The sequence below is a fragment of the Aphidius gifuensis genome, linkage group LG4 (assembly GCF_014905175.1).
Source record: "Aphidius gifuensis isolate YNYX2018 linkage group LG4, ASM1490517v1, whole genome shotgun sequence".
NCBI lineage: Eukaryota > Metazoa > Arthropoda > Insecta > Hymenoptera > Braconidae > Aphidius > Aphidius gifuensis.
Genome location: NC_057791.1, coordinates 14,171,046 through 14,241,836, shown reverse-complemented (window position 1 = coordinate 14,241,836; position 70,791 = coordinate 14,171,046). Strand labels below are relative to the sequence as shown.

Below are 70,791 nucleotides of genomic sequence, written 5' to 3'. Positions count from 1 at the left end.
ATTTAATAAGAAATTCTATTTGTGTGATAATATTGGTACTTCTATATTCAAATAGGCAAAGATAAATTAATATACTATCATAATTATATTTTATTTAAAGAAAAAAAAAAAAAAAAATTCGTACAGGTTATTTTATTCAATAATATTTTATAAACTCGATATTCTTATTATTATTTTATTTCATATTGATATATTGATCATTAATGATGATTACAGATTCAAAAAAAAATTTTAATCATTCATTTTGTTCAATTTTGTAACTGCAATTCATATAACTTGACGCCGTAGCAGTTTGAATTTGCGCGGCTCCGCCATATTGGGGATATCGACGATTTTACTTCGGATGACCTGTATATTGGGAATCATTCTAGAGACCTTGGTAAAAAAATTTAGATTGATTTAGATGAAATATAATAATAATCATTATAATAAGTGGGAATTAGTCGCCTTAATGACGTCGGCTATGATTTTTACGATACCACTACAGTATAATATATGCTGCGGATTTCTCTCCGTGTAGTTTTGTTTATCACTCACCCCTACAAATAAAATTATCAGCTTTGATATTGATAGAGTATAATAATATTTCAAAGAAAGTCTTACAAAACAATATATTTTTGATAAAATGGTCAAAAATTAATTAGGCCGTGCGTGATATAGCCGTTAACTTATCACAGTTTATGATTGTGTTTTTGTCTATTGACGTGGATTTTCTTATCGATATCTATTTTTAAGACATATGTCTTAATATGATATCATTAATAAATTATCGATTAAATAAAATTTACAAAATTCAAAAGAAACTTATATACTTATATAAATTACAGTAGTCATCAAGTTCTTTAGCAGTGAACACAATACGTATAGAAAATATATTTAACAAACATATTCTGATGTATTTGAAATTATATATATCGAATCACTTTTTTTCTCATTGAATATAAAATTAATATTTTATTTTTAATATTGAATTCATTCAAACAATAATTATTAAATATTATTATTATTAATATTCAAACAATATTTAAATATAAACATTTTAAATATACTATATGATTCGTTTTAAAATGTTGAAAATTTGGTGTGAGATCACAATGATCAGCGTCATATTATTTGGGCTCATTATCCCAAATATTGTAGCTGATCCAACGAGTCAAAATAAAACTGGTGAGTTTGGGCTTTCTAATAAAAAAAATAAACATATTTAAGCTTTTTTTACACTTATTTGCTTTTGAGGTGGCTGATATTTTATGTATACCAAAAAATTTTAGGTATACAATAAATAATAAAAGAAAAAAAAAGTCATTTAATTGTACGCGGGAGTGTAATATTGTTGAAATATTCCAAATTTAAAAATTTATTTGAATAAAAATTGAATGCAATTAATATGTTCGTGTATGTATATCGATATAAGTCGATACTAGAAAGAAAATCGATTTATGCTTATATGTGTATATGTATGTATCGACTTTCGTGTGAATTACTTTTTACTTTTATGTTTCCCTGTAATAATCTTGCGGATACAGTGACGTTTAGTTAGTTTCTTTAGAGTAAATGTGTATGAAGTTTTTTTTAATTTTAAGAAGTTATAGAAATGAACAAGATGCAACTTTAATTTATATTTTTTTTTTAATATAAAAAAGTATTGAGGCGAAAAAAACCTCCGTAATATCTGTACATGATTTTAGAATTTATATATATGTAATTTTATTGAATTGCCTTTTCAATGATAATAGAAATTAAAAGTATTACTAAAAAAAAAAATATATGAAAACTTTAACACCTATCTACGATAAATAAATACGTGTCGAATTGGAGTCATTGAAAAGAATCTTGGTAATTGTATCAGAGAACTATAAAATAAAAGAGTGGCGCTTGTAGCCTTGCAGATAGCATACATACATACTATATACACGTATTATACATGTGAAATGTATATATGACATACTACATGTATATAGTATATAACATGCATGAGCGCGCTACTCCTTTACTTTTTTCCGTTTTCAAAATAATTTTTGATAAAAGATGATAGGTGTATTTCCAATTTTATTTTCAATTTATTTAACGGTGTTTTGAAATTATTGATTATTTATTCATAATTATCAATAAATGATCAGTTTCAGAACACTGCCTTTGAATAAATTGAAAATAAAATTGGAAATACGCCCTTCATCTTTTATCAAAAATTATTTTGAAAACGGAAAAAAGGCGTAAATCCTTGGACATACGCCTTTTATCCTTTATTGAAGGTTGTTACGCCCTTTTTTCTTTTTTTTTTTAAGCCTTATAGAATTAGATGATAAACCCAAAAATTAATAAATTTGCACTTACGCCTTTTTTCCGTTATTAAAAAAAAAAATTCCCAAAAATAGCACTTACGCCTTCCTTCCATTAACGCGACGATATCTGTGGACAATTAAAAAAGCATAGTCTACCGTATTTTATCCGGACGTACTCTATACATCTGCTGTACTTTATCCGTATGTACGCCGTACTCCATCCGTTCATATGCCGTACCTTGTCCATACGTATGCGGTACTTAAAAGAAATATATTTAAAAACCAAAAAAACTATTTTCCTTAAAAAAAATGAATGTTTAATTTTAAGGTTGCTTACAAGGGACATAGTCGTACTATTATTTACGCTTGGAGGACTCGTATACCGCTACGTTTATTTTGTGGCCCCTCTTTTAGACGGTGGGCCAACGCCAAAAGACTTGCACAGAACCGTATCGGCTTAATACCTATTATATGGTAGTTCTATACACCCATAACACGTTGCACCTACTCCCTACCGTTCTTATGGTCACCTGTCCACAGGTAAGCCAGGTAAAAATGACGGATTATAAACAACGTTAAAAATAGTAGGCGAGCTAGATTATTTTTTTTAAATGTATTTTAAATATAAGGAAAAAATCCCTACTATTTTAAGAATTGTTAAAGGGGTTAAAAAAATTATTGAAAATTAAATTGAATTGTAGAGTAATGCAGTATATGTATGGGTGGGGATGAGATAGTGGCGCTTTACTCTACAATTCAATTTAATTTTTAATAATTTTTTTAACTCTTTTAGTCCGTGAGTAGGTTGCAAAAAACCTGAACAGAACCGTATATTACAAAAATACGTTCAATGGTAGTCCTCGAGACCCAGAACACGTTGCACCTATTGGTTTCCGTTTTAATGACCTGCCGTCCACAGGTAAGCCAGGTAAAAAATCGATAATTTGCACAGCTCGAAATTACTTAATTTTTTATTTAATACTTTTAATTTTATTAATTTAAGTTAATTTTGAAATCCCTACTAAATTAATTGGCACCCGACCGAGATATTAATTTTTGAAAATTGAAAAGTATACGAATTATTATTATTATTTTCAACGTGCCTCATATAATGTCATATAATGTCTCATATAATCCCGCTTAGCAAGTGAGAAGTAAACAAGGAGAAGAGAGCAGTGTTGCCGGATCGCAATTCTCTCATTTTCTCTCGTTGCGAGAAAGACGAAAATTTCAAAATTTAACATTAAATATCTATATCTTTAAAAATCAACGTCAGAAAAAATTCAAATTTTTTTATCGTATTCGTCTTGTTGAGCACTACAATTTGATAGTAATTTGAAAATTTTTTAGTGAAAAACGAACTTGTTAAATATAAAAATTTACGGTATATCAACTTATAGTCCTATCCTCGCGTATAAAAGTTGTCAACTTTGACATTAATTATCTCAAAAAAACAACGTCAGAAAAAATTTTTTAAAAATTGAGAGTATAGATATTTATTTCATTTGAAAAATGAGTCAAAAAAAAAAAAAATTGAGTGACGATTTAATTATTTATAAGCAACCTTAAAACCAAGAAAACTGTTTACCAAAATATTGAATACTAAATTTTTTCTGTAATGTATTATGCTGCCATACTTTATCCGTACGTTTGCCGTATTTACTTCGTACGCCATACTTTGTTTAAACTTATTCCGTACTATTATAAAATATGAATTTGATATTTATTTATTTTTTTTTTTTCTCATTTAAAATAACAATTTTCATAAAAATTGCCGCATAATATCTGTAGATAATTAAAAAATTCATAGTCTGCTGTATTTTATCCGAACGTATATACTCCATACATTATTGTCCGTACATACGCCGTACCTTATCCGTACGTATGCCGTACTTAAAAAGAATATATTTAAAAACCAATAAAGCTATTTTCCGGAACAATAGAAATTTGATTTTCTCCCAATGTATTATGCTGCCGTACTTAATCCGGAAGTTTGTGGTACTTCATCAGTACGCATGACGTACTTCATCCATACTTAAAAAAAATAAACGTTTAATTTCAAAACCAAGAATTCTGTTTATCGAAATATTAGATATAAGAAAAATATTAGATGTAAAATAACGATTTACAAAAAAATTCCGCATAATATCTGTAGACAATTAAGAAAAGCATAGCCTGCTGTATTTGATCTGGACGTATGAATCATAAGTTATGAAAAAAATAAATTATTCAAAAATTCTACCGCGTCTCTTGTTTTTACAACGACTATGAATAAATAAATGAAAATTGTGATCCATAAGCTAGGGCTGGCACGATACGATACCGAGACGATATTTAGCCAAGTATCGTCTCGGTATCGTCTTGGAATCGTTAAACGTAATATCGTCTCGTCTCGGTATCGGGAAAGTATCGACAAAAAAGGTCTGGTCTCGGTATCGTCTCGGTATCGGTGGTATACATAGGGTAAAAATTCAATGTATTAAAAAAAAAATTATATATCCAAAAACATTGCTTTTTAAAAGATTAATTGAAAATAAAATATATAAGGAAATAAATATAAATAAATATAAATAAAATATAAAAAATAAAGATTTTAATTTATATATATAATTATTATTCCGTAAAAAATAAATAAGTTATATTTATTTTTTTTTAATTTCAATATGATTCGAATGAGTTTCAATTTTATCTATAACATTCACCAGGTAGAACGAAGAGTCAATTTTTTGACTTCTCATATCAAATTAAAGTGTAAAGTCAAAAAGTGAGCTCAAATTGACCTCAGTTTCGACGTTGAACAGATGCTCATTGCTCGATTTCTACATGGTTCATAAAGATATATATATACAATTGATAACGTATATATGTATAACAATTGAGACGTTTTCTGTATTTTATTATCTATTTTATAGTCCAGGAAAAAATGATTATTTTATTTTTTAAATAATAAAAAAAAACCAAAAAATTAAAAAAACTTTTCATTTTAATAGTTGCAGACAGAACACCTCCAATCGATAACCAAACACTTAATTTGCATCAAATAAATATTGCTGTATTTGTTGACCGTGCCACTGTTGATTATTATAAGCAAAACTTAACAAAACACGTCATGTCACAAATAAATAAGGTATAATCAATTCATCATTATTAAATTAAATAAAACTCGATTAGTTTTTTAATTATATTTCTTTAAATTTATCTATGCGATCTTGATGATCAGGCATCAGAAATGTTCCAACATTTTTCAATTGAACATTCGATTCGTATATCTCTGAAAGCACTCATAGTTGTAACAGAAGATTTTACAAATAATAACAGCTCAAACAAAAATGAATTTCTCAATAATTTTTGCCAATGGAAGAGACTAAATCATGCCATTCCTGATTATACACATCATCTAGGAATACTTTTGACAAGGTTGATATTTTTTTTCTTTTGTTGATATATATTTATAAATTTTCATAAATAATCACTGTTTTATAAAAAAATGAGTGTTAATCAATAATAATTTATTATTTTTGTTAGAATAAATATATATGAAAATGATATAAAAGGATATGCTCTGGAAGGATCAATGTGTTCTCCAACAAAAGGATGCACTGTTGTTGTTGATGACGGTGATAATACAACATCAAAAATTAATCATGTGATTGGTGACTTGTGAGTAAAGAAATGTTTATAAAATATTTTTTAAATATTCTGAAAATTAAATTTTTCACATGCAAAAAAACGTAAAATATATACTCGATACTTTTATTTTATAACGATAATTTTATGTATACAGATTAAACACAGATAAAAAATCAAAGGGTGATTTAAATCAAGGAATATCTGATTATTTTCGGAATGTCATCAACACATTTTTTATGTAAGGCTCATGATAAGTTATAGAATCATTAAGTTGTATTGCAAATTACAATAAAATTTGATATTTCTATAAATATATTTTCATAATCGACATATGATACAGTTATAAAAATAATAAATATTAAACGCATGTCTATTTTTCAATTTGTAAGTAATTTATATTTTTTATTTTTATTATTAGTAATGAAACAGATAATTGTTTTGATCAACGGATTGAAGGACGCTTTGACATTAGTCAAGAACTATTTTTCTATAAAAATGAAATATGTCTACAGATTTTTGGGCTTGAATTTGCAGATAGTTATTCGTATGGAGGTGAGTTCAATGTTAAAAAAATTAATTTGAAAATACTTTTTTTTATAGTACATATATCTTAATTTTTAAATTTATTTTTTATTTTTTTTTTTTTATTCTTAAACAGAATGCTCATTCCAGATAAATTGTATGGGAGAACTAGAATCGATGTCGGTAAAAATGATTGTGGTCGTACAAGATGGCATTAAATGTGGTATTGGGTCATATTGTTACTATAAAACATGTAGAGTAAACTGGAGTCCATGGATGACATTAGAAGAATGTGATGGAAACTGTGGTGGTGGTAATCAAAAATTAATTCGTAATAATACAAGTTTCAATAATCAGTTTGGAAATATTTTACGTTATGAAACTTGTAATAATCATAAATGTTCATATAGTTCTGAAGACTTTACGCCAATTTCACGGTAATTTATGCTTAATATATTTATATTGTATATTTATTTTACCAATATTAATATAGTAATTATTATTTTAATTTTTTTTTAGGGATCAACAGTGTGCTCGAGTCAATGTTGAAAACCGTACATTAATGACATCATACTATTCGGCAGGTATAATTTTTTTTATTTCTTGTAATCGAAACCTATATCTATGTGTGATTAAATATAATAATTTAATTTTTCAATTTCATTTCCATAGAACATCCATGCAGATTGTATTGTTTGATTGATAATGAACTTGAACATTCAAAAGATTATTATGGAGCAGTAATTGATGGTACACCTTGTGATAATGACAATTTCCATGTTTGCATGAATGAAAAATGTGAACACTCTCTATTGACCAAATATTACGATCGTAAGTTTATATATTTCATTATTTTGAATTGGTCAATGATTTATATTTATCAGATAAATATATTCACTGTTTTCAACAATTTATATCTCAATATAATAATTGCAGGATATAACTTCATTGTAAATTCGAGTGATGCATCACTGTCTTCAAACAATTTCAATTTGATCTCCGTAGAATTCTATTCCATTCCTTATTATGTAAGAATTGCTGTTTTCGTTGATCCATCGATGGTTGATTATTATAAAGAAAACCTGACAACACATATTAAAATGCTAATAGCAGGGGTAAAAATATAAACTTCATATATATGTGTTTATTTAATTTAAATATTTATTAATAATGATAAATTTGAATTATTTTATTTTTTCTGTAAATTTTTTAGAGTTCAAAAATATTGAAACATTCTTCTTTAGGTTTTTCAATAAATATTGTCTTGATAGATATTCGTATAATGGAAAGGGATCTTATGAGTGAGAATAGCTCTGGGTTTCTCAATTTTCGTCTTCTCGTATCTTCCTTTACAATATGGCTTGAAGATCACCCTGATGTATCATATAAATATAGTTATGATGTAGCTATACTTTTGACAAGGTAAAGTGTTATGTTTTAAAATAAATAAAATTATTAAATTGATCAACTCTTTGTTATTATATATAGTAATTATATTATTAATGAATATAAGAAAAACTTAAATTTTTTTAGACATGAGGATCCAGCCTTCTTTGGTGTAGTGCAGACGATCGGCAATTTTCCTAATCAGATTGTCGTTCGGGATTATGGTGCTTACACAGTACCTGCAATTGCTCATGAAATCGGTCATGCGTGAGTAGTGGTTTCATTCCTTCGATTTTAAAAAATTATCTATGATTTTCATCTTCAAATTGATTTATTATTATCTTTGAATATAGTTTGGGTGCCGATCATGACTTTGAGGATCTTAATTGCAGTATGGACATATTAATGAATAAAATACACTTTTTGATGAACTATTATACAAGACCTCCTTTTATATGGTCAATCTGTTCACAAATCACAATAGCTTATTTTTTGAGGTACCAATTTTTTTTTTTATATACTTGATTATACTGAATTGCCTTTGATTTTATTATCCATTAAATCATAAACATTAATTTTTACAATATTTTTATATTTAATATTAGTACACAATCATCATCACTGCTGGAAAAACCCGAAAAATTCATTGATCTCAGTAAAGTACTCCTTTTGGGTCAAGTTTATTCAGCAGATAAGCAATGTGAAATGGAGATGGGTCCAGGTTTTACTTTACATCGTACATTAAATGATTCAATTGATCGTACGTATATATTTAAAATCATTTAACTTGGTAATTTCTTGTTATTTCAAAATTAATATACATTATATGTATATCATACATTTTAATGATTAAAACAGAATGCAAAGAGTTTAGTTGCTCAAATGGCTCTTCCGTTAAAAAATCAAGATGGGGAATGTTTGATTTTACTACATGTGGTATTGGAAAAATGTGTTATGACAATGATTGTATTGAAGAGACTCAATTAACGCCTATTCATGGAGGTTGGGGTCAATGGATACCAACTGGCAATTGTTCCAGAAGTTGTGGTATTGGTATAATAAAAGCAAGTCGAAAATGTAATAACCCAGTACCAGAATATGGTGGAGATTATTGTGTTGGAAAAAAAGTACGTTTTGAAATTTGTAGTGTTATGCCATGTCCCGAAATTGCAGTTGATTTTAGGTATAATTTTTCAATTAATTTCTTTAGATCATTATTATAATATTGACTTTTAAATTTATATATATTATTTTTATATTTTACAGACAACAACAATGTTCTAAATTAAATGATAACATCAGAAACTTTACTGCAGTTTATGATCTGAAAGGTATTTGTCACACGGAAAAAAATTTTTAGCTGCAGTCACGAGGCGTTGGATAGTTAAAAAAGGATAGTTGATTTAATAATCAAGCCCGATATATTAAAAAGACAATCGGTTAGTTATTCCAGCCGACTGGATAGCTAGCGTGGCTAACCAACTCGTCAGATTCGACATAATCTCAATGTCAACAGCTGTTGTGTTCATAACCTCTCTTTTTTGACAGATCCACCAAATTATTATTAACAATGACTAAAATAATCCATATAGTTATTAAAAATTTAGCATAAGATTTTGTATTCAAGTTGGCGTTTATTTGGTGCATCAAATTTAGTATAAAATTAATTAGATAATAATTTTAAAAATTAGTAAATGTACATTAATACATTGTTTGTACTTCGTATGTCTATATACTTATAGTTATGCATATACGCAATCCTAAATAGCTACTACAGCGATACCAGCTTGTCAGGCTTTGGATAGCTAATGTAACGAGTAGGCACGCTGTTTTCACAAGAATAGTAACCTGTCAAATGTGGATTGCCAAAATAACAATCCTCTGCTAACTATCCAAAGGTTAGTTAGCCGTGGATAGGAGAGACAGCTATCCAGCTCGTTGCTGCAGCTAAAAATTTTTTTCCGTGCATTATGATTTTAACAAAGACTGAATAACCCGAGTAGAAATTCAAGTAAGGTCCTGATCAGGATATCCTGATTACAAATCCATTCCGGATCCAGAATTCGGATCCGAAATGGATCAGGATGGTAATGTTTTTTGGTAAGGTTCGGATCCGGATTGGATCAGGGTACCTGATGTCGTCTTCAGGATAACGTAAGGATACATTATCCAAAACGGATCCGGAATCTGGATCCCATCCTGATCAGGATACATGATCCAAAATGGACCAGGAAACATATTTTCATTTTTAAAACAATTATTTTTTTTGTACGTATTCAGTCCGGAAAATATAAAAATTACTCTATCAGTTTGAGATCAAGACATATACGTTCAACAAGATCTGTGCTTTTTGTAACTATAGTTATAATTATTTATAATTATTTCATCTCTTGGATTAGAACGAATCTCAATTATAGATAAAATTGCAGCTTTTTTTTCAATTTTTCATTTTTTTTTGTTTTTTTCTGATTGATTTTTTCGTGTCCAAATTATATTTATAGACATAATGGAGTTTATGTTACAAGGGCAGTGGGAATAATGTGTGAATTTCTAAAGCGTAAGAGGGGTAGTGCGTTTTTTGGAAATTCACACATTATTACCACTGTCCCTAGTATAACATAATAGTATATTATGTATCGAGTGCGAACAGTAGGTGATTCACGCACGAGCATGGAGAGATGAACGAAGTACAGGAGAGGGGATAGCGAGTGGATTCTCAGCGAAGGGGAATCGGAAGACGAGCCGTCAGGCGAGTCTGAGATTCCCCTGAGCTGAGAAATCTCCCCTCTCCCTGTACTGAGTGAAATCTCTTCATGAGTGTGGAATCACCTGCTTCACAGAATTGCATACTATTTTTCTTTACAAAAATTAAGAAAAATACCACGCAATAAACGACTATCACAATATATGTGGGGCCCCAAAGCGGGTCCAGGGGTGCAACCCCTGGCTAGGTCCAGGGCGAGAAGCCCTGGCGGGTTCGAAGGGCAGAGCCCTGGCGGGTTCGAAGGGCGGAGCCCTCGTGGGGGGGTCTGGGGGGCAAAGCCCCCCCAGAATTAAAAATAAAAAAAAAATTAATATGATTATAATAAAAAGTATTTAAAAAAAAATAAAAACAACAATTTTAATACTGTTGAAAAAAAAAACTGCATTAATACCATCAATCCAATACAAACAGGGCTAAAAAAAAATTTCAAACAATAATTCAAATTCATTATATCAAACTAAATTATGTTTATTTATAAAAATAAATGAATTTCTATTACATAATAATAAACTCAAGGCACAGAGTAATTTTTCAATAATTACTTTTTCTTCTAAACAACTCGTATAAATCTATTAAAATTATTTATCTTTGTTTTTTTTTTTTTTTTGGCAATAACATTGCGTTTTGACAAGTCAAAACATATTTTTTTAAATCATAATATTTTAATGATGAAAAAAAAAATTATAATTAATAATGCAAAACAAAAAACAAAACTGGAAATTATCTAAATTTTAACCATTATGCTGGTTTTTTAAAAATAAATAAAATAATTCATTTGATTTCTCTGGTAAAAAAGGGCATCAGCTTGTTGACAAATGTCATCTGGTATGTCATTTTCATTGAATGTTTGATTGTCATCTTGATCACTTTCACTCTTTGATTCACTGGATTCAAGTATAATTTTTGGGTATTGGACATTCACGATAAATATCAACACTTTTTTTATTTTTATTAATTAAGTATTAAATAATTTATATATAAGACATTTAGCAACACAACAAAGCAAAACAAAATAAAAAATAACTTGTAAACACACAGACACGTGAATAGCTTACAAACACATATACTATTCATAATATTATTAATTTTGTCCGCCCGGTGTCGCTACTTTTGGGGCCCTGTATTATTGATATTTTGAGCTTCACGCATTATTTTGGAAATTCACACATTATTTTGGAAATTCACACATTGTTTCAGTCCCAAATAATGTGTGTACTTCTTGATCGACACACTAATTCCTACTATACCAGAACCGCCATCTTTATGAACTGAAAACGATGCAGATTGGGGGTATTTTTCTTAATAGTGTAACGAAAAATATAGTTCGTTACATGTGCCCAATCAGAGAGCCCGCTCACAACTCATTTGGAGGGGAAACACTCGCCAAGGCTCATGCTTGTCCCTCGAAATATACTATTTTGAGTTTGATTTTATAAATTTACATTTGTTTTTTAATTTCTTTTTTTAATATTGCAGACACTGAAAACCTTTGCAAGTTAACTTGTCAAGAAGTTGCAGAATCGAATAATTCAATTATTCTTGGAAATGTTATTGATGGAACTCCTTGTGAAAAGGATTCTCATGATGTTGATTATATGTGCAACAGTGGAAAATGTAAAAAAATTGGATGTACTGAAAATGACAACGTGTTTGATGCAAATTCTATATTAGACATTTGTAATGTCTCTCGTGGTTTTTATGATAATCAAGAATCACTTTCTGTAGAATTTAGAAGTCAAAAATTAAGCCAGTTATTATATGAACTTCCAGAAAACTGGACTCTTGTTAGTAAACAAGTAGTATATTTATATTTTCTCCATATAACTTCATTTGTATTCAATTAAAATAATATTTCCTGCTTAAATATAATAATTCATATTAATAATATTTTTCAGAATAATAGTTGCATAATTATACATCGAATGAAAAAAAATTGGGAAATGGTTGTGGATTATTGCGAAAGAGAAAAATCAAATGTACTGCAGCTGACTGAAAAAAATTCGGATGATATGTCTCTTGTTGAAGATTTATATAACAGCCTTAAAGTGAACTGTTATGAAACATGGGAAGAGATCGGAGATGATATCCTTTTATATCTGGATAACATGAAGATATGTAGATTAAATTACAATGGAACAACAGGAGTTACAATGAAAAGTAGATTTGATTCAAAAAAAGTAAGTATAATTATAATATATACATTCGTTTATTATTTTTTCTGCGTATATTTTTCGTCTTACACTCAGAGAAGAATATGTTAACAGTTAACATACCAATATGTTTACATTAAACATACAAAAGTTTAATGTTAAGATATATATATTAACAATAAACATAGATATCTCAACTGTTAACATACGTATGTTTATATAGTTAACATACGTATCTTTACGCGGCCAAATATTTTGATGCGCCAGTCTACTTCTTGTAATCTTTTTTTTTTGACATTATATTGTGATACTATTCTAATTGTAATATAATATAATATGTACTCGTGTTGTCATAAATTTATTTAAATTTAGTTTTTTTGTAAATTCATTCTTAATTTTATAAATACTTTATTTTACATACGTAAATGTCCTCAACTATGTCCTAACCTTCAAATTGTGTCAATTACAGATATCTTAATAGTTAACATACGCATATTAACTATTAAGATACGTATGTTTAATGTTAATATATATATCTTTGATGTAAACTTATCAGCCACCACCCATTTAAACATGGCATATGTTAACATTAATCAGGATATGTTAACTGTTAACATATCCTTCTCTGAGTGTAGATTTATTGATTGATTATTGTATTTTCATATCATTTTTCTTATTTCAGCTTGATACAAATGACTTTAATAAAATTAATGATCTCGAAAATTCTTGCAAAAATACAACGAGTTCTGTTGTTGCTCAACGTATCGTTGATGAAAAGGCTTGGATTATTGATAATACGATAAAACTTGTGGAATCAGTGGAACTTTTTAGAAATGATTTAGTCAACGATATTACTTCGACTACTAACTATTGTCAAAAAGAAAATGTACAAATACTTAGAGATTCTCTAAAAAATTTTAAAAGTGAATGTAGCGACGTGGAATACTACCTTTCTTCATATTTACACACTTTTACCTATTATTACAGATAAAGATGCTTATCATCCAAAGTTTTAACCCAAGATAACATAATATATATAATAGTATATTGTGCAACAAGGGCAATGTGAGTGATTCTCGCCCGCACGAAGCACACACACAAGGAGGCTATTCTCGAATGAATGTGAGTCGACTCACTCACGCGGATCGAGGTCCGTCAACGATCTACTTGAGTGACGAACTGAGATCCGTTCACGGAGGACAGTTCATATGAGAGTAGCCAGTCCGTCCACGAATATAAATATCCGTCTCTCATATACAATTTGAGTTGAGCGCGAGAAAATTGCTTGTATTTTCTATGTTGATTTATTGTTTATTGAATTTTTTTTTGAAATGATCATAGAATAAAATAAATAAAAATACAACAATTGAAACAATAAACCAAAATAAAAAATAAAAGCAATTGTCCTCCGTGAACGGATCTCAGTTCGTCGCTCAAGTAGATCCGTTGACGGACCTCGATCCGTGTGAGTGAGTCGCCTCACATTGCCTCACATTCATTCGAGAATAGCCTCCCAGATGATGCAAAGTTGACGGGGAACGTAGACGAGGAAGGCCGAAGGCCGACGCCGAGTCAAGTGCGCCGGAGACGAGGCATCATCTGTGTGTGAGCTGAGTGCGAGAGAGGATCACTTACATGGTGTCCGCGTGATACATTTTATTTTTTGGCCGAGCGGGCGGGAAACATCCGTTTGTCGCCCGCAATTTGTAGGGCGAAAAAGACATACTTTGCGCCACAAATTTAAGGCGACAAACGCCCCCCCCCCCCCGCTAAGCCAAAAATATATCTATTTACCGTCAATCTATACACTGTTGAAAATAAACCTAAATTTCAAACATGTTTCGTGTACATCATGCATTAAATTTCCATTTTTTTGATGTAAAATTATATTTGTTGTGCTGTAAACTGAAATTTATGCACACACTGAAAAAAAGTTCCCGCTGCAGGCACGGTACGTTCCCGCTGCCGTAGCAGTAAAGTAGACTGCGAAGCGCTGTACTGCTGTGAGAGCAGTACAACCAACTTGGAATTTCTGTACTGCTCTCACAGCAGTACAGCACTGCTGCTGCAGCCGAACATTTTACTGTCGATGAGTTCAGGCGTATTAGCAGTACAAAGAATAGCTGTATGACACGTAAAGACTCATTCGATAAATTAAATGATGTATATATGTATATTATTAATATTAATTATTAATAAATATAATTATATATTACTATTATTATTGAATATGAACTGATTTTAAAATCTTGTATATTATAAAAAAATATGAATAAAGAATATGAAAAAAATATATTTTATTTGAATATAGAATTAAAAAAATTACATTTTTAATTTACCGTGTAATAATAATAAATAACTTATTGAATAAAGAAAAATTGCATTAACTATAATGATAGCATAAAAATAATATTACATTAAATTAAAATGTAAAAATTTAATTTTTAACGTGAAAAATTTTCAAATTTAACATTAAAAAGAATTTAATGAACATTTAAAAATTCTAAATTTTAATCCTAACCTATAAGTGATGTCAAAGTCATAAACGTATATATGCATATGCAGATATTTGCATTCAGTTTATACAGCAGTGCTTTGTACTGCTCTCACAGCATACAGTTTACCGAGAATATACGAGTGCTTACTGTGGATTTACATGGACATCCTGCTACTGTAGCTGTCTACCATTACCGGTACAATAGACCGTGCCTGCAGCGGGAACTTTTTTTCAGTGCAATCCTGTAAAGTACGTTACAGTAAAAAAAAATAGAATTTTCATGTAAATTTACATTAAAAATCAACTACCATAGTGTAAATTTGAAGTATTATGCGTATTACTTGAACTTTACTGTACATTTAAAAAAAAACATGAAATTTCATGCACATTTCAAGTACGTTATGCACACGGAGAAAAATTTTCAGCAGATTTTGCTATGGCGCCATATCATTGAGGGTCTATCTTCTGACTATTCAATATTTACTATTATGTTAACAAAAATTTAAATTTTGTCTTGAAAAATTAAAATGTACCATAGCTTAATTTATATAATGTTTTTTTGCTATGTTCAGATTAAAAATTACAATGCATAAAGAAATTTTTGATATTTTGTTTAAAAGTTAATAATCCAGCCTAAAATTACATTGTACCATAGCAAAATATATATATTTTTTTTGCTTTGTTATATTTAATAATACGTTGTTGCTGTGGACAAAATTAAATGATCCTCTGAAAATTTACAATGTGCCATAGTAAAATTTAATTCTCTTAGAAATCCTATAGGTGTCACTGATAAATACAAAACAACATGGTTAAAATTACAAATGGGATAGCAAAAGCAATGACAGACTCAGAAATGTCAACCACCTCACTTTTAGCCGACCGCGCAGGCGTGTCTTTGCTTATGTTTAATGAAAAACAAACAAATGTTGACTTTTGTAAATGTTGTTGTGGCGCAGCGGATAACGCGTAGGCTTTCTGTTCGGAAGGTTTGGGGTTCAAACCCTGGTTCGGGTTAATAAAATAAAATGAAATAAAAAAAAAACAAATAAATAAATTATATAGATATTGACAATAAAAAAAAAAAATTTTTATAATATTTTCAATAAATGGAATAAATTTTGCGTTTGACCGTAACAAAATTACTAGAACAAAAAAAATAGCCACGCCCACACGATATTTTGCTATGGCCCATATGAAAATATCATGAAACCGAAAGATGGCGCAGCTCAGCTATGGGCCATTGTAAAATTTGCTATGTTTTTTTCGTAAAAAAAAATAAAAAATTCTCTCCGTGCACTAAAATTCTAGTACTGAACGTTAAATTTCAAGTTTGGGTATACTGTAATTTCAAATCATGCCATGTCCTGTAATTTTAAAGTAAGACGCTAGGATTTTAATGCACACTACTTGAAAATCATTCCTAGTCTTTTGCTGTAATTTTCAAGTAAAATTCTAGCATTTTACATGAAAATTATTTTACAGTAGTAGAAATTTCATTTGTTAAGTTTCTTTAATCTTTCAACAAAAAAAACTTTAGTTTACAAGTCCAGCTAATTTTTTTTTATTTACTGAATTTTTTTTGCTGTAACAACGATTTAAATTATTCATTTCAATGTCATGTATCTCGAACGAAATCATTTGATGATTATTTACTCGTGACAAATCCTTCAATTTTGACTTGAATAAGTGCAACTATTATATTGTTATAAAAAAAAAATTAAATTTCATAAATAAATTGTATTTTGACCTAAACAAACTTATAGCAATTTATAAATTACTTGTAAATTTTATTAAAACCATATATTATTTCGAAATCATGACTCATTATAATCTTAGAAATCACAAAATTTTCTACTTCGTTTTCAAATCATACGGTGGCACTCGAAGGCCCGGTATCCCTGATGAATAACCGCTACAACAATATAAACTCTTTAAAAAAATTTGTTTTCAATCTCAAGTATATAACATATGTGCTACAAATAGTATACAATGTCGCGTGTCAAAGGTATCATAATGTCACATGCAGTATCGTTTAATCCACCCTCTGATCGCAATTAGCCCGACTAAATACCACCACACTTTACGTAACTATAATTATTACAGCTTGTTGATGAAAAACATATACCTCAGTGACAAGCATTACATGCACATGTAAAAAAAAGTCAAAGTTTTAAAAACAAAACATTAATAAAATTAAATAATAATATATGTGTATAAAAAAAGGGAGAGATGAACGTGACTGTTTTCTAAGGGCATGCTCATCTGGTGTTTAAACGAATGTGGTTAAGTATATGTGTATACATATATATATTGTATAATCATTGCGATCGACACGTGAAGAGCACTGGTATGAGATTACATGGATAATACACGTGCCGAGAACTAATCGACATAGGGCAGGTGTTACTATTTTCTATATCTATGTTTTTTATATATTTATAATATATTTATATTTACATTTTTAAATTTTTTTTTCGATTCATCATAACACGTGCATCAATTATATATATATATCAATCTATCAAACAATAAATAGTTTTAAATATTTTTAAAATGATAAAAAATGCTGGCACAGTTTTTATATATAAAAACTATATATATCCTCACATTTTAACAAATCAGTCGTTCGTTGTGTCAGCAAAATCGAATACAATATCCAACTTGAGAAGCTTTTGCAACGGGGGATTATTGCCGGTCACGAAGCAAATTCACTCTTTATCATCGCGATCTCTCTAGAGTGTTAAAAATATTTAAATGTCACTCCAAGTAGACATGCCCCATCAAATGCCAAAAACTACTACTGAATGTTAGAGTTCAACAAAAAAAATTATAAAACATGTTTTAAAAAATAATAAAAGCAAGATGCTTTGGGTCATCAGAGCTATCAATGTACCACTGTCAAGAATAAAAAATAAATAATTGCATTATAAATAGACATGTTTGTAAGTCTATTAAAAGACGACGTGGTGGATCTAAAGTACAATCAAGAACAAAGGTATATTACTGGTCTTACTTTTCAAGATCAAATAACTTTGATATCTGGTGCTGCTGGAGATGGTCTTATTAAAGTATGGGATTTAAAAAAAAATTATAGTGTTCATATAAAAAAGATCCATTACCAAAATATATTATGAATTATTCTGGTGAAAGTACTAAAAATGGTTTCACATCGTTGATTGTTTGTCCAGCTGGAACAACACTATATGCAAGTTGCATGGATAATATTATTTATGCATAGAATACTTCATCATACAATGAAAAACCATTTGCCGAATATTATGGTCATGAAAATTCAACGTTTTATGTTGAAACATGTTTAAGTTCTGATGGTCGTTATTTAGCAAGTGGTTCTAGTGATGAAGTATAAATTTAGAAAACAAATAAACCAGAATCACCTCTTGTACGTCTTCCCAGTCATGACAAGGAAGTAACTTGTGGTACATGGTGCAGTGTTGGTGGGGTTGGTGGACCAAAAATTATCACCTGTTCTGACAATAGTACACATAGAATATGGAAAATCGGACTTGAACTCGAGAAAGACAATGATCAAATTGAAATAAGTTTCCCATCTATCATGAAAACTATCAACGTGTTTTCTTTTTTTTTATATTCAAGATGAACATATTTTAACTTTTGTTATCATTATTTTATCAACAAAAAATAAACATTGTAAAAATAACACGAAAAGAAAATATTGTATTTTTTATAATTTTTTGATAACTCAGTAAATTTATTGTTGAATAAAAATATTCTTTGTGAAAATATAAAACACATTGACTTGCGCAGTTAATATATATTTTGATTTTTGAGGAAATTTACCACGTGTACCACGTGTACCACATTCTCGTGCGTTAATCTGTGATGCAAACATACATGTTCATTCACAGCAAGTAATAATTAATATAAATAAAGTGATTATTTTATTGTTGTTAGCGAAAAATCAATGATTATTTAATAATGAACATTACTGATTCATTAACACGTCGAACATCTGGATTTGGTAATTGAATAGTTTAATTTGTTTTTTATCTTTCATTATATAGAGGTTATAACCATTTTATTATTATGATTATATATTATTAAATTTCCATTATTAATTAATAATAATTATTATTATCGGTGATATTAGAATTAACAATACAGTTGTAATAATATTAATAACGTTTATTTTAAATTTTTAGAAACAATAAAAGATTATGATATTGCACTTTATCGACTTAAATGTCATCGTGATAATATTTATCATGGAATAACTCCAAATACTGAAGCTGCTGATTTTAATCCTAAAATTCCTAAACCACCAGTATTTGCTTGTAAATTTTCAACAACTGAAAAATATGGACACATACTTGCTCTTGCCAATGAAGATGGTAAAATTGCTTTGCAAGACACATCAACAAAAGGCTTACCAAATCAAGCCCTTGATGGACATCAGGTAAATGTCATTGACATATATTTTTTTACTCTTCATTTTTGACATAATGTCAAACGTATTAAATTGTTTTTTTTTTCTTATTATTATGATTTATAGGCACATTGTAATGCAATATTTGACGTAGCATGGATGCCAGGGGAGCTTAAACTTGTCACAGCATCAGGTGATCAAACAGCTAGACTTTGGGATGTGTCAAATTCAGATTTTAAAGAAATTGGCGTATTTAGTTCTCACGAGAGAAGTGTCAAAACAGCTGTATTTAGACCAGAGGATAAAGCAGTTTTTGCAACTGGTGCTCGTGGTGGTGCAATAATGCTATGGGACATAAGAGTTGTTGCTCCAAATGGTAAAAGAAAACCATATAATTGCATTGCAAATGGACATGTTTGTAAGTCTATTGATAGACAACGTGATGGATCTGAAGTACAATCAAGAGCACAAAGTATTACTGATCTTATTTTTCAAGATGATATGACTTTGATATCTGGTGCTGCTGGAGATGGTTTTATTAAAGTATGGGATTTAAGAAAAAATTATAGTGTTCATGAAAAAGATCCATTACCAAAGTATACTATGAATTATTCTGGTGGAAGTACTAGAAATGGTTTTACATCGTTAATTGTTTGTCCAGCTGGAGCAACACTATATGCAAGTTGCATGGATAATATTATTTATGCATATAATATTTCATCATACAATGAAAAACCATTTGCCGCATATTATGGTCATGAAAATTCAACGTTTTATGTTAAAACATGCCTGAGTTCTGATGGTCGTTATTTGGCAAGTGGTTCTAGTGATGAAAACGCATACATTTGGAAAACAAATAAACCTGGATCACCTCTTGTACGTCTTGTCGGTCATACCAAGGAAGTAACTTGTGTTGCATGGTGCAGTGTTGGTGAAATAAAAATTGTCACCTGTTCTGATGATAGTACACATAGAATTTGGAAAATTGGACCTGAACACGAGAAAAACGATGAATAGTTATTATTATATTATAGTTTAAATCAAAAAATAAATAAGTCAACAAATGTAAATAAAATAAAATAAAAACAAAGAATTGATTTAAACTCGTCCTGGATATAATATTATGCTAAAAAAAAAAATTGAATGAGAAATGCTGGAGAGTGAGTAAGGGTTTATCTCAAGAGTATTGCGTTTTTTTATAAAGTCAGCAAGCCACCAACGACAACGGCCAGCCCTCTCCCCGCCCAATGTTGAAAACAAAACGCCTTCATTGAGTGAAAAATTCAGTTCAATCAAATTCGCATTAAATGAGTTATGTCGTGTGGTATAGTAATACTGATGGTGTACCTTCTGTCTAATCACGAATCACTTGGCAAGCATACACACATAATCGATTGCTCGACCCCGTGCAAGAACACTTTTTTGTTTGTGGTCACTCTTCAGTTTGTTGAGCATATACACAACAAAAGAGAGAATTTTTTCGCAATATCGATATTAAGACCTCTTTTACTCTATTGTTATCGTGCATCAGGACCACTCGGCTAGACTTTTTTTTTTTTTTTTTCCTTTTCTTCGGGTTTGGAAAACCCTGGGATCCCCATTGTTTCTACCCTATGACTTTATGACCCTTCTGGGGACTTTGAATTAAATTTTTTTTTTTTTTTTTTCTTTTTTTTTTTTATTACGTGTATTTATTTTTATTTTTTTTCTCTGTATTCCTGACACTATATTAATCCTAGTTTTTATTTAAATTCTTCTTTAAATAGTGCTTATGGAGCTTCTTATTTATTTTATTTTTATTTTTTTAAATACCAACTGGTTTATGATGACATTTAAAAATTAAATCTATGGTTATTCAACTGTATGTATATAGTTAAATAAACATATTAAAATTTTATTGTAAATTTTATTTACAGTGGTGGCGTAAAAAAAAAAACTCAAAAAAATATTTAAAATCAATTTTTTTTAGTTAGTAAATAAAATAAAATAAAATAAAAACAAGAGGCTATTTATTGTGGAAATAATGGTATCATGATAGCTGAAAGTTGACTGCCGAATGTTTGATAGTCCTGGAACTCGTAGCATCCATCAGTTTTTCCTCTCGATGCAGCATTAGTAGTCGGTCTTTATTTCTTTTCTGACTTACATTTATTTATATATGTAAAATTAAAAGTAATAATTTGCTTGATCATTAGTTTTATAAATAAAATAATACTATATCAATTCATTGACGTTCACGATTACGAGAAAATAAAAAATATCTCGAATCAAAAATAAAAATAGCAGCTGAAGAAAATAGATGAGGTGATTCATTTTATTAACAACAGAATCCTTAGCAGAATGTTTCCAAATAACACAACTGAATAGAAACCATTAGAATGGAATAAACGACGTCAGCAATTATTAAACACCCTTATGAACAACAAAGTCAAAAAATCATTGAATCTGGATGTCACATGGAGTGCTCAAAGCCAAATGGTATCTGATAGTCTAATCGGTGATAGAGTTAAACAAGCTTGTAACTGATATCGTTGAAAAACTCTTAAACGTAACTGATATTGACATTTTTGTTTACACTAGACATGTCTCGTTGCAACTTGGTTTGAAAATGAAAATAGATGGTTTTGAAGATTGGAAAGACAAGTATCGCTTCTATAATTCTCACTAATAATAAATCAAAATTATTCAAATGAATGGACGGACCAAAAAAAATCCGAAAAACTTTTTCGGATTTTTTTTGGAGAATTATTTTCACAAAGAAATTAGAGAAATATTTTGTAGTTATCACCTCAACAATCTATCGAAACTTATCATTAAACAACGTCTATTAATAAAATCATAGTAATAAATTTATCAACAGTACTTTTCCAAAATTATTTTTTTAAACTAATTGAGAATTTTTTTAACAATGAATTTATTTTCATTTATTTTTATTAACTTTATAAATACAAATATACAAAATTTATTTTTCAATTTTACAAATGTTTTTTTAATTAATTCTATTTACAAAAAGTTAATTCAGTATCAAAAATTAATAATTTAAAATTCATTACAAATCTATTCAATGTTATATATTTACTGACTACAGTTTAATCTAATTATTTTAAATATATTTTTGATGTTTTATTAGAAAACCACAAGTCTAATAACTTATATCAGTAATAAGCCATTACGAAATTCTTCTTTTCTTTTTTTTATTTTCTTGAAGCAATTTATCAAAATCATCTTCTTCATCAGATGAAAATGTAATTGTTTCTTTATTAAAAATTGTTCTTCGTGTTACAGGTGGAATTATTTCTGATTCATCATCAGAAGATCCATCAATACAAAATGAATATAAACATTTTGGATTATTTAAATTTTTTCTCATATTATTTAATGTTAAATCATTATTTTTTGATACATCATTAAATAAATTTTTTATATCTACCAAAACATCATCAGAATTATATTTTTTTATTTCAACATTTTTAGCTTTAAAATTTCGACGTTTTCGTTTCATATGTTTGTTTTTTGAATCTTCATATTTTTTAGATTTATTTGATGTTTTATGAATGATTTTTTTATCAACAATTTTTGAATGATTGGGTAATAACGGCTTTATTGGAAGCTTTGGTTTTTTATTATGTTGTGAATTAATTAATCGTTCATCAGATTCAATTGTTGTTTTAGTTATTAAAGAATTAAATATATTATCAGGAATTTTATTTAAACAAACAACAAGCTGTTTTTTTGAGCAAAGATCTTTTAAATTTTTTAATTTGTCATCATCCTTTGATTGACTATTTGATTTTGCAGTAAATATTTTAACCTGAGAATTATGAATTTGTAATTTTTTATTTTTTAATTTCGCTTCTTTTTGATAATTTAATAGTAATTTTTTTTTATCATCTACATAGCTAGATTCTAATCTTTTAATAAAATCATTTTTCTCTGTTGAACAATTTTCATTGATACTTGCTAATCTAGAGCTTCGTCTTTGTTTAGTTATTTTTATTGTTTTTCTAAAACGTTTTCTTTTTTTAATACCAGTTGATGGTGTTTGATTGACAAGTGTTTCATTAGCAGTTATAGCTAATGATCTGGGTCGTCTTTCAGCACTTGATGAACAAATATCAACTGGCGAACTTCGTCCAGTATACAATTTACGACGTTGATATGATTTCATAGCTTTATTTGAAGTTTCATTATTATTTTTAAACTGTAAATCTTCAGTACTGTCATCATCTTGACTAGTAGATTTTTTTGTTGCATTTAATATTTTATCTAAATGCATGACAGCATCTGATATTTTCAAAGGAACATAATTAATTTCCTTTGTTTTATTTGTAGATTTATCAAGACTTTTATTAATGTCATTTTGATCATCAACAATTTCTTCATTACCATTACAAAGTATTGATGATTCAATAGACAATTTTACTTCATTATTTGTATTATTATTTTCACTATTAGATTTTAGTTTTTTTGGTGTTTTGGAATCTTCAATAATAGCAATTGCTTCTGCTTTTTTAGTGATATTTTTATTTGAAAGTATATAAGCAGCTGTATCAACTGAACTATCAACTGGACTTGTACCACGAGTTTTGTTATTATTATCATGTTTTAATGATGATTTATCAAATTTCAAATTATCACCACAATCATCATCATCATCATCATCTTCACTTATTGAAGATGCACTATCTGGTTGTTCAATGACATCCAATTTATGTGGAGGTTCACCAGTATCAATCCAATATTGAACTGATGCCGGATCTTTTTTCATTGAAGCCCGAACTTTATTATAATATTTATTGTCATCTTGATTATTTTCATTTTGATGGTCATCATCCTTGTTATCTTTTTCCGATTTTGACATACCAAGATCGATTTCGTCTTGATCAGAAGACTGAAAATTATTTCACCAACATTTTATTTTAAATAAATTTGTTTTGAGTGTTATTTATACATTTTTTAGATTACTTACATTTTTATATTTATTAAAAAAATTATCCCATGCTAGAACTCGTGCTTCAGATATTTCTTTTGATTGAAAAGGCAGTTCGCTTTGGCATAAATGATTTTTCAAGCTAAAAAATGCATAATTAATATTTATTTTCAACAGCAACGGTGTTTATCATTCACAAATCTAATAATAATATTTATCTACTCCAATTTAACTCAAAACAATGCTGAGCAAAAGGTGAGTAAAACTTACTTGTCATTTTTATGCTGGAACAAGTTATTATCACTTGATATCTGTAAATAATTTATACAAAATAAATTAGCTGTTTACCTACAAATCCATGTGTCAAAATTGATATTTACTTACATTTTTGTATTTATCAATCAGCTTACTCCAAACTCCATTAATATTTGATTGTCTTGAAGAATATTTAAAACAATTATAAAGAATGTTTAATTATTGTTTACAGTGCAATATTTTTACAGGTTAATAAATACCTTGACACTTTCAGACTGTTATTTTTTATTCCATTCGATTTTAATGTTGTTTTCATATTCGTATTTATTTTTTTATATTACAACTCATAATTCAAAAATCAACAGAAAATAAAAACATTAACAATATAATATAAATAATGTTGAAACTAATTAGAATAATTTTTAACAAAACGTAAACAAAACAAAAATATATTTTATGAAAATGGCGTCTTTTTTTTTTAGTAGAAATTTTTTTTACCGATCAAAAAAGTTTCGCCATCTATCATGAAAACTATAAACGTATTTCCTTTTTTTATTATATTCAAGATTGTTCAAGATGATCATTTTAACTTATTGTTATCATTAATTTATCAACAATAAATAAACATAGTAAAAATAACACGAAAAACAAAATATTGCATTGTTTATAATTTTTTAATAACTCAGCAAATTTATTGTTGAAAAAAAATATTCTTTATGAAAATATATAAAACACATTGACTTGCGCAGTTAATATATATTTTGCGGGAAATGTACCACATTGAGCTGCATGGCTGCATTGAGCACATTCTCGCGCGTTAATCTGTGATGTAAACACATATTTATTCACAGCAAATAATAATTAATATAAATACAGTGTTTATTTAATTGTTGTTAATAAAAAATCAGTGATTATTTAATAATGAACATTATTGATTCATTAACACGTCGAACATCTGGATTTGGTAATTAAATAGTTTAATTTGTTTTTTATCTTTCATTATATAGAGGTTAACCATTTATTATTATCATTATATATTATTAAATTTCCATTATTAATTAATAATAATTATTATTATCGGTAATATTAGCATTAACAATACAGTTGTAATAATATTAATAATGTTTATTTTAAATTTTTAGAATCAATAAGAGATTATGATATTGCACTTTATCGACTGAAAAGTCCTCGTGATAATATTTATCATGGAATAACTCCAAATACTGAAGCTCCTGATTTTAATCCTGAACCACCAGTATTTGCTTGTAAATTTTCAACAACTAAAAATTATGGACACATACTTGCTCTTGCCAATGAAGATGGTAAAATTGCTTTGCAAGACACATCAAAAAAAGGCTTACCAAATCAAGCCCTTGATGGATATCAGGTAAATGTCATTGACATATTTTTTTTTACTCTTCATTTTTCACATTATGTTAAACGTATTAAATTGTTTTTTTTTTTTTTATTATTATTATGATTTATAGGCACATTGTAATGCAATATTTGACGTAGCATGGATGCCAGGCAAGCTTCAACTTGTCACAGCATCAGGTGATCAAACAGCTAGACTTTGGGATGTGTCAAATTCAGATTTTACAGAAATTGGCGTATTTGGTTCTCACGATAGAAGTGTCAAAACAGTTGTATTTAGACCAGAGGATACAGCAGTTTTTGCAACTGGTGCTCGTGATGGTGCAATAATGGTCTGGGACATAAGAGCTACTGTTCCTCCCAATAGTGAAAGAAAACCAGATTTATGCATTATAAATGGACATGTTTCTAAGTCTAATAAAAGACGACGTGGTGTATCTGATGCACAATCAAGAACACAAAGTATTACTGGTCTTACTTTTCAAGATCAAATGACTTTGATATCTGGTGCTGCTGGAGATGGTCTTATTAAAGTATGGGATTTAAGAAAAAACTATAGTGTTCATAAAAAAGATCCATTACCAAAGTATACTATGGATTATTCTGGTGGAAGTACTAAAAATGGTTTTACATCGTTAATTGTTTGCCCAGTTGGAACAACACTATATGCAAGTTGCATGGATAATATTATTTATGCATATAATATTTCATCATACAATAAAAAACCCTTTGCCCAATATTATGGTCATGAAAATTCAACGTTTTATGTTAAAACATGCCTGAGTTCTGATGGTCGTTATTTGGCAAGTGGTTCTAGTGATGAAAACGCATACATTTGGAAAACAAATAAACCTGGATTACCTCTTGTACGTCTTACCGGTCATACCAAGGAAGTAACTTGTGTTGCATGGTGCAGTGTTGGTGAAATAAAAATTGTCACCTGTTCTGACGATAGTACACATAGAATTTGGAAAATTGGACCAGAACACAAAACAGACAATGATCAAGTTGAAAATGCTGGTCGAGCTGAAGAAGTAACTGGCATACCACTGCCAAGACAATCATCTATAGAAACAACACCAACAATTTCACGACGTCGTCGAATAACTGATGAACATACTCCTGGATCTGATAGAACTCCTGGAGATTATAATTCTGATTATAATTCTGAAATAGAAAGTTTAGATACAGAAAGAAAGAGAACTCATCATCAAATGATCACAGGTTCTTGGACTGATGGTAAATATAAATCAACACTTTCACCAATTCAAGAAAACTGGGAACCACCAGCTAAAAGAAAGTTTCATACTGTAAATAGAAGAGCTAGAAGACTATTTAGTCCTTCAACTTCAAGAGAACAAAGCAATCAACAAAGTCCTGATGCAGCTGATAATAATAAAAGACAAACACCATTTTCACCAACACATAACTTACCAAATTACGTTGAAGATGGAACAGCACCTCATCTTATTCAAGTATCACCTCAAAAATCAAAAAAAAATAACTGGCTGACTATTATTCAAAAAGAAAGATTTGAATCAAAAAAATTAACAGATAGTGAAACGTGTGTTGCTGCTGGTAGTCGAATGACAACTCCAGCAAAAAGAAATAGTCGTTCAAAATCAGCTGAACCAAGAAAAACTGAAAAAACATCTTCGTTGTATCGTTTTTTCCATCCATCCAGTCGTGATAGCGATAAAAATTTATTTTCTAAAAATATTGAAGTTCCTTCACAATCGGTGGAAAACGGAAATACTGTTAGATGAATATCCGAAAAGTATTATTACTATTATTATTATTATTATTACCATAATTTTAATTTAATAACTGATAAATTAAATTACTATGAAAGCCACTTCATTTTTTGTTCTTACATGGATCAGCCAGAAAGAAAAAAAAAGAAGTTCTTTTGTTATTGCTACGAAAGCAAATCCAGTATCTCTCGAGTGTTCTTTTTTATTTAATTAAAAAAATTAAATTAATTGTTCTTTCGTATAATTATTTATTCAGACCATTGAAATGACGTTGTAATGTTGATATTTGTATTGGTTACATTAAGATATTTACTCTATAGTATTTTTCTACTTGTGAATCTTTTTTTTCATAGTATTTTCGTAGAAATTTTACTCTAAAAAAATGTATGTTAGTTAATTGCCTGCTTCTACAAATATACCTCTATTCCATTAGGATATTTTTTCTTATCAACATTTTTTTTTATAAAAGTTGTAATTTAAGCATAAAATGTATATAGTATTTGTGATGAAATATATGTTTTTCAACAACACAAAAACGGAATTTAATTATTTATAAAATTGTTATATTCTTGATAATATTTCTATATTTTTTATATAGTTTAAGTTAGTTTTAAAAAAATAATCATTGAAATTTATTTGAAAGAAAAATTGCTCATAATGAGATTTATTTTTACTTAATTTTAATAAAATTATCTTCAGTAGCAACAGTGATGACACCACATCAAGAGCAACTGTGACTTTATTAGCCTTACCAACAATTTTAATTTCATCATTGTCTTTCAGCTGCTTCAATCCAACATTTACTTGATGGATGATTAAAAAAAAAAACAAATCAGATAGGTTTTACTGAATAAAACATTCAAAACAATTTAACTAAAAAACTTTTATTAAAAAAAATATAATAATTATGACAGAAAAAAAACGATTAATTACACATATTAAAAATCTAAAGTAGCATTTTGATTTTCTTTTTCAACTTTTCTTGCTGCCTGCAAACTTCTGAGAAATTCTTCAAATAAATGTAATGATTTATTAAGAGATGTTTTTTTATAATCTTTAATTTTCTTGACAGCAATTGTTTCACCTTCCAATACAACTTGTTTATCTTTTTCATCATATGCATTAACTTCATCAATCAACATGTGAATTGTTGGTGTTGTAAGTGGATCAAATTTATCAATTGTTTTTGGATTTATTGGAATTGAAACTTTTCCAGTTTTAGGATGTATACAAAATGGTGATTTTAAAAGATGGTTTATTCCTTTTGATACATTAATATCAAGTCTTGGATATGAATATTGTAGCATAACTTCTTCAACTAATTGACGATATTTCCATTTTTTATTTGTCTGTGGTTGTTTACTGACATACTCAACAAATTCATTCCAATGATCAGTATTTTTAGTACATTGATCAAATATTAATTTCAGTTCATTCCTTGATGTATCATCAGGTAATAATCCTAAAAATTTGTCAATTCTTTCAGCAGTTCCAAACATGTCTTGTTCTTCAACAAATATTTCAATAAATCGTGGTGATATTATATTAAGAGCACGCTGAACAGAGTGATGAATTTTATCAGTTAAATTAACTTTTTTCTTCATAAATTGTCCACCAGATATAAGTTGAAGATATTCAGCAACAGCAACACGTGATGCTGGGTCAAGTAAACGTGCTGATGAATCACATATCCAAGCATGAATACCTCTTCTTCCAGAAAATACCCAAAGAATATGATTAAAATCAAAATCCTCTGTAATAACAAAAAATAATTAACCCAATAATTTTAACAAATTGATAATTTATTTGTTAAATAATATTTACCTCTCAAAGCAGTGTCCAGTATCTTGCAAGCAACAGCCATGTATTTCCAGCATTTGTTACAAATGTCAGCACCAGAACAACATGTACGAATTTCATCATAATCAGTTAAATCAATATCAAATACAAGTTCACGTTCAATAGCTTTACAATTTCTATTATTTTGATTTGGTGTTGTATTAAATATTGCACCAATATCAATTTTAAATGGTAATAATCTTTTTATTTCAGTCTCAAGTTGTTTTGGATTTTTGAATGATTGGTAACGTACATAAACATCATCATCAAGAGTAAAAGAAAATTCTCTTCTACTGAATAAATTATCTGATAAATAAAATTATTATTATTATTTTTATATATAAATTGTAATAATTAAAAAATATTGTTGATAAAATTATTGTAGGTTACCGCTTCCATAACTGAGCCAACGATAATATTCAGTAAACGGAAATAATCTTGAATAATATATTGGCAACAAATCCTTCAAGTTTTCCATTTTTTAATTTTAACAATGTTAATTCGATTGTTTAACTTTAATAAAATTTATTCAACATGGATTTTGGCGGTTTTGTTTGGCTTTGTTGTTGTTGATTTTGTTTTAAAATTTTGGTAACTTTTCATCAGTCTGCAACAGTGTTGGGTACAGTTGGGCAAATGGTCGATTTAGGTTTAGTACTTTCATACCGGTATTATACCTGTTTGGCAGTATAAAAACATGAAACTCAGGAACGCCCCTTATGGCATCAAAACTTACTAGTGCTTACTAGCATAAACTCTCAGCGGCTTGATTCAAGTTGATATAAATAAATATATCGCAAAAACAACAACAACAACAACAACAATGTATTTGGATTTATTTAATAAATTAATGGGTGCTTTCTTTCATGAACTCGGTGTTCATAACACTGATGTGATCTCCATCAGCGCACGCGTAGGCGCTGATGCGCAGAATTATTTATTTTTTTAAAAATAGCTGTGCATTAGGTGCTTTCTTTTGGGTGTTTATTTTTTTTTTCTCTTTATTTTCGCGCATGCGCAGTTAAATGCGCAGTCAGAAAAAAGTCAGTTTGCAACAGCGTAGGGCATGAGGGGCTGGATCAGCCATGTTCTACGCTGTTGCAATATGACTTTTTGCCGACTGCGCATGCGCGAAAATAAACAGGAAAAAAAATAGCTGCTTTCTTTTGGGTGTTTATATTTTTTTTCCTGTTTATTTTCACGCATGCGCAATTGAATGCGCAGTCGGCAAAAAGTCAGATTGCAACAGCGTAGGACATAAGGAGCTGGATCAGCCATGTTTTAATCTTATTTTTTAAGAATTATTTGTTTTAACGCCACTGCTCTTTCCTCAATGTATTTCTAGTCTTCTTGGTAATATAGTAATGTAGCCGAAGAAATTAACAGGTATATAAAATCCACATCCTTTTCTTATAACATTTGCTAACAGTAATCAATCAAGACCTAGGGTGCGTTCCGTAGGGGGACCGCGGTCCTTTTTGGCCATAATCAGAGTGGATCCATAAAAATTAAAAATCTTCCTAGGAATCCCTAAAAAAGAACCAGTCTCATGTATACTCTTTTTTACACCTTTCTATGTATGTATTGTTATTGTTGTGGATGTGGTTGAGTTATGATATGTTTTGATGTGTTTTGAAGCATTAACTTTGAAAAAAAATACAATTTACAGGCTAAATAATTCAGATAACAACAATATACACCCACTATTTTAATTGACAATTTGTTTTGATGCCAAATTATTTTTTTCTTTGTAATATGTTAATTATATTTTTCGGTGTTTACGTTTGTTTATGTTTGTTTACGTTTTGTAATACATAGCAGTGCTGACACTACAACGAAATTCAATTCACTATGGTAAACCACGCCTATTTTTGGTAGACCGCGGTCCTCTACGGAACGCACCCCTATAGATATAAATGACGATATAAAATAATTTTTAAAGTTTCATGAATATTTTAAAAAAATGTTTTTATTATAAAAATTAATAATAAATCAATATAACAATATGGTACATAATATTAAAAAGTCAGTCTCATAGTAAAGTCTCGTGTTAGCCCTAATCAGAACTTATGACATTAATTCCAGCAAATTATATCCAGACTTTTTAAAACGCTTTGCAGCTATTAATAATCGAATTTGTTTTAGATAGTTTTCAATTGCTGAATCAATAAAAATTGAAAAAACAAAAGATTTCATATCTTCAAAATGATTACATAGTTGCCAGGTGGCATAAAATGATTCTTTTTTATTAAATTGATGTTTGAGTAATTTGCCAAAGTTTTTTAATTCATAATAGTTAGAGAAAAAAAATATAAATGGTGATACCATTTCATGAATAGATTTTAATATGTGTTTTTTTATATTTTCTTCACATACAAAGCAAGTACGTGTAAAAAGAACAGCTTTATTTCGTATTTTGTTGAATATTTTTGCAATATTGATATGAATATTCATACGAGGTTTGAATGCCTGACTAACTGGGAATTCAAGATTTTCCGGTTGATGAGGTATATTTTTAGCATGCAAATTATCTACGAAGCTGCTAATACTTATGAGATCATCCTGTCCATCATCATTTTGGCGATTTGAAAAACGAGGTTTACTGGTAAAATTTCTTATAGCAAAAAGTTGATATCTATGAATAAAACTTTTGGCTGATGGTCGAATGTCACGGCACACTATTCGTTTTACTTGTGCGAATAAATTTTCCAACGCGTCTTGATTTAAAAGCCGGGCGTTGAAATGCTTAATATTTTTTTTTTTCAAACATTTTTTGACATTTTTAAATCCTTCAATAGTAACAGGAAAATGTTTAAGACATGGTGGCAGTTCATGTTCATTTGGTTTCTTTTTTACAAAACGCATATTATATTTGAGATTTTCTTTAAAATAATTCCATGTGTTATTTGAGCTGTTGGTTAATACCTTGCGAGACTGAAGGCTATCAAAAAGTTCATTAAAAAAAATTAAAACGTTGCCAGTATGCTTTGCTTCACGAGGCATTTTCATTATGACGTTATTCGAGTCATCTCTCATTACAGCTTCGTAAGAACCCAAGGAATAAATTTTTAGGCCTACAGAATTGCTGAATACTTGAGTGCAATATTTTACTTTCATTTTTGGAATGAGACTTGGTCTTACGTGGTACTCGGTAAGTTTGGTCAGTTCACGTCGGCCTTCCGGATTCATTTTATCCATATCAAATGCTTGTTCTAAGTGATCCCATGAAGCTTCACCAAATTCATCATTGTCCTCTAATTTGTATTTTAAATTTTGATTTAATAAATTATTTCGAATACTGATCATGAGTTGCGGAATATCGTACATGTGATAAATATCACGACCATCAATAGTAATTATGAGTTCATCATCTAACTCTCCTTCAGTGTTTCTAAATCTCTTTGTTTCAATACTAAGTTCACTCATAGCCTTTATATTTGTAGGGCCTTCATTACAAACAGATCCAATTATTTCTAGGCCTACTTTTGTTGCATTTTCTACAATGGCTCTATATGTACTCTTAATGTCGTTTGAAGTTGTGGTTGATAGACAGAATGAATAGTATACTGGAAATTCCCAATCTCCCATTACACTTTTCAGTATAAAAACCATAACATGATTAGCGGCTTTTTGATATCTTTTATGGCCATCATCAACCAAGCCATAAATGGTCCCACTTGATTGATCGTACTCCAGATCAGGAGTTATAAAAGTCTCATCAAAATTCAGATAACACAATAAACTCTTCCAACCTTTTGAAAAAGCAAATTCAGCTATCACTTTGTAGAGTGATAGATTATGGCCTGCTTCTAAGCAAATGTCAACGTCAAGTTTACGCAATGTTTTTTCACTGGGAACACAAAACATTCTACTCAAGAGACGATACGCAACCGCACTGTGTTTTTTTATAGCGTAAAAAGAGAGTTTTTCATCGAAAGTCCATTGTCTTGAGTATTTATTCTTTGACGCATTTTTGATTTTTGAAAATATGAAGGTTTTAATCTTCTCTGGAAGCTGATTAATCTGGGCCCATGAAAATTCTCTTGATAAATGCTCAATCTGCTCTAATTCCTCGACTGCACTTTCACATCGTTTATTAGCCTTCATGACGGCTCGTGATAATTCACGACATAATAAGTACCATTTTCGTTCAGCACGAGTCAATTGAGATAATCGAGAAACACCAAAATTTCTAAGAACTGAAATCATAAAAATAATTGAACTTTAATATTGAAATTTATCTCTAAAATCTGTTTTTAAATTAAAATAAAGAATTTAATCATTTTTGAGTTATTAAAAATTACTTACGCTTAAATTTTCGACTAATTTTCTTCAAATTACGCTTGCTTCTTCTAGAATAAGCCTTTACACTGATCGTACCTGGTGGTAGTATACCTGCGACGTCATTTCTCCATGATTGTGAATTGACAGCATACTCATTTACGTCTGGCTGTGATATTTGTATATTATTTATTATTTTTGACTCAGATGTGTTTGCAGAGTCAATTATTATTTCTTGTATAACCCCTGTTTCAATAAATGGTGGTGTAGCATTATTTTCGGGAGTGGTAATTCTGGGTGACTCGTCAATATGGTGTACACAATCATTTTTAAGTATCGTTGCACTTGCTTCTTGCACTGTGGATAATTTCATAAGAAGTCTTGACCTTCCATAATTTCTGATGGGATTTTCACGGATTTTTTGTTCTAAATTATGCTCCGAAATATATTGATTTATAAGATCATCAGATATACCTAAAAAAAAAAGGTTTTCTTAATACGTACATGATTTTTTACATCAAATATCAATTTTTAAGCTAAGCTTTTTCTCAACATTTCCATGAGGAAATAATAACTAAAATATTGTATATTCAATAGCAATTGTCCATCATGTTTGGTTTTTAGAAATTTATTTTTTTTTGACAAGTCTTAAAGCTTATATATATTTTAATTTTTATTAAATTAAAATTTTAAATAAACCTTACAAAATTTGAATATATATATCTATGTCTTTATTTTAAAAATTTAAAAGAAAATAATGTAAAAATTTTTAACAATGAATTTTTATAATATGCTTATTTATAATCATCGTTTCCGAAATTACTATTATAACCATTGGTTGCAACCATATTTTATATGTATATATGTTTAGATAATGATAGGCAATGCTCGAATGAACAATAGTAAATAAATAATAAATTTTTTTTTTTTAAATACATATACCTAGGAGAAAGCGGGGCAAAATAGAACACTCTAAAAAAAATATGAATTGAAAAAACGAAAATAATTTTTGAAAAATTAGAAAAAAATTAGTACATATAAATTTATTTATCGTTGATTCTGAATAGTCTTATAGATTTTTTTTTTTAAATGAAATAATTAAAATAATCTATCTTGGAAATTTTTTAAAAATTTTTTTCTGACTAGTTGAAGAGTTTTAAAAGATGAATTCGCTCGAAAAATTTGAAGTTTTCTCTCGTGGATCTTGAAAAATAAGCAACTTTAAAATATAAAAATTTCGCTAAAAGCGCGGTACACAGGCATGAACACAAGCATGGTCATAACTCATAGTGTCGATGTAAACGATGTAAACTTTGCTTGCTAGTGTATATCGCACACATACATACTACTAAAGAACTTGATTTTTTCATCAGTAGCGCCACAAAAAATTTGAAGACACGTGAATGAAAAATAACGTTACTGATACACGGGCCCTTCAAGGCCCAAATATTAGTTCGGTAATGCGACTAGGAACCAACATTAATAAGATTTTATATTAATCTCAAAATTTATTATGTTTTTATTTCTATTTATTTATATTCATTAAGGTTGATTCCGAATATCTGAATTTCTGATAGACTTTCGATTTTTTCGGCTTATTTTCTAAATGAAATAATTATCTATATAATTTTGAATTTTTCTTGTTTGCTTTTTCGAGATATTTACTGTCAAAGTTGACAACTTTAACACACAAGGTATACGCGTTATCATTTTACGAATAATTGTGTTGATTCAAACTGTACATTTACTATCAGATTGTAGCCCTGACAAGACGAAATTTTGATAATTATTTCAATTTTTCTTCTTTTCTTTTAATAAATATTTAACTTTAAACTTCGAAATTTTGCTAGATGCGCGGCACACAGACATGAACACGCATGGTTTTTTACGACGTAAATTAAGTGTGTTGCACACACATACTACTAAAGAATTTTCATCAGTGGCGCCACAAAAATTTCAGGATACGAATAAAAATACGTTATAATATACCCATAAATATTTCTATTTATTTATATTCATTAATGATTTTTTTCAAATTAATTTATTATTTTTCTTGTCTACAATAGAAAAAAATACATATAAAATAATTTTTTTTTCAATTTCTAAAAATTTTCTAGAATTCTTTTTTAATTGCGTCAATTTTTTTCGAGTTTTTTAAATTGGAGGGAAACGAAAAAATCAAAAAACAAAAAATTAATATAAGTCAAAATAGTCTTTTTGGGTTTCCCATTTTTCCCCACGTTTCTCTGTATATTTTGTCATAGAAATGTTGAAGAAAAGCAATCGTGGTAACTCTACTTCTTATCCTCGGCAAGTCATACTAGATGCCTCGCAGAAAATAATCATAACTAAAATATAAATTATATATGACCGAATTTATGTATTAAAATTTTGAAATAAGATAAATAAAATAATTTTTTTTGTCGATATAAAATTAAAATTTGTATTTTTTAATTTATTATTAACTCATTTTTTTTTTTTTTTGTAAGTACCTATATTTTATGTCAGCAAAAAATAAATTTCTAAAAACCAAACTGATGGATGATTTCTACAATATTCTTTGAGCTGTTCGAAGAAACAGTTTCCCGTTACTTTTTTTCTATCACTTTTTTCCACGAAAAAAAACTAGAAATTTGCAACCGTATATATTTCGATAATAATAAACATTACTCTGGAATATATTATAAAAAATATACCAACAAAAATAAAAAAATTATTTCAATTAATAAATAACGTTAATTTTTACAAACAAAATTAAAAAAAAAATAATTTTTATTTTTAACGTAATTTAAAATTAGAATATTTAATAATATTACATAATAAGTAGAGTACTTACAGTATTGTTGATTTAATTCAAGTGTTGGAATTGTGTGAGACCGCGTGCGACCACTTACATATTTTTTCTCTATGTGTTTTTCACATATCGTTGTATTTTTAAGCAAACTCATAGGAGCTTTGGCAAGGAGTTTATCGTTTCCTATCACTTTTAACCATTTTATAAATCTTTCAGTATCTTTGTCTGGATTTGGTAGATTAAATCTTCTTTCTCCTCCCAGACATTCCGGAACACAACATTTATGAATGCGTTTTGTAATTTTTTCAGTCATTATGAGCTATTAATTTTTTATAAATTATTTGTGTATATTGATGAAGTACTGGAAGCTGTTCACACGGCAAGCAACCATCAAGAAAACTGAAAAATAATTTTCGAAATTCTAGAAATCTAAATTGCGACCTTGAAGTGTTCTGGAAATTTAGCTCTGAGGGGATGTATTTGTATACATAGGTATACAGGTAAATACAAATACATCCTATACATCCCCTGAGAGCTAAAATTCCATAACACTTCAAGGTCGTAATTTAGATTTGTCAAATTTCAAAAATGTTCAGTTTGTATTTTTATTTTATAACTGACATTTTTATTTTATAATTTGTATTTTGTTGTAACGTGTCAATGAATAATATTATTGTCAATCACTCGTAAATCATTACGTTTTTAGATTTAAAAAAAAAATTTTTTTGACATTAACACACATTAACATTTTCAAGTAAATTGCCTGCAATACCGACCCTCTCTCGTTTATGGTTCCCCGCAACGAATGTCGAATTCGTCGACACATCAAGCTTCGTTGCCTAAAGCCCTAAAGTAACGTTTAAAAAAATCATCATCCACGTGTGCATGTGTGTATTTTGATTGATCACGTTTTGATAAATAACTATAATAAATAATAGACAAAACTAGCTAATTAATAATGGCAAAAGGACGAAGAAATAAGGGTCGTAAAAATCCTGCAAAGAAACGTACTGATGATCAAAAGGTAAATAAACAATTTATTAATGACGCATAACCTCGAAAAATATCCAGAGTATTGTACCAGGATAAAAATAAAATCAATCAATAATTAACATGTAGTAATTTTTAATTTAATAAGGATAAAAATGGATGGGATAGCAGAGGTCAAAGCTACGTTGAAATTGTTCGTGAAAATAAAGATTTTGAATTATATTATAAAACTCAAGGTATTGTATCAGAATCAGACTGGGATTCATTTATAAAAACAATGCAAGAAGATTTACCAGCAGCATTTCGTATAACTGGATCAAAATCAGAGACAAAAGCACTTCTTAATATAATTAAAACTAATTTTTTTGAAAAAGAAACAGACAAAAAAGTTGAAACATTAGGTGATGATGATAATAAAGACAAAGATGAAACATCATTAGAGCCTGAAAAAGTAAAACCAAAATGTTTACCATTTTATCCAGATAATTTAGCTTGGCAATTACAATTAACACGTAAAGATATTCGTCGTTCAGAAGAAAATTTTCGTCTCCATAATTTTTTAATAACTGAAACAAATGCTGGAAGTATCAGTAGACAAGAAGTTGTAAGTATGATTCCACCATTGGTACTTGATGTTAAACCATCACATAAAGTATTAGATATGTGTGCTGCACCTGGATCAAAAACAGCTCAACTTATTGAACTTATTCATGCAGATGAAAGTATACCTCATCCTGAAGGTTTTGTTATTGCTAATGATGTAGATAATAATCGTTGTTACATGTTGGTACATCAAGCTAAACGTCTTAATAGTCCAAATATACTTATTACAAATCATGATTCATCAATTATGCCAAATTTTAAAGTAACAAATGCTGATGGTACAAAAGGTATTCTTAAATTTGATAGAATACTTGCTGATGTTCCTTGTACTGGTGATGGTACAATGAGAAAAAATCCAGATATTTGGTGTAAATGGAATCCAGCAATGGGTAATAATCTTCATGGTATACAATTTAGAATTGCTAAAAGAGGATTAGAAATGTTAGCTATTGGTGGAAAAATGGTTTATTCAACTTGTTCATTAAATCCAATTGAAAATGAAGCTGTACTTCATAGAATTCTTCAAGAAGCTGGTGATTCTGTAAGAATACTTGATGGTAGAAAATATGTACCAGGTTTAAAATGTAATCCTGGTGTAACACACTGGTTACCTGGTACCAAAGATATGGTATTTTATAAAAGTTGGGATGAAGTACCACAACAATGGCATACACAAATTCGTCCAAATATGTTTCCACCAAAACCTGAAGATGCTGATAAATATAATCTTGATAAATGCATTAGAATATTACCAAATCATCAAGATACTGGTGGTTTTTTTGTTGCTATATTAGAAAAAATAAAATTATTACCTTGGGAAAGTTCAAATGATAATAAAAATACTGTTAATTCTAAGGAAGTTAAAGAAACAGAAAAACAAGATGAATCAAAAGAAGAAAAAGTTGATGAAAATATTGATGAAAATAATGAAAAACGTAAACTTGATGAACAAGAAAAAGAAGAAGATACTAAAAATATTTGTCCTAAAAAACCAAGACTTGAAGATAGCAATACATTATCACAAGGTAAAAAAAAACGTGTATTAGGCTTTCGTGAAGATCCATTTGTATTTTTTAAAGATGAAAATGAAGATGTATTTCCATCAATAAAAAAATTCTACGATATTTCTGATAAATTAGATCCAAAATGTTTACTTGTTAGATGTCGTGAAGGAAAAAAAAAAAATATATACTTTGCATCACCAGCTATAAGAGATATATTATTATTAAATGAAAGTAATGTTAAAATGATTAACAGTGGTGTTAAAACATTTGTACGTTGTGATAATAAAAATATGCATTGTGCATTTAGACTTGCACAAGAGGGTCTTCATAGTGTAATACCATTTATTGGTGAATCAAGAAAAATTAAAATTGACAAAGAAGATTTAATATCATTACTTGAAAATGATAATCCACGTGAGCCACCAGAAATAACAAAATTAAGTGAAGAATTACAAAAAAGAACAGTTGGTATACCATCTGGTAGTTGTATTCTTATGTATGAAGATAAAAACAATGATGATTCTGAACCTTTTAAAATGCAATTGGTTGGATGGAGAGGAACAATGTCATTAAGGGCATATATTCCTTCACATGATTTAGTTCATTATCTACGACTTCTTGGTGCTGATTGTTCAAAATATGGTATGTTTATTTCATTCAACAAGTTTTTTTTTTATTCCTTTTTTGTAACTAATCAATTATTATTTATTTATTTACAGAGAAAAATAAATTTGAAGTCAGTAGAAATGCTATCAAAGAACAAGAAGGAAATAATGAAGCTGAAAAAAATGATAAAGAAGATGAAGAAAAAAATATTGATGCTGAAATTATTACAGAAAAAAAGACAGAAAAATTAGATAATATGGAATGTGAAAAAATGGATGAAACTGTTTAAATTTTATATATTTTTTTTTTTATCATATTGAGCACGATTTTTCTCTTCATTTTATTATAATTTATCTACAAATTTATATTTTGTAATTAATGACGGAATAAAAATTCAATTAAATTTTTAATTTAATTGATGGATAATTATAATTTTTAATTTTTATTTCCCTGAAATTTTTAATGACAAAAAAAAAAACAATTTTTCATATAATTTATCATTTTTTTTTTTTATCATCTTAATTCTAATTTGAAATACTTAATTTTTTTTTTTATGGCCGGTTTATGAATTATTATTTTTTTGTTTTTTAATTTTAATGGCAATTGATATTTTTAATCCTAAAAAGACGGCATTATTGTTTTTTTCTTGTAAAAAAAAAAAAGATTAAATTATTTATGAATTTTTATTTTTCTAAAAAAATTTCCTTACACAATCTAGAGGATTTTCTACTTATTATTTCTAGAGGACGGGTTTTGCTATTTAAAGTTTTACTATAAACAATATATTTAATAAATAATATAAAAAAAAAAACTTTCTATTAAACAATTAAATAAAAATGTAAAAATATCAAAAACTAAAAAAAAAAATGTTAGTGCTAGAAATATTTTTCAGTTGGTGATGTTAATTTACCACCAATATTTTGTGATTTTGATGGTGATTTTGTTAATTTAATACGTGAATTATTTGTGCATGGTTCATCACCCATTAAATGTTCTCTCCATTTGTTTTGATTAAAATTTTTATGACAAAGTGGACAACATTCATATCCATCAATTGGTTTCATGCAGATTTTATCTTTCATATGTTCTTTTAAAATTTTTTCAATAACTGGTTGTTTGCAATTATCACATTTAACATAATTATTTCTACGATCACATTCATTAAGAATATGAGAATTATAATAAGATATTTCAACAACTTGTTTACAAGATTCACATCTTGTTAACATTGGACAAGTTCGCCAGTAATGAATATTTAAACCTTCCTCTGAATATGATTGATCTTTTGATAAACAAAATATACAATGTTTATCACCTTTATGATCAATACTATTATCTGATGGTGATGTTACACTTGTTGAGCTTTCAGTTGATATAATTGGACTTTTTGATCTTGAAGGTGATGAAAATTTAACTGATGGACCATTATTGTCGACTGATTTTGATCTTGTTGGTGTTGATTTTCTTACTGCTTCCAGTTCTTTTTTTCTCTAGAAAATAAAATGAATTATTTTAAAGCAGTTTAAACGCATGTCATCACCAGTGATGTTTATGTCTGGAATTTAAAAAAAAAATCTTATTAGTCGTGATGCTAATTTTTTAACTCAATTCTACTTAGACAAACATCATAAAAATATAGCAAGGAATTGGGCATAATTCATTACAGTCATTTTCAGATCCAAGGTACTCTGATTAATGTCATGCCTTGAATCATTCATATTGGTCAATGATTGGAATATTTTATTGTCATTAAAAATATCAAAAAACTTGAAAATAATTTTATTAATTACCTGAAGATCAATTAAATCAAATTCATGAAACAATTGACGATACAACAAATTTCTTCTTGTAATATCATCATCAGGAGGAAGCTGTTTTCTTACTAATCTTGGATTAACTTTATAAACAAGTACCAATATTCTTTCAGATACTTTTCTAACAGCTTCAGCTGGATGATGAAGACCTGATGATCCCAATTCTGACAATGTTCTACAAGTCAATCCACTGCAACAATTACAATGTCTTATTTAACAACAAAAACTATTTAATATTCTTTTTATTATATCGAAAAAATTCTCTGAAGAATTTCTCAAAAATAATTAACAAATAATTAATTTTTTAAGCTGAATAATTGTATATTGCAAACCTAGATTTTTCAGTTGAAATACCATGATTAAGAATAAGCTGTTCAACCATTTCCAAACGACTTAAAGCAAGTCTTTGATGTGTACTACTACTAACTGGTCGAGTTAAATGAACTGGAATAATATGAAGATCTCTAACACATTTACAATCAGCCATACTCAATATTGTATGAACAGCCATATTATGAATTCTCGGTGTTGTATCACCAGATTTTGTTAATAATTCAGGAAGTAAACGATCAACACTACGTGCTATTTCAGCAGATGATACTTTATCATTTGCAAATTCAGAAAAAAACATTCTAATTAATTGGGCTGATAAACTATAAACACTAAATACTTTATCTCTCAATGCACGATGAAGTAATAATATCGCTGCTCTTGCTGTTTTATTTGCAGTATTTTTAGTAACTTGTACATCAAAATTTGTTAATTCTTTTTTTAATAACATAAGACCCTCTTCTTTATCAGTAAATTGTTTTGAATAAAATTTTTCAACCATATCCATACCAAATACTGATATTGGTAATGCTGCTTGTTTTTTTTCACGATCATTTAATTTTGAATTTATTTTAATACAATCAACACCACCACCATCAATATGGCATTCTCTTGTAAATTCATTTGTATGTGAATGACGTAGTGCTGGTATTGTACGTTCTTCATATGCTTCATAACTTGAACGTAGTGATGGTCCAGCTGATTTTGTTTTTCTTCTTAATGATCCAGTATTACGATTATTTTGTCTTTCTAATATACCATTTGGTGGACTTTCTGTTATTTCTGGAGTGTGAGATTTTTGATGAAGTGGAGATATTATTTGTTGATGATTAATTGTAGCAATTGGTGAACATGTACTATCACGATTAATCATTACTTTTGATGTTGATAATATATCTTCATTTGCTGGTGTATTTATTACAATATTATCTATGTCTGTTGTTTCTTCATTTTCATCAACAGATGATATATTATTTTTATCAAGTGGGCCATTTATTTCTAATAAATCATCAACACCCAAACTATCATATACTTCTTTTCTATACTGTTGAGCTTGTGATTTTTTTGCTTTAGCACGATCATAATCTTCAAGTGCAATTGCATATTTTTTTTCTAATTCATATTTACCAAGTCGTTCACCAGCTTTACGTAATATTTCCATAGCTATTTTTAATTTTGATGCATACTCAAATCTTTCAGCTATAAAATATAAAATAATGGTGTTAATTAACTGTATAAATTTTTTTTTTAATAGATGATTTACCTTCAGCTGCTTGTAATTTTTTAGCCTCCATTTGCCTTATAATTTTAGCAACCTCACGATCAACATACATTTCGAATGCAAGATCATCGTATGGTGATGTGTAGTGAGGATTATATGAACCCTCAGCTTGACTAGATGTGTCTTGAATAAATGGCTCACCCATAATATTCACAGCAATTAAAGCAACCTGAACAAAACAATATCTATTAAAATATCTACAAGTTTTAAATAACTTTTATTTATTTATTTATCTTTTACTTGTTCATGATTATTATGAGCATTTTCATGTGGTTTATGCAAACGAAGTTTCAATGAATAAACCTCTGTTTCTGGTAGTGCAACACTTTTAAGTTCTCTACTTTTATAAAGTGTTGATTCATTATCAGATAATGTTATATATCCCAAGTAAGAAAATGATGTATTAACAGATGCATTGTCCTCCTTCGTTGTCCAAATTTCCAGCTTTTCAGCTAACAAAAAGTAAAAAAAAAAATACTTATAATGAGTTTGTTAACAAAGTTTTTAGTTGCGTGATAAATTTGTGAGCAATTTAATTCAAGGTATAATTATTATTTATGAAAATTACAGTTATCAAGCTGTCAATCAAAATTTAAAATAATAAAATAAACTAAATGTTTTCTGTAATGTAATAAATTTTTCTTACGAATGAGATACTGATGAGCAAGAACTTGTATTCTGTTAAGTTTTGCTGGTCCATGTAAACGAAGAATAAGTTCCTGAGGATATCCACATTTTTTAGCACTTTGCCAACCACGTACAGTTGGTCCATGAATATTCAATTCAAGTGACGAGTGTCGTTCTTCTTCACCTTTCAAAAAACAATTATAATATTCAAAAATTAATTAAAAAAACAGGTTATAACATAAATGTCAAAATACGAAAAATAAAAAAATATAATATAAAACTAAAAATAAAATATTTAAAATTGGCAATGACTTACTTGTCGCGTATACAACATTGAATCCAATTTTTCTTGGCATTTCTTGACGTTTTGTCTGAACTTGAGAGTTAAAAAATTAAATTTTATATAAAAAAAAAAAATTATTTGATATAAAAAATGAGTATATATTTATAAAAGGCACAATCATTTTATAATTATTAAGCTCATGATATTAATTATATTCAAAATGAGATTGTTAAAGTCAATCATCATTGGGAACACTTGCAAGAGAAAAAGACACTAATATATTTCTCAGACACGAGGTGGTACAATTTTTTCCTTTTATTTTTTTTTTCTTCTGTTTGATTGCATCGGAGCTTGCGCTTCAACTGCTTTTCTCGGTTGGCTCGGTACCTTTGCTTGCAAATTTATATCATCCAATCGCACATCACTCGATAGACTCAGCTCTACTCTCTCATATTCCCCTGTGATAATTTCTTTTTTTATATCAGACTATTCTTTTTTAATTGATTTTTTTTTCCATCAATTCACCCTATTTTATGATGATATAAAATATTATTTGGTCTATTTTTTTTTCCATAAACATGTTGAGCTAATTGGGGTGAATAACAAATAGCTTTTAATGCTTTTGTTTTTTTTTTTTCTTTCATTTTTTAGGGATCGTCATGATGGCAAAGACTAGGAGTGGAATTGTCCTGAAATGGGTGAGGCAATTTTCTTTGAATCTGTGTCAAAATATAAACTGCATGTTTTTGGATCAATATAGAATGTGGAAGCTGTGTAGGGGAGTACGTCAAAAGGGTGCGGTATATTGTTGGGAGGGTTGCAAGTTAATATTAGCTTGTAGAGTAATTATTGGACTTTTTCTAAAAAAAAACACGTGGTTAAACACGTGGAATATTTCAAGTATTTTAAATATTTAATTTAAGTAAATTAAACTTATAAAAATTAACATTTCTTTCAAGTATTTTTTAGTTTTATAAACTTTTTATAAGTAATTTTGATTTTTTAATATAAATTTTTTTTTTACAAATACTTGATAGTATATACAATTGGTGGAATGTTTGACTCGATATTTTGTCGTTTGAATAAACCTTGAAGTATTGATTTATAAGCTATTATTGATTGAAAAAAAATAATGTTTTCTTAGGCTGTTGCAAATAAATATAATAGGCCTTTTGCAAATTGTATTATTTCTGAGCCACCTAGTTTTGATTCACCATAAACACGATCGACAAATGATATTGGTACTTCGCCAATTGTATAATTGAACTGTCTAGCTCGTACAATCATTTCCATTTGAAATACATAGCCTTTTGATACACAAGCATCAATTAACTTTTGTAAAACATCTTTTTTGTAGAGCCTAAAAAAATACATTTATTAATTTATATTTTATGTCTTTTTTAAAAGAGTTTGAATGACATTAAAAAGTACATATTATTTGTATGAAATTCATGTATTAACTTTATGCAATAATAAATGTTAAAGTCAAAGATAGTTTGATGAACTGTTTATGAACATATTGAGTTGATTATCTCAATTAAATTGATTGAAAATTTTTAATTAACCCGGTTATATATTATGTCCAATTTTCTATCATCGAAATTTCACACAAACATATTGATATTATGCTAAAATACTTAATTTTTAATTCGTTTAAACTCCCTTTAAATTAAAAAAATTATTTCTATGATTCGTGGGTTTATTATAATTACCTAAAACTTCCAGTGAGATCACTGACACCTGGTCTAAGTAATATTTGAGTTAAAAAATTAGCACCACGACTGATAAGCTTCCTTTTAAAATCCCAGCCATAAACACCACCTCCACCACTGTATCTTGTTCCTGATACAATATCAAAATCACATTTTTTTTGTTCCTTTATCATCTCTGGAATTGCTTGAGGCTAAAATATATTTGAAAAACAAAAAATTATTATTAAAATATATCATTGCTTTAATCATTAGTAAAAAAATTAAATAAAAACCAACATGATGTGATAAATCAGCATCCATAATAATAATAAAATTTCCAGTTGCATGTTTTATTCCATGAATGTATGCTGTACCAAGACCAAGTTTTTTTTCTCTGGGTTTTAATAATATTTTGTCATCTCCATAAAGTTTTTGGAGTTTTTTGGCAATATCTTGGGTTCCATCTGGTGAACCATCATCAATTATTATTATTTCAAATGGTACATCACTGTAATTTTAATAAATAATAAATAAATTAGTAATAAACAGTTCTGTCATACATTCAACTAAAAATAAATGAGTAAATAAACAAAAGGTTAGACACAATTAACTTACGATTCTTCGAGATATTTAACAATAAGCCAAACAATTATTGGTAAATTTTCTACCTCATTATAAGTTGGCAAAAGTATTGAATATTTATCGTCAATTGTTTTACTTTTTTCAACCATTTTACAACTTGTTACAACTTTTATTTTTTAGAGATGTTTTAGTGTTTTTTTTTTTGACATTTATCTCGTTGTTTTCGTCGTGGCACCAAGAATAGTTGGCGTGTGCGTGTGTGTATGTGTGTAACTTTAACTGTGTGTACTCCAGAAGATGGCGTAGTTATCAGTTGTTGTTGTTTTTATTTACTTTTTATTTTTACTTCGTGAAGTAACCAGCTAACCAGTTTCTCGTAATTTTCCGGAAATTTTTCAGAAATAGTTTCCGGTAATAAAAACTAGAAAATTTCCGGAAATTTTCTGGAAACAATTACTGGATTTATAAGAAACATTTCCAGAAATGTTTATATAAAATTTTCTAGAAAATTTCCGGAAATTGTTTCACATTTTATCAACAATTTTAATAAAAAACTTGTTAGAAAATTTCTGGAAATCATTTTCAGAAATGTTTATTAGAAATTTTCTAGAAAATTTCTGGAAAATTTCCGGAAATAGTTTCTCTTTTTTTCAACAATTTTATTAAACAGTTTCTCATTTTGGCAATATAACGATATCCGTGGCGACAAAATTTTATGACAGATCCTGAATGCTTTTTTCGTTTTACTCCGATTTTTCTTCGAAATTTTTATTTAACAATATGCGAAGAAAATCGGAGTAAGGCGGAGTAAATCGTAGAAATTAGTAGAAAATCGGAGCAATACGGAGAAAATCCGAGCAATGCGGAGAAAATCGGAGAAATATCGGAGAAAAACGGAAAAATATCAGAGAAATCATTTTCACGAGGGTACTTTATTCATTTTTTCTCATTGTTGAAATCATCATTGAAATCACCACGCCACCACCACATTGTGGAAGTAATGGTGATAATAAAGATTCCGAATCGAGTAAATATTGTTGCCTTTTTTTTTTTTTTGTGTTTTTTCAATTCATATTAAACAAATTTTTAAATTGTTATAAATATTTATTATTATTATTATTTTTTAACGACTGATCAAACATTGTTTTTCGACCATCTTGAAAAAGTATTTAAAAAAAAAAATATCAAAAGAAGTAAGAGAATTATTGGTTGAGTATAATTTGGATAAATATTAAGCCTGTACATACTCTTGGTAAATTAAACGATGAACAATTAGAGGAAATAAAAGAGGAAGAAGAAAAAAAAAATTTGAAATTCAAATCAACTACAAGAAACTTGTTAATAATACTTGCTGAAATAGTGAAAGTATATTTGTTATAATATATTTAATAACTGCATATACCAATTAAAATAATCATTTTATTAATATTTTTATATTTTTTCAAACAGATTCACGATAAATCTTCCAGAAAACCATTAGATAAAGATCGTTTACCTGCAGTTAGTTAATGACTTGACATTTTTATTTTTTACATTTGACCATTTTATTTTTATAAATCAATTTATATTTATCTAGATGGCTTGTCCTGGATCAACCCTTGAAGCTCTTATTGAGAAAAAATGCTATGTTGATAAAACCAAAAAAGTAATGGAGTTATTAAATAACCCTGGACATTATGTTTATACAAGACCAAGGAGATTCGGGAATAGTCTCTATTCCTTGATACTGCAGTTGACTATGTATGCAATAATGATCAAGAATTATTTAAAGAACATGATATTGGTAAAAAAGAAAATGGCTATAAGTGGAAAAAGTATCCAGTTATAAAATTAGATTTTTCTCTGATATTTAAAGACAGCAATCTGAAATTATGTAAAAAACGCTTTATATTGAACACTTAGATAAGATTGCTAAAGAAATGAATATACCTTTAAGACATGGTGTAGAATCTGAAAGCACTTTTAAAAACTTAGTCGTAGCACGCCCTGGTGAAAATATTTCTCCGAATTACTCCGAATTTCTCCCTAATTTACCCATGCGGAGAAATAAGTGGAAACATTTTCTCCTCGTCGTTGATTTCGGAAGAATTTCAAGAAAAAAATTGTTATATCTGAAGATTTAAATTGTGGTAGTTTCGATAGAAATATGCTTATGATAATGCAACGACACTTGAAAAAACTGAACATGAAGTTGTTAATTCAGAAAAAGGTATTTTTACTGATGAAGAACTTGAAAAACTCATGGATTGTGTTCATTGTTGAAATGAAAGTTCTTGATGATTACAAAAAATATAAACAAGAAACTTTTGAAGAACGAAAAATACGATCAATGAAGTATTAGCAAATGATCGCGATGCATTAAACCACAGATAAAAGATAACGAATATTATGAGAATAATAAGCTTGAAAAAAAATTACAAGTAGTAGGAATGGTTCTTTCCCATAAAAAAATAGCTGCCATTAAATATGGGCACAAAATAAGCTATATCAATAACAAATGACTATTTGATGATTTTCGTGAGGAATTTTTTGAAACAAATAATAAAAAAAACGAAGAAATTAGTATACAGCGATGTTTCTCAACATTATTATTTTAAAGTGAAGGATTTATAAAATAATATTAATATAAGTACGTATTTAATTTCAAATATAAATTTTTTATAATTAATTTCAGTTGTTTTTATAAAAAACATTATATCCCTGGTGAAAATGTTTCTCCGCGATATCTCCTAAATTTCTCTGCAATTACTCCGAATTTCTCCCAAATTGACCCATTCGGAGAAATAAGGGGAGAAAGGTATCAAAATTTTTTACGAATTTTCTCTGAATCGACTTATAGGTGGAGAAACGTTCGGAAATATTTCTCCGCAATAAAAATACGTAGAGAAACGTATGAAAAAAAAAACTGTACCGCGGAGAAATTATCTCCGCGTATCTTTTACGCGGAGAAATTTTTTACGAATTTTCTCCAAATCGACTTGGATGGAGAAACGCTCGGAAATATTTTTCCGCGATAACAATACGCAGAGAAACCCGTAAAAAAAAATTTTACCGCAGAGAAATTCTTCCGAAATCAACGACGAGAGGAAATTTTTACACTTATTTCCCCACATTCATCAATTTGATGAAACGATCACGGGAGTTTTTTAGACAAAGTACCTCAGGTATATCAACGTTTTTGAAAAAAAGTGTCTTCGAATTTTCATTTTTTTCAAAAAAAATAAACATCATTATGCGCTTTGCGTTATGTAACAATTAATGATTAGTCATTTTTTTTTTGGAAAAATTGAACTAATGGTGGAGAATGTTGGAAAAAGGGTGGAGAGATTTGTCCGCCATTTTTCAAACCGTGTGAAGAAATAATTTTGCTGAGAAATTTTTTCTGAAATTAACGACGAGGAGAAATTTTTCCGTCGTTTCTCCGAATCAACTTCGGTAAGAGAACGTTCGGAAATATTTCTCCGCGAAAAAAAACACACGCGGAGGAACATGGGAAAAAAATAATTTTACAGCGAAGAAATTCTTCCGAAATAAACGACGAGGAGAAAATTGGCTTGAATGAATCATCTGGCTATTTCAATTAACGTTGAGAAATAGCACGGACACCGTTCTACACTAACGCTGTCATCGACGAAAAAACGTACCATTATCGGTCACATTCGGTGCCATTCGGTGTCACATCGGTGATTCGGTGACAGTTTAATGTTTATTTACCGTTCTTTAAAAATCAGACTCAACTAAAATCTAAGAATGTTTGTATAATTTTTAAAAAAAATGTAGCAAAATAAATAAACAAATTGTGTTAAATAATTATTTAAAAAATGGGAAAAACAAGTAAAGTTGTAGTTTGTGGTATGAAAGGTGTTGGAAAAACAGCATTATTGGAACAACTTATTTATGGAAATGTCACATTGAAAAGTGTAAGTTTTAATGGTTATGTTGTATTATTATTATATTTTGTTTGTTAAATATTATAATAAAAATATTGATAAATTTATTAATCAGGAAATTCATTCAACAATTGAAGATATTTATGTTGCAAATATTGAGACTGATCGTGGTACTAAAGAAAAAATAAGATTTTATGATACAGCTGGTCTTGAAGCATTACAAACAAATACAAATAATCAACAATTACAACGTCATTATCTTGGTTTTGCTGATGGCTATATACTTGTTTATGATAATGCAAAACCTGAATCACTTGATGTTTTGTTACCACTCAAAAAAGATATCGATAAAAATAAAGATAAAAAAGAAATAATACTCATTGTTATTGGTAATAAAACGTTAATTGATAATGACAGTCTTGAAAATACAATTAGTAAAGCAACGAATTGGTGTACAAGAGAAAAAATTAAACATTTTGAAGTTAATTTAATGGTACGTGAAAGTTTATATGATGCATTTATTTATTTATCATCGAAATTAAATCCAGTACAAAATAAAAGTACATTTCCACAATTAAGTATGGGAAGAAAAAATATTAAAACTGATGCAACATGACTTTAAATTAATATTTGATACAATTTTGCATTTTTTAAATTAATATTATCACTATTATCAGCTTTTTTAAAACATAATAATCAATATTTATAAAAAAAATAACTGCTGCTTTTTTGCATTTAAATTTTTGGAAAAAAAAATTGTTGAATCGTTGAAATTACATGTAAATATTGTTGATGTATATTTAAAAAAAAAAATTTATTAACATTTATTTTAGTGCTTTTAATAGCATATATTACGAATTAAAAAAATATTTATATTTATGGTAAAAAGTACTTAATTAAAAATAAATAATAAAAAATGTTTTTAACAACGAATTTAGTCATTATTAAATTTTTTTTATAATAAAATTACTTTGAGTTCAATAATTACTTGCATTTTAATCTACTAGATTTTATTTATTGTATAAAAAAATATATAAATCTTCCACTAAATACTTTTTTTTAAATCTTCAATGTACTTAAACGAAAAAAAAAAAATATTTTATTTTACTTTCTAAGTGCTGAAATGTTTAATTGTATATTCAAAGCTGGGTAAAATTACTCCTCTTTGGGACCACAATAGCATAAAATTAAAAATAATATTTATATAAATTAAAGAATGGGTATTAATGATGTTTTAAAAAATAATCAATAAAAAAAATTTGTATGAAAAACGAAAATGTTTTATTTATTATTATATTTATATATATATATATGCATATATTTATAATATATATATATTTATATATAAATTAAATTGTACAACGATTCACAGCTTCGGCTTATTATAATATTTATCATTATTTCATAAAATAAATAATTAATTTAGCCATTTTGTTGAGAATAATAAATTTGAATTTTTTTTTTTAAACTTTAAATTTCTTTCTTTTTGTTTTTTTTTACCAAATAATCGCTCTTTTTAATTGTCTCAAAGCAATTAATGATCCAAATACATAGTCCCATAGCTTGCTACTTATGCCGAAGCCTGAAAATTAATAAATAAAAAATTAATAACAATAGGAAAAAGAACGACATCATGACTAGACATGATCTTGAGACTAAATATTTGAGATCAACTATTTACAAACAAAATATCCTCGTGAATATTAGCCAACAAAAAAAACATCTCACTTCATTTATTAATATTAAAAATATTATGTGCTTTGAATTAAAATTAATTATTATAAATTTTAAACACACAGTCAGATATAAACATAATGATTTGATGAAAATTTTAAATGTATCTAAAATTATGACAACAGTATACACGATAAATAAATAATACTGCAATATTTAACATTTCATTTACTTATTTGTTAAATTTACTTTTATCATACATTTTTGATGAATTCAAAATTAATTTATTTAACAATAAATAAATTAATCATCGTATTGTAATGACTCAATATTAATTTTTTCAAATTTAACTCTGTTAATATTTACATTTGAAATATTGCATGAAATGTTTATCTTTTTTATTTATTATTTTATATTATTGATAAGATAATCATTATATAATTTTGATAAATCTGTTATTCATTTGTTTACTTTCTAGTGGATGTTATTGTTGTTGGTTATTTTATGCCAGCTTTTTTTTGTAAATATTTTTGTTCAGATATGAAGAAAATTAGTTTAATAAAAATAATTATTACCTTGATCGTGATGTGAAAAATGGTGATAGTTGTGATATCTTTTCAAATTGTACAAATAAGTTTTGTCCTCTGGTGTTCCGTGATGTAAGTAATAGTGTATCAAGTCATAACACAAATATCCTGTAATATAAATAAATAAATTTAGTATACGAAATTCAATAATAACAAAATAAAATAAATTTATTATCAGTTATTAAAACGATAGTACCTGTCATGGTTCCTGATGCAACAATATCAATAAATGCTGCTGGAAAAATAACTTTGTATAAATTATAAAACACAAATGCTAAAAGCACTGCAGCAACTGGTGGAAACAGTAATCGACGACTGTCAAAAGGCGCCTTTAAAAAAACAAAAAACATAATTAATAAAAAATTTATTACAAAACAAATTTAAATATATATAAAAAAAATTATTATTTATTTACCTTGTGGTGTAGGCCGTGAATAAGAAAATGTAATGAAATAAGTATTTTTGATTGTGATGGTGGTTTCAAGTGAAACAACTTTCGATGAAGTGTATACTCAAGAAAAGTCCATAATAAAACACCCCAAAAAAATGCCAATATAATCAATGGTAACGAACTTGCTGCAAGTACAAATTTAAATAATTATAATATCAATAAAATTATAAACATTAAATACTCAATTGCTGTTGAATCATATGTAAATAATTTATAATTGACATTCCTAATGATTCTAGTTTTTATTCAAAGTCAATTAATTAGAACTCTTGGTCAAATTAACAACTTAAAAATTTTTTTTTTGGAACAAATCAAACAATTTAACACTTGTTAAAGTGACATTGATAATTTTAATCTATCATCTTGATTTAATTTTAACAAATAAAAACTAACAGTCAATGAAATAAAAAAAGTTAACAAGTTGATTTGTAATAATCACGATAATATCTCAGTTACCATTAAAAATTAAAAAAAAAAATTCTAAAAATTACATAACTTTATTGTAAATTTAACAGTGCATCATTCAATAATGCCGATTAAAATTCATCATCAAAAGTACTAAAAAAATTGACTCATTTATTTGATCATTTATTTTATCTAATCAAAAAAGCCAAATGATAATTAATTTAAAAGTTCAAACAGTCATTGTCATTATAGTTAATAAAAGAAAAAAAAAACAATTAAACATTACCAATTGGACTAGTGACATTGTACATAAGGCCATAAATCATAAAGTACATTGATATTGGAATCCAAACAATAGGCACAAGATACCAAGGTGTTACAGTTAATATTTCCAATAAATCTGATTTAAATAATCTTATTGGACGATTAACTGGTAAGTTAACCCACTCCCAATATTTATTAGCTAATGAACCAACTTGTCCAAGAAGTGGTTCATTCCAATCAATTAAATTCTGTAAAAAATTAAATAATTTTACATCAGTATATTATCAGTATATATAATTACAATAAATTATTTACCTCAACGTCATCATATGCCCTTTTATTATTTAATTCAAATTCATTAAATAAATGATAAGCTGCTTTTGAATGTGGTACATCATCGAGTATTTTATCCAATGTTAAACCACGATAAGCTTTAAATGCATTACTACCACCTGGATGATTTTTTAAAAATTTGCTTATCTCATATGTATTACCACGATATTTAACATAAAATTCATTATTATTATTTTGTTCATAATTTGATAACACTTCATTTGTTGGCTTTTCTTCAACTTCAACTTGTGTCCTTGGAATCATTTTTATATTGATTTGTATATATATATTTGTATAGTTATTAATTCAATCAACTTTTTTTATTTTATAACAATAAATTTTATATTTTAGTTTATAAAATATCATCATTAAGTAACAATTATTTGTTATATTTTATTTGTCATCGGCTATCTGAAATTATTACAAGTTTAAGTTTTTTTAGATCAATGACATTGTAAATTTTTATTTTATTATAATTTATTTATCTTGTTGTAGGATTTTTTTTTGTTTTTATTCTATTTATGAATAGACTACTTTGATGCTTGATTGAACTTTAAAAAATTTTTTTTTAACTACAAATAGATACATGAGAATTACTAGACTATCTGACGCAAGAGATTCTATGAATAATTTCAGCTAAATAAAAACCAACACGCAGTCAAGATCATGCTCTTTTTTTTTTCCTTGTTTAAATTTGTAATTTTGTGATTGTTTTTTCCTACAATGTATGAAACTAAATTTAGATATTTTTAATTAAAAAAAATATATCAACAATGTGCCAAATTCAACAAGTAACAACAAGTGGTTTTTAGAGATTAATTTTTTCATTAATATTAAAACATGTTAAATTAATATTAACCTCTTATCACGACATAAAATATAATAAATAATAAAAATATTATTTAATAAAACAAATCAACAGTAAATAATATATCAAATTTATATTTCAGTTTTCAAACAAATCCTTGATTTATTATTCATTTTATTCTGAACATTTTTTCATTCATGTTTGTAAACATCAAAAAATAACAAAAACAAAATAACCCCGAATTAAGAAAATTCGATATTCATTTTTTTTTCAAGGCGTCCAAACGGTAAATACTTTCATAAAATTGTGATTATAACCTTTGTTTTATTAATTATTTACATATATCAATAGAAATAAAAAATTTATTCAATGAAAATTATCTAAGCATGACCGTAATTAAAATAATATAATTTATCCAATAAATATAAATGTATTATTAACTATCAAAAATATTTTTATTGATTAATAAATTATTTTCTTCAATGTTAAAAAATATTTACCTCTCTAATTTGATATTAAAAATACAATTATTAATAATTTAAATATAAATGATAGTTATTAAATAATAATAATATATATATTTTTAAAAATGACTTGTAATGTTTCTTCCGTGTTTTTAATAATGACGATATTTATGATCAAGGACACACAAATACAACTCAACTATTCTTAAAACGCACATGGCCTATATATCCACCAACGTAAAACTTGACGTACTGATGTAATTTTTAACACCAATTTATTAAGTGACACAATGTCTATGACAATAATTATTTATTTTTAATAATATATATATTTTTCAAAAAAATATTTACCATATATCCCAATGTATATTTTTTATTTTTTCATTTATAAATTAATTCTTGAATAAATAAATATCAATTAACAAAAAAATAAATTAAAAATTATAATACTATTAATGGAATTTTCAAGTATATGATAGTCTTTAACAGTCTTCTTCAATATCTAAGCAGTCTTATTATTCTTTAAATAAATAGAAAACCACAATAACAAATAAAATTAATGGAAAAATAATTTATCGACACTTCATAACTCTTCAAAGATTTCAACGGAACTGACTTGGCGTGTTCAGTGATTCCTTGACTAGACTGGCAACCCACGTAAACATAAAATTACGTCGACATTTATTTATCACCATTATTTTATTTTTAAAACGAAAAAAAAAAAAAAAAAAAAAAAAAAAAAAATTATATTTAACACTCACTATACTGTCAATTCTTATTTTTATTATTTTTTTTTTTTTACAATTGTTTGATCGACAAGTGTCAACATTTCTTTCCCTCTCTTTCTCTATTTTTTTTTTTAAAAAATTGATAATACCTAGAAGTGTAATCAGTGAGATCATACTCTGGGTTTTTTTTTTTTTTTTATGATAATCATGATAAGGAAAGTTAGCACGTCAAAAATGACATTAATATTTCTATTCTTTTTTTTTTGTAAATTCTTATCTTTTTGACCTAAAATTGACAATGACAAATTTCTATTTTTATACAATTATAATTAATATTCATTTTTTTTTTTAACAATGTCATTAAATTTTATAATGACATGAAATGTTATTATTTCTTTTTATTGTTAATTATTTTTGGAACTTTTTAGAGGTGAAATAACATAAAATGTATTGACGTCATTTTTCGTTGGAATTACACGCCCTGAAAATCAATACACCGTACATAGTTTTCAACATAAAATGATGATTCTACTAAATATTATTTTATGATAGATTTTCATCAAAAAAAAAAAAAAAGAAATTATAAATAGATGACACGTTTATTTTATGTTAAAGATTAAAGATAATATCTTAAATATTAAAAAATATTTTGAACGTCAATAAAATATATTAACTTTTCTTTTTTGATTCGATTTTTGTTCACATAAAAAGTTGATAAAAATTTATCACGAATTAGTCATTTATATTAAAATAATATTCTATATCACTTGGGAGAAAAAATAAATTAAAAAATCATTAAAACAATATAGCTGTTGGTTATATTGTTTAAAAAAAAAAAATTTATTTTTAGTATTAAATATTAATTTATTAATAATTATAAAAGAAATAAAAAAAATAATTTAACAGTGTGCTACATAAATCATACTTTTTTTTTCATATTTAATTTGTCAATAAATTTTTTATCACCTCTTTTATTGATTAATCAATTAGCAAAGTTTACTTAAAAAATCAATTGACATTATTCAAGTTGGAATTTACTTGAAAGCATTAGAAATTCATCAATTCAAATTTATAAAATATAAATAGAAATCATCAGGTGGAGTTATCAGTTGTTGCTATCAAAACAGACTTTTTTTTTTTTCTATTTTTCTACGTATTTATATATTTTTGTTAATATTCAACGTTTATCACATTTATTGATAACTAATCACAATGACCAATGAATATTTTTAACCTTATCATCCTGATGTGAATTTTCATAAAATCTTGTACAAACAACGACACATAAAACGCATATTAAATAATGCATTTATTCTTTAATGACATAATGATTTTTTTCACTTCGTTAATTAAAAAAGAATCAAAGAACTTTTTAAATATAATTTTGAATAAATTATATTATTTTCATGATATAATAATCGAAATTAAAAAAAAAAAATAACATCAACCAAACAAAAATAAACAGTACAAATTTAAAAAAAAAAAAACGAGAATTTATTTGTTTTTCATTTAACTTTGTTAATTTTGATTATTGAATTTTTTATTTTTATAATTTACGAATCTTATAGAAGCACTTCAATATAAATTTTTATTTGCATAAATAATATTTATATAAGCACACAATAATCGATGACACTTAATTAAATTAAACGAAAGGAAAAAAAGAAATAATGATATTTGTATAATTAAATAAAAGAATACACATGAGAAATCAATATTAAAATTTAAAAAATTTTATTAAAAATAGATAAGTAAATTTAAAAAAATCACTTTTATATTAAATTGTTTAAATAATAAAAATATTCAATACCTTTAAAACATTATAAATTAAATTTATATTAACTCCAAATGACAATAAACTTTTTTTTTTTTTATTTATATTTCTTTTATTTCTATCATAGTAATAGTTTCGTTGTCGAAATTTTGTACGAGGTTAAGTTACTTCAACTGACATGGAGCTTAACTCTTGCCCCACATATATATGTTGTTTTTTTTACTCTCACTATAAAAATATAATTTCGATTTCTATCAAAATAAACACACGACCAATATGTTTGTTGATTTTTTAAAAAAAAACTTTTTCTTCAAAATTGAATAACAATTTTCACAATAATTAAAATTTTTATTAATTTTTAATTATTAACAATACTTAATTAAATAATTTATATTTATTGATTTTTTAAATAACTATATAATATATATTTTTTTTTTAAATTTATTCATATGTTGCACTTTTATATTAATCAAACTTCAATCGTCATATTTATTATTGTGCTTTTGTAGAGCCACGATGTTGTGGTCATCGTCGCTATTGACAACCTCATCATCCTCGTTGAGGTACTCTTTTAACCTGTCGTGATACTAGTCATGCTGAATAAAAAAAAAGAGAAAAAAATAATAAAAAAATAGTAGAAATAATAATACGAGAAAGAATAAAAATGTCAATAAAAGTCAAGGACGTTTTAAATAATGAATGTAATATATCGTTTTTCAGCATCACAAAAACAAAATAAAATAAAAAAAAAAAAAATTGTACTAATATTATGTTGCATGTTATGATATGATATCGAATAACATGCAGACTGAATTGTCGAATCATGTCCCCAGTATCAACGATTTTTTTTTTTATTACAATCAATTGTTAAATAATTTTTTTTACACAAATGACAAAAATTTTAATGAAGTAATTTCATTATGATAATTTCATTGATAATTATATTTCATATAATGCATGATTATTATTTATCTTGGTATATTATTATGATGATCAGAATATGTATTAATTGGTAATGCGATATTTCTGATCATGAATCAAGTCAACTGATAAACCGCAATGTGTTTTTTGTATATTTATACTGTAACAGCATGAATTTATACACTTACATAAAATAATGTACATTTTTTATGTTTATTTACACACTGATGTTTTATTATTTTATTTATTTTCGTGGAAACCTGATGGTTATCAGAGTGCAGGTAGATTCATATCTAAAATTTATGTGAAAAAAATAAAAAATAAAGTTACATTTCAAATTTAAGCTTGTTAAAATATAATAAAATATTATAAAAGTTAATTTACCAGTATTTAAAAATATTTCTAAATATTAATTTTATTTTTTTGTTAGATTTTTATGTATCATAGGTATATATAAAACAGAATAAAACTATTTATTATTCATCAAAAATTTCAAACGTGATTCTAAAATTTCGTAACATATTTTAAAATGTTTTTTAGGACATAAATTTTTTTATATTTTTTACAAAATTAATAGATAATTTACATTTTAAAAAGCGGCTTACACTTTTTATGTTGATGGATGTCAACAAGTACAAACAAGCTTTGAATTAATAATCCTTCTAAAGTCATTTTAATAATAATCTGCAAAAAAATTGACTTTTTTATCAGTAAAAATAAATAAGTGTATAGTGACAAAATAATGTAACATAAATTATTGACAAATAGTATCAGATGAAATTTATTTTATTACCTCATTTATAAAATATTTGTTTTTAATTAAAAAAATATAAAATACTCTTGCATTGAGTTAATATAAATAACAAAAATTAATCATCAATTTCACTATCATATTTAAATCATCTTCTGGTAATTGAAAATTCTCAAATGAAATTCTGAAAGTAAGATTTATTAAATTATACATTTCACATTGACCACACAATACTTTTTATTTATATACATACAACAATTGATATTTTCATCATGATCTTCAATGACATTATCCCGAGCGAATTCTGACAGGTGATCACCCTCAAAACATCGTCGAATGTCCAGCTAATGTTGTTGGATTTTTTTTATTGGCATTACCCCAAATACTTGCAATATTATTAGCACATAAAAATATTGGCTTTTGTTACAAGTTCGGTAAATGCTTGTTGGTGGTGTAATCTGTTTCTGTATATTTTGTATTTGTCGAGCATCTTGTTTAATTTTTAAAAGTGATGTATAATTACTTTAAATAATTGAAAAATTTTTTGTTTACCAAGTTTACGAGACTTGTCACAAAATAAACAAACTCAAAAATTAATATTTAATAATCAACAACCATAATGTCTTTTTTTTATTTTTTTTTTTGTTATTAAGTGTATTAATTAAGTACTGGAAATTTTTAATCAATTAATCATATTAGAAAAGTCACTTAGTTTCATTGAAGAAGAAGTAGATAAATTGGATGAAATATCCAAAAGATAACTTTTGTTTAGAGAATTAAAATTACTCTAACAGGAAGCATGATGTCCATCAAATTATTTGGTTGAGATGGTACATCAATATGCACACTGGATTTGCTTCTGGTATTCATTCTGGTATTTATGAGTAGAACTAATCTTTCTGTAACATTTTTATTTTTGTGGTATTTTTACTGGAAATAATGCTCCCCAGTTTTTTTCTACAGCGGTAGAAATCAATTTGTCCTTTGCATAAAGTTCTGCATCCTTCAAGACCTTAATAAAGTCTCCATTTTCCAATAATCCCATCTTTTCAAAGACTTTGTCTCTAAGATTTTCTCTTATACCTTCTGATTGGAATGCAGCAAAATGATACGATATTAATAATGACATTGGTGTCAACATTTCGGGTTGAGTTTGATGTATAACCAAATCATTGAGATAGTTGATCCAAATGATAAGGTGGTGAAGTGTTTCACCTTTCTTTGTTGGCATCACTGATGCAAAGCACATGGAGAGAACTACTTTAGGAACAGGTAATTCCCCAAAGTAAGATGGAATCTCCATCATGGCTCTTCCAAAACCTTGATGGAATAAGTTTACTGTAATCTGAGGAAAACAAGCAGCAACTCTTGGAAGAGTCACAGTGTATAGATTACGTCTAGCCCTATCATCAGAAGTATAAATTTTGTACTTCTGAACCAGGTGAGTCAAAATATCAGAAAATTTTTTTGTTAATTGGTTTTTGATCTTGTTGACATCAGATCCCTTCGTTAACAAAATTGTAATCAGAAAAGTTATATCTTGTGTAAATGTCATGTTATCTTTGAATTCAGGACCGCCCTCGAGTCTTGCAGTCACACGATCATCTGATTCATAATCGGTATAACGTTTGTACAAGACTGAAAGCATACAAGATGGCTCATAGCGAACATATTCAGCATTATCAAAAGTGGTCACATGAATTTCTCTTTCCTTCTTTTGCTTTGTTTTCGCGTTTATGTCAAATGGTCCAAACCAAAGATATTCAAGATCACTTCTATATTTATCAAAAGTGCTTTTTCTTTTTTCATCAGATCCGTCATCATGAGTCAGCCAAAGCTTCTCAAAACGTTGCATAAGCTTTTCTTTTTCCTCTTTAAGAACATCGTGCGTGGCATCAGACATCCTTGCCGTCTCGTCTGTATGCTGCTAGATAGAAGAAGTGTTAGTTCTCTAACGCTAAGAGTTTCTTCAGCAAATCTTGAAATATCAGAATTAAATTCTGTTCCAACAGCAATATCTCTTATTGACTTTTTCACAACCTGTGTTTCTTTGACTGACAAAACAAATATCCTCCTTCTATAAACCTCAAGCTGAATTTGATTTTCCGGGTTTCTATCAACTAAAACAGAAATGCTTTGGTTTTTAGCCTTTAGGGCACTCTTCAAGGCTAACAGCTCTTCTTTCTGACTGCTAAATAAGGATGTCAATTCAGCTGTTTCTCTAGAAGAAAAATTTTAATAACAAAAAATCATTAAATAATTATAAATATTAATGACCACTGTTTGCAACAGTTTTTTCTTCGTTATTTTTATTTTGATAAACCCATTTAATTGATTAATTTAGATATTAAATTAAGTATTATAATTCTGACTTTGGAAAATTTCAAAGACAAAAACATTTTTATTTGTATTCTATTTATTAAATATTTTATAACTAACCAAATAAATGTGGTAACACAAAGTTGTTCACAAATAAAAAAAAATAACGACCAAATTTATTTTTTGACTTAAAATGTATTTCAAAGAAATTAGACACAATAAAGTTGTTTTTATTATACACAACAATTGAATGTTATATAATAACAATTAAAGCTTTTGGTTGACAAATTAGATCTGATTAGATCTTTGAGTTGAGTTAAGACTTTAGATAGACTTTAATAGGCTTGATGCCTGATGGGCGATGGCTTCGAGTGCTGTGAACATAGTTGGGTAGGTCTGATACCAGTGGATCATACTTACGTACAGGGATGGGCATATTGTGAGTTTTTGAGTTGTTTACAATTATCCATGGATAAAACGTTCAAAACGTTTTAACCATATAATTTTTTTTTAGCTACATATTTTTCTTAGCTACTGCTTGTCCTTTGTCGCTTATTTATTTAACAAATAAAATACATGTTATTCATTTTTAAAAAATAGAATTACATGTACTTCATTCATTAAATAAATAAAAATCCCAAAGACAAGCAGTAGCTAAGGAATTACAGTTGCCAAAAAACTTATGTTTTAAGAAACATTATTTCCTTGAAACATAATTTTTTGGCAACAATAATTCTTTAGCTACATTTTTTCCTTAGCTATTGCTTATCCTAAATATTTCACATCAATCCTGAGCTCTTTTTCGGGATTGTAATTCATTTTGGTTACTTTCGATGATAGTTCCAACTTCCAAGTTTCACCACTAGAGGGAGATGTTTTATCCATTTGTATAGAGTGGGTATAATCAGAGTGGTGCCAATAGCAGGTTCAGTTCCGCCATATCCTGCTTTTTGTATGTAGTTGGTATAGCAGAGTGACGTCACTTCTGGGCAGCTTTTCGCCTTTGGCACCACTCTGCTTATACCCACTCTACATTTGTATAAAACATCTCCATCTAGTGGTGAAACTTGAAACTATCATCAAGAGGAACCAGGGGTACGTTCCAAAACCTCCGTTCGGTTCGGTATATCAAGATGGCGGACTTTTGTACCTATCTTAATTGCTGGGTAGAATCGCCGCCATCTTGATATACCGAACCGAACGGAGGTTTTGGAACGTACCCCAGAATGAATTACAGGGGACGTTCCAAAAATCACTCGGAAACCCGGACCGGCGCAGTAGATGAAAAAATATAGAGATAAAATAAACTTAAAAGTAACTAGAGGTTACTGTAGATATTGTAAGCAACAAAAACAGCCATATTGCATATGCTATTTACTTTTGTTACTTATTACAATTGTGAAAAGTATTTTCTATAATTATTATTAATAATTAAACAATAATAATTTATTGTTTTGTGCCTATAAAAATACATGAACAAAAAATCATGTCTACCACAACAAAATATCAAAAATTTTCTATGATCACAATCTTGACCTTCCGAGTTTCCGAGTGATTTTTGGAACGTCCCCACAATCCCGAAAAAGATCTCAGGAATTGATGTGACATATTTAGCACAAGCAGTAGCTAAGAAAAGGATGTAGCTAAGGAATTGATGTTGCCTAAAACATAATTTTTCTGGCCACATGAACTCCTTAACTCCATCTTTTTCTTAGCTATTGCTTGTCCTGAGTCATTTATTTATTCAATAAATAAAATACATGTTATTTAAAAAATAAAAATGTCTAAGGAAAAGATGTAGCTAAGGAAAGGATGTGGCTAAGGAATTAATGTTGCTCAAAACATAATTTTTCTGTTTTGTAGGTGAAATCTATATAAAAAAAATTTAACAAGCGCCATCAGTGGCAAAAAGAAGCCCTAAAAATTTGCCCTGTGAATACGGGTGCAGCAGTCCAATTAACAGGGCAAATTTTTTACAATTTAGGGCTTTTTTTTGCCGGTGATGGCACTTGTAAAATTTTTTTTATATAGATTTCATATACAAATGCTCCACAAGCGCCGCCAGTGGAGAAAAAAAGCCCTAAATTGTAATGCCCTGTAATGCCTGTGGTCTCGTCACGCCTCTTGACCGGGTCACGTCTCTTATAATCTAGTTAAAAAAAAAAATTTAATACTCCGCTAAAAAAAGCATGACCGGAGAAATTTGTCGCGGAGTAATCTTGGATTCTTTCTGTTTTAACTAGATCAGATGTGATCTGGCATATTCCAGATCAAGCCAGATAAGGATTATTGGACAATTTCAAATCTGACTTGATCTGGATGAAAATTTATTCATTTAATAAAAATAATTTCAAATTAGTTAATGGCTCGATTGAAGAATTTGGTTTTTCTTCATATAGTTTTAATGAAATACAATTAAGAATTCTATACTTCTAGTCTTCTACGATAAATAATTGACATCACTCGGATTTGAAACTCAATGCTTCTGGTGTGAAATTCCAGCACCCGTATTTAGAGGATGTTCTCATTAGGGCTTTTTTTCCGATGGTGGCGCTTGTGAAGCTTTTCTATGTAAAATCTATATAAAAAGTTCACAAGCGCCGCCATCGGAAAAAAAGCCCTAATGAGAACATCCTCTGAATACGGGTGCTGAGCCTTACCTAACCAACCACGGCAGTGCTTATAGAACGCAAGAAAAATTTGTCTTCTTGAACATTCATTCGCCCGTGATCTCCCAGTTTAAAAAATCTCATAGGAACCACGAAAAAGCGTCAAATACACATCAAATGCTCATAGAATAATAATAATATCTATGAGCATTTAATGTGTATTTGACCCTTTTTCGCGGTTTCTATGAGATTTTTTTAACTGGGCTAGTTTGATCTGGTCAGATAAGATTTGATCTGGGTCCAGATCAAGTTTGATCTACTCAGATCTGATCAGATAAGATTTGATCTGAAACCAGGGGGACGTTCCAAAAATCACTCGGAAACCCGGACCGGCGCAGTAGATGAAAAAATATAGAGATAAAATAAACTTAAAAGTAACTAGAGGTTACTGTAGATATTGTAAGCAACAAAAACAGCCATATTGCATATGCCATTTACTTTTGTTACTTATTACAGTTGTGAAAAGTATTTTTTATAATTATTATTAATAATTAAACAATAATAATTTATTGTTTTGTGCCTATAAAAATACATGAACAAAAAATTATGTCTACCACAACAAAATATCAAAAATTTTCTATGATCACAATCTTGACCTTCCGAGTTTCCGAGTGATTTTTGGAACGTCCCCCAGATCAAGTTTGATCTCTGCCCAGATCTGATCAGATCAAATCTTATCTGAGCCAGATCAAATTAGATCTGGCTCAGATCAAATTAGATCCAATTTGATCTGATTTGACCTGACGATTTTCTTCTGGTTAGTTTCTATCTTTCTAAAAATAGAAGACTCGAAAACATTCGGAATAATCATGGAAGTATACTGCAAGGAGAGAAAACACAGGTACACAGCTTTATTTACGTGATCATAGAAAACTTCTGATATTTTGTTGTGGTAAACATAATTTTCTTTCTTCGCAAACAATTTAAAATTGTTATGACAGTTGAGAAGTGATTACAAGTGACAAGCAATGAAAAGCAGCAACGAAAGCAAGTGGCATATATATCCATATGCAATATGGTTGTTGAGTGCTGCACCCGTATTCACAGGGCATTACAATTTAGGGCTTGTTTCATCCACCGGTGGCGCTTGTGGAGCTTTTATATGTAAAATCTATATAAAAAAAATTTTATAAGCGCCATCAGTGGCAAAAAGAAGCCCTAAATTGTATAAAATTTGCCCTGAGAATACGGGTGCTGTTGTTGTTGTTTTACAATCGACAGGATCGACAGTATAACTTCTAGTAACTTTTAAGTTTATTTTAATTTCTATGATTATTTGTCTACTGCGCTGCTTCCGGGCTTTCGAGTGAGTTTCTGAATGGACCTCTCTGACTAGCATGGGCCTCTTTGGGTAAGTTCCAAAAATCACTCGGAAACCCGGAAACTGCGCAGTAGACAGAAAAATTTAGGAATAAAATAAACTTAAAAGTTACTGGAGGTTACTTGTTGATTGCAAACAACAAAATTAGCCATATTGCATAGATGGCACTTGCTTTTGATATTTATTACAGTTGTGAAAAGTATTTTTATAATTATTAATAATAATTAAACAATAATATTTTTCTGACTTGCACCTATTAAAATTCATGGAAAAAAAATCATGTCTACCACAACAAAATATCAAAAATTTTCTATGATCACAATCTTGAACTTCCGGGCTTCCGAGTGATTTTTGGAACGTACCCTTTGTCAAAAAGTAATAAGAGCTTTCTCTTGTGTATTTATTTTTTAACCTATTCATTTTCGCGCATGCGCAGTTGAATGCGCGATCAGAAAAAAGTCAGTTTGCAACAGCGTAAGACGGCATCAGCTATGTTTCAATTCTTTTTTTTAAAGAATTTATTATTTGTTCGACGCCACTGTTCTCTCCTCAAGTTTGCATGACATGCGCATTGAAGTTAAAAACATAAATACACAAAAAAAAGCACCTAACATTTTGTTTGTTTTCGTTCTGCACAGTTTATTTATTCTGCTTCGATCAAATGCGTCCCAGAAAGTATATTTGCTCTCTTTAGGTGCGTTCTTTGACTCGCGGGAGCCTGTCACCTTCATCATCATCCCCACCTCTAATGATCCCTCTCTACTTTTTTTCCCTTTCTTCTTCTAACTTGCGTGAAATGGGAAGCGCAAAATCGAAATTTTCGAATAAAGTTTAGAGGGAAGAAAAGTGGAGTGGGGCAGCGTTCTTTCGTCAAATTTTTTTTAGCGCATCATGACCACGCATTTGCGCAAAGGTGAAAAAGCACGTGAGTTTTCAAGTGTTTGTAAGTGTGTGTAACGCACGCATATATACTTTAAAAATTTTACTTGATTCCTCTACTTCTGCGCAACTGCGCGGTTAGAATGCGTTATAAAAAACTGGCCAAAGAACGCAGCCTGGGATAATTAGAGGTGGGGATACGATACAAAAGTGTGCTTTTTTCAATTATTTTTACATTATTACAACAATACATATATCTTACATTACAAATATACAATATGCCATAGCACTATATCACTTTTTAAGGACATGTGGGCTAACTCAAGAATAAAATTTGAAGTCGGCGACACTATCCTATCGACCATGGCGGCGTACATGGAATCATTGAAATCAAAAGTCATTTACGAGCGTAGAAAGTTATTTAAAAATTACAATAGAAAAACTTGATATGATTAATAATATACATATATAGGCAACAATGTATTTAATATTATCAAAGAATAAAATGACATTCTGAAGTTAATTTTTTTTTTTTCCAAATACTTAAATCGTCGACGTTAAATCGTCTTAAATCAGGGAAACCGGATCCAGCTCATCTTAGCCAAACTTGGCTGAATCCGGCCAAGCCGGATTCAATTTCCACTCGGACAATTGAATGATAAAAGATCTTTTTATTTATGTCGACCGAAGATTTGTGAAAAGTCTTTTTTTCAATTTTAAAATTATTTAATTATGTCGCCAAACGATCTTTTTTTTTCTAATTTTACGGAGGTGGGATAGGCGCGAAGCGCCTCACCATAGTATTGCTTTCTGTACTTTTTTTAAGAATCCCGCTCATAGTTTCTATAATAATTAAGATAGACTGTTCATATTAGGCTTAAATGAAAGATTTTGGTAGAGCCACAGCCTCTGATAAAAATAAAATTATTAAAATGAATAATGACACTATAAATGGCAAAAGAAAATTTGAGAAAAATATTCAAAGGGAATTAAATATTAAGAAAACTAAGCCAAAATCATGGATGCGAAAATTTGACAGAATAAAGTACAAAACGAAATAATATATAATTCTCCCAAGAAGACTAGAGGTTTATTAAATGTCTTTCATAAATATTGTTGAACAATTTTCTTTTTTATTCCCGGGAAAAACGGTTTGTATACAACCATATACAATCATATACAACCATATATGATTGTATATAAATTCATACAGTTGTATATCGCCATTTTCTGTATACAAATTTATAAAGTTGTATACAGTTGTATACAACCATATATGGAATTTATAGATCAAATTCAAGAATGGTTGTATACAAACATAGATAGTTGTATACAAACAAAGATAGTTGTATACAAGTTTATATGCCGTGACTTTCAAAAATTTATTAATATCATAAAAAAAAAAAAATTTATAATTATTTAAACAATTCCAAGTCCCATTGTTATACCAATATTTATGCCACAAAGGCTTCACCTAAATATTAATAACGCTTATTTTATTCCCCGTATCCTGAAATTTTTGTGGCGCCACTGATGAAAAACCGTCTTTAGTAATAGCTCGTGCGCGGCAACACACTAGCAAACAAAGTTTACGTCAAAATCGCCAAAATTTCCATGCTTGTGTTCATGTCTGTGTGCCGCGCATCTAGCAAAATTCTCTGAAGTTTAAAAAGTTGAATATTTATTAAAAGAAAAAAGAATAAAAAATTGAAATCAATCAAAAATTTTGTCTTGTCCAGGCTATAATTAATCTGATAGCAAATGTACAGTTTTGAATCAACACAAAAAAGTTATTCGTAAAAACATGAGGTAACGCGTATACCTTAGTGTTTAAAGTTGTCAACTTTGACAGTAAATATCTCGAAAAAGCAAAACAAGAAAAATTCAAAAAACACAATATAGATAATTATTTCATTTAGAAAATAAGCCTAAAAATCGAAAAGTCTATCAGAAATTAAGATATTTGAATCACCTTAAACAATTTAATCTTTTGTTTATATATTTAATGATTTATTTGACCGAAAAAATTACACCATAAATACTTGACTTTACCGGGACTTGAACACGGTATCTTCTAGTTGAAACTCCAGAGCCTTACTTACCTAACCACGGCAGCTACAATCGAAAATTAGGAAAATTTGTTCTACTTAAATATTCATTATAATCATAGCAATCCAAGGATCAACTAACACTCGGCCGATATATGAATTTCATTTGTTTCGTATACCCCGGAATGTATTGTCATAATTTATGAAAAAAATTTTTTATCCCTGAAATTTTCGTTTCGTAAAAAAAATAAGTAGCTGTTATATATAATTAAACAAACACCCTTCCAATATTAAATACATAATAGCGGTTCTTAATATATTTTCATATATACATGGAAAGAATGAAAAAAAATCCGTCTTAGTGACCCGAATAAAAATCGATGAATGGCAAGTCATAGGTTGGTCAGTCTTCAAATGCTACTGAGTTGTAAAATTGTATATAATTTTAAAAATGTCCATATATGTTTGTATGTAACCATATATAATTGTATACAAGATAAATGAAGTAAGCTACCAAGTTGTATAGTTGTATATGATTTTATAAATTTATATATAAACATATATAAATATATGCAGTTGTATATGTCCATATATGTTTGTATATAACCATATATGATTGTATACAAGATTAATAAACTAAGCTACCAAGTTGTATGGTTGTATATGATTGTATATAGTTGTACATAGTTGTATATGATTGTATATGGTTGTATATAGTTGTATATGGTTGTATATGATTGTATATGGTTGTATATAGTTGTATATGGTTGTATATAGTTGTATATGGTTGTATATAGTTGTATATGGTTGTATATGGTTGTATATAGTTGTATATTGTTGTATACAAACAGTATTCATATACAAGTTTATATAGTTGTATAAACTTATATACAAGTTTATATGATTGTGTAAACTTATATACAAGTTTATATGATTGTATAAACTTATATACAAGTTTATATGATTGTAGAAACTTATATACAACTGTATAAGGTTGTATACAAAGTCACTAAAATAATCAACTTTCCATATACATCTATATACGATTGTATATGTTTGTATATGATTGTATATGATTGTATATGGTTGTATATGGTTGTATATGGTTGTATATGGTTGTATATGGTTGTATACAAATCGTTTTTCCCGGGTTCTCAAAGAGAGAGCTTATTTAAACCAATAAATGCAGGATTCGTACTTCAATAATGGTTGAAAAAAAATTGTTTACTTTAAAATTTCAATTAACAATACTTCACAAAAGACGTTATTTCAAAAATTGTTATTTTTGCATTCTGGTACAGCACATTTCACTATTTTACTGCCCGTGTAGGAATCGCCAAGCATGGAAACATGGCCATACACTGGCCGATAAACGGCAGCCCATGATTGGTAGCCAAGCAAGGGCCATTAATGGAATATACTTGGCAAACGATCGGGCCATTATTGTGTTGCCAAGATTGGCAGTCTTGTCTTGGCCAACGTCTGGCCATTAATTGGCTGGCCATTTAATGGTTACCATTCATCGGCCAATTCATGGTAAATGCATTGCTGGCCATTTAATGGCTGCCGTTCATTGGCCGATCCTTGGCAAATTCATGGCTGGCCATTTAATGGCTGCCGTTCATTGGCCGATCCTTGGCAAATTCATGGCTGGCCATTTAATGGGTACCATTCATCGGCCACCATGGCAAATATTATTGGCCATTTAATGCTACCGTTCATCGGCCAATTCATGGTACCATGGCTGGCCATTTAATGGCTACTGTTCATCGGCCAATTCATGGCAAATTCATGGCTGGCCATTAATGGCTACCGTTCATCGGCCAA

General features: G+C 28.0%; 11 protein-coding genes across 11 annotated transcripts; 4 read left to right on the top strand and 7 right to left on the bottom strand.

The window, feature by feature from the left end:
• The first annotated feature begins 19,191 nt into the window (after positions 1–19,191).
• Positions 19,192–21,533, top strand: LOC122853885 (protein lethal(2)denticleless-like). Its single transcript, XM_044154294.1, has 3 exons — positions 19,192–19,234; positions 19,416–19,669; positions 19,766–21,533. The coding sequence occupies exons 1-3, from the start codon at positions 19,192–19,194 to the stop codon at positions 20,654–20,656; spliced, it is 1,188 nt and encodes a 395-aa protein (XP_044010229.1). The 3' UTR covers positions 20,657–21,533.
• Positions 21,534–22,723: 1,190 nt separating this feature from the next.
• On the bottom strand, positions 22,724–25,130 carry LOC122855133 (homeobox protein 2-like). Its single transcript, XM_044156299.1, has 5 exons — positions 25,085–25,130; positions 24,954–25,005; positions 24,840–24,880; positions 24,609–24,711; positions 22,724–24,530 (listed from the first exon to the last, which is right to left on the bottom strand). The coding sequence occupies exon 5, from the start codon at positions 24,498–24,500 to the stop codon at positions 22,809–22,811; it is 1,692 nt and encodes a 563-aa protein (XP_044012234.1). The 5' UTR covers positions 24,501–24,530; positions 24,609–24,711; positions 24,840–24,880; positions 24,954–25,005; positions 25,085–25,130; the 3' UTR covers positions 22,724–22,808.
• Positions 25,131–25,626: 496 nt separating this feature from the next.
• On the top strand, positions 25,627–28,488 carry LOC122855132 (protein lethal(2)denticleless-like). Its single transcript, XM_044156298.1, has 3 exons — positions 25,627–25,788; positions 25,967–26,211; positions 26,312–28,488. Exons 1-3 carry the CDS (start codon positions 25,746–25,748, stop codon positions 27,962–27,964), a joined length of 1,941 nt encoding a protein of 646 aa, XP_044012233.1. The 5' UTR covers positions 25,627–25,745; the 3' UTR covers positions 27,965–28,488.
• A 332-nt stretch (positions 28,489–28,820) lies between these two features.
• Positions 28,821–30,434, bottom strand: LOC122855131 (DNA primase small subunit). Its single transcript, XM_044156297.1, has 3 exons — positions 30,182–30,434; positions 29,777–30,097; positions 28,821–29,705 (listed from the first exon to the last, which is right to left on the bottom strand). Exons 1-3 carry the CDS (start codon positions 30,267–30,269, stop codon positions 28,891–28,893), a joined length of 1,224 nt encoding a protein of 407 aa, XP_044012232.1. The 5' UTR covers positions 30,270–30,434; the 3' UTR covers positions 28,821–28,890.
• Positions 30,435–31,841: 1,407 nt separating this feature from the next.
• LOC122853884 lies at positions 31,842–37,218 on the bottom strand. Its single transcript, XM_044154293.1, has 3 exons — positions 36,909–37,218; positions 34,100–34,546; positions 31,842–33,990 (listed from the first exon to the last, which is right to left on the bottom strand). The coding sequence occupies exons 1-3, from the start codon at positions 37,177–37,179 to the stop codon at positions 31,859–31,861; spliced, it is 2,850 nt and encodes a 949-aa protein (XP_044010228.1). The 5' UTR covers positions 37,180–37,218; the 3' UTR covers positions 31,842–31,858.
• A 177-nt stretch (positions 37,219–37,395) lies between these two features.
• On the top strand, positions 37,396–40,500 carry LOC122855129 (tRNA (cytosine(34)-C(5))-methyltransferase). The gene is made up of 3 exons (XM_044156295.1): positions 37,396–37,890; positions 38,005–40,105; positions 40,183–40,500. The coding sequence occupies exons 1-3, from the start codon at positions 37,825–37,827 to the stop codon at positions 40,356–40,358; spliced, it is 2,343 nt and encodes a 780-aa protein (XP_044012230.1). The 5' UTR covers positions 37,396–37,824; the 3' UTR covers positions 40,359–40,500.
• Positions 40,307–44,678, bottom strand: LOC122855128 (centrosomal protein of 104 kDa). The gene is made up of 7 exons (XM_044156294.1): positions 44,439–44,678; positions 44,142–44,306; positions 43,736–43,947; positions 43,478–43,664; positions 42,216–43,413; positions 41,860–42,073; positions 40,307–41,559 (listed from the first exon to the last, which is right to left on the bottom strand). Exons 1-7 carry the CDS (start codon positions 44,476–44,478, stop codon positions 40,945–40,947), a joined length of 2,631 nt encoding a protein of 876 aa, XP_044012229.1. The 5' UTR covers positions 44,479–44,678; the 3' UTR covers positions 40,307–40,944.
• Positions 44,679–44,805: 127 nt separating this feature from the next.
• LOC122855130 (dolichol-phosphate mannosyltransferase subunit 1) lies at positions 44,806–46,943 on the bottom strand. Its single transcript, XM_044156296.1, has 4 exons — positions 46,712–46,943; positions 46,394–46,604; positions 46,118–46,308; positions 44,806–45,765 (listed from the first exon to the last, which is right to left on the bottom strand). Exons 1-4 carry the CDS (start codon positions 46,825–46,827, stop codon positions 45,546–45,548), a joined length of 738 nt encoding a protein of 245 aa, XP_044012231.1. The 5' UTR covers positions 46,828–46,943; the 3' UTR covers positions 44,806–45,545.
• A 3,547-nt stretch (positions 46,944–50,490) lies between these two features.
• Positions 50,491–51,184, top strand: LOC122855127 (NF-kappa-B inhibitor-interacting Ras-like protein). The gene is made up of 2 exons (XM_044156292.1): positions 50,491–50,598; positions 50,684–51,184. The coding sequence occupies exons 1-2, from the start codon at positions 50,500–50,502 to the stop codon at positions 51,182–51,184; spliced, it is 600 nt and encodes a 199-aa protein (XP_044012227.1). The 5' UTR covers positions 50,491–50,499.
• An 873-nt stretch (positions 51,185–52,057) lies between these two features.
• On the bottom strand, positions 52,058–56,203 carry LOC122855126 (fatty acid 2-hydroxylase). Its single transcript, XM_044156291.1, has 6 exons — positions 54,265–56,203; positions 53,972–54,197; positions 53,245–53,405; positions 53,026–53,158; positions 52,818–52,937; positions 52,058–52,150 (listed from the first exon to the last, which is right to left on the bottom strand). Exons 1-6 carry the CDS (start codon positions 54,544–54,546, stop codon positions 52,065–52,067), a joined length of 1,008 nt encoding a protein of 335 aa, XP_044012226.1. The 5' UTR covers positions 54,547–56,203; the 3' UTR covers positions 52,058–52,064.
• A 3,546-nt stretch (positions 56,204–59,749) lies between these two features.
• Positions 59,750–62,402, bottom strand: LOC122855125. Its single transcript, XM_044156290.1, has 2 exons — positions 62,168–62,402; positions 59,750–61,949 (listed from the first exon to the last, which is right to left on the bottom strand). Exon 2 carries the CDS (start codon positions 61,629–61,631, stop codon positions 60,639–60,641), a length of 993 nt encoding a protein of 330 aa, XP_044012225.1. The 5' UTR covers positions 61,632–61,949; positions 62,168–62,402; the 3' UTR covers positions 59,750–60,638.
• Between the last annotated feature and the right edge of the window lie 8,389 nt (positions 62,403–70,791).

Excerpts from the sequence above, each read along its gene's own strand:
- LOC122853885 (XM_044154294.1), top strand. The coding sequence starts at position 19,192 with ATGAACATTACTGATTCATTAACACGTCGAACATCTGGATTTG. Across the intron at positions 19,235-19,415 it reads ACGTCGAACATCTGGATTTG|AAACAATAAAAGATTATGAT; the intron begins GTAATTGAATAG and ends TTAAATTTTTAG. Across the intron at positions 19,670-19,765 it reads AAGCCCTTGATGGACATCAG|GCACATTGTAATGCAATATT; the intron begins GTAAATGTCATT and ends TATGATTTATAG.
- LOC122855133 (XM_044156299.1), bottom strand. The coding sequence starts at position 24,500 with ATGTCAAAATCGGAAAAAGATAACAAGGATGATGACCATCAAAATGAA.
- LOC122855132 (XM_044156298.1), top strand. The coding sequence starts at position 25,746 with ATGAACATTATTGATTCATTAACACGTCGAACATCTGGATTTG. Across the intron at positions 25,789-25,966 it reads ACGTCGAACATCTGGATTTG|AATCAATAAGAGATTATGAT; the intron begins GTAATTAAATAG and ends TTAAATTTTTAG. Across the intron at positions 26,212-26,311 it reads AAGCCCTTGATGGATATCAG|GCACATTGTAATGCAATATT; the intron begins GTAAATGTCATT and ends TATGATTTATAG.
- LOC122855131 (XM_044156297.1), bottom strand. The coding sequence starts at position 30,269 with ATGGAAAACTTGAAGGATTTGTTGCCAATATATTATTCAAGATTATTT. Across the intron at positions 30,098-30,181 it reads TTGGCTCAGTTATGGAAGCG|ATAATTTATTCAGTAGAAGA; the intron begins GTAACCTACAAT and ends TTTATTTATCAG. Across the intron at positions 29,706-29,776 it reads ACTGGACACTGCTTTGAGAG|AGGATTTTGATTTTAATCAT; the intron begins GTAAATATTATT and ends TTGTTATTACAG.
- LOC122853884 (XM_044154293.1), bottom strand. The coding sequence starts at position 37,179 with ATGACTGAAAAAATTACAAAACGCATTCATAAATGTTGTGTTCCGGAA. Across the intron at positions 34,547-36,908 it reads TGAATTAAATCAACAATACT|GTATATCTGATGATCTTATA; the intron begins GTAAGTACTCTA and ends TTTTTTTTTTAG. Across the intron at positions 33,991-34,099 it reads AATTAGTCGAAAATTTAAGC|TTCTTAGAAATTTTGGTGTT; the intron begins GTAAGTAATTTT and ends TTATGATTTCAG.
- LOC122855129 (XM_044156295.1), top strand. The coding sequence starts at position 37,825 with ATGGCAAAAGGACGAAGAAATAAGGGTCGTAAAAATCCTGCAAAGAAA. Across the intron at positions 37,891-38,004 it reads AACGTACTGATGATCAAAAG|GATAAAAATGGATGGGATAG; the intron begins GTAAATAAACAA and ends TAATTTAATAAG. Across the intron at positions 40,106-40,182 it reads TGCTGATTGTTCAAAATATG|AGAAAAATAAATTTGAAGTC; the intron begins GTATGTTTATTT and ends ATTTATTTACAG.
- LOC122855128 (XM_044156294.1), bottom strand. The coding sequence starts at position 44,478 with ATGCCAAGAAAAATTGGATTCAATGTTGTATACGCGACAA. Across the intron at positions 43,665-43,735 it reads CTCATAATAATCATGAACAA|GTTGCTTTAATTGCTGTGAA; the intron begins GTAAAAGATAAA and ends TGTTTTGTTCAG. Across the intron at positions 41,560-41,859 it reads TTGATTTAATTGATCTTCAG|AGAAAAAAAGAACTGGAAGC; the intron begins GTAATTAATAAA and ends TTTATTTTCTAG.
- LOC122855130 (XM_044156296.1), bottom strand. The coding sequence starts at position 46,827 with ATGGTTGAAAAAAGTAAAACAATTGACGATAAATATTCAATACTTTTG. Across the intron at positions 46,605-46,711 it reads GTTAAATATCTCGAAGAATC|TGATGTACCATTTGAAATAA; the intron begins GTAAGTTAATTG and ends TTAAAATTACAG. Across the intron at positions 45,766-46,117 it reads GATCTCACTGGAAGTTTTAG|GCTCTACAAAAAAGATGTTT; the intron begins GTAATTATAATA and ends GTATTTTTTTAG.
- LOC122855127 (XM_044156292.1), top strand. The coding sequence starts at position 50,500 with ATGGGAAAAACAAGTAAAGTTGTAGTTTGTGGTATGAAAGGTGTTGGA. Across the intron at positions 50,599-50,683 it reads GAAATGTCACATTGAAAAGT|GAAATTCATTCAACAATTGA; the intron begins GTAAGTTTTAAT and ends TTTATTAATCAG.
- LOC122855126 (XM_044156291.1), bottom strand. The coding sequence starts at position 54,546 with ATGATTCCAAGGACACAAGTTGAAGTTGAAGAAAAGCCAACAAATGAA. Across the intron at positions 54,198-54,264 it reads GGGCATATGATGACGTTGAG|AATTTAATTGATTGGAATGA; the intron begins GTAAATAATTTA and ends AATTTTTTACAG. Across the intron at positions 53,159-53,244 it reads TTCACGGCCTACACCACAAG|GCGCCTTTTGACAGTCGTCG; the intron begins GTAAATAAATAA and ends GTTTTTTTAAAG.
- LOC122855125 (XM_044156290.1), bottom strand. The coding sequence starts at position 61,631 with ATGTCTGATGCCACGCACGATGTTCTTAAAGAGGAAAAAGAAAAGCTT.